General features: G+C 40.2%; 1 protein-coding gene and 1 pseudogene across 1 annotated transcript; both read left to right on the forward strand.

The window, feature by feature from the left end:
* The first annotated feature begins 11,616 nt into the window (after window positions 1-11,616).
* On the forward strand, window positions 11,617-29,530 carry LOC105989526 (annotated as a pseudogene).
* Window positions 29,531-44,684: 15,154 nt separating this feature from the next.
* On the forward strand, window positions 44,685-55,473 carry LOC105989527 (aldose reductase-related protein 2). Its single transcript, XM_013021611.1, has 10 exons — window positions 44,685-44,784; window positions 46,891-47,058; window positions 48,408-48,524; window positions 49,495-49,572; window positions 50,790-50,912; window positions 51,122-51,228; window positions 51,591-51,672; window positions 52,143-52,226; window positions 52,837-52,919; window positions 55,424-55,473. The coding sequence occupies exons 1-10, from the start codon at window positions 44,719-44,721 to the stop codon at window positions 55,464-55,466; spliced, it is 951 nt and encodes a 316-aa protein (XP_012877065.1). The 5' UTR covers window positions 44,685-44,718; the 3' UTR covers window positions 55,467-55,473.
* The last annotated feature ends 16,616 nt before the right edge of the window (window positions 55,474-72,089 follow it).

Consider the following 72,089-nt stretch of genomic DNA (forward strand, 5'->3'; position numbering starts at 1 on the left):
CAGCTTGTTCTGCCCATTTGGGATGAGAATAACACCAGTTATTACCTTATTTTAAGGTAAGCATCAACCAAAGTCCATAGTTGCACAGTCAAAAATCTGCAGATACAATCTGGTTCAAGAGATACAATCTATTGAACATCAAACAACTATGTCTTAATGGCCTAAGAACAGTAAAGGAGAATTTGGCAACAAGAAATTATTATGTTTAGGGAAATGTGGGGAAAAATAGGATTAGACGGATGTGGGAAGGTGAGGGAGAGTGGAATTAACCATGTCCTAATCTCAAAGAGGGAAATGGATCGGATAGAATGATAGCAGAGAGAAAAAGAAAAGAAAAAGAAAAAAGAAAAAAAGAATAAGAAAAAAGATAAAGAAAAAAAGAGACAAGAAAAAAATGGAAAAACAAAAATTTAAAATTAAAAAGTGAAACCCTTAAAAACTGCAAGTTTGAAGAAGTAGTGAAAGGTTAAAGTTTGAGGCAGTGACCACTTGTTGCTTGTTTCTGCCTAGCAAAGCAACACGTGATGGTTGTGTTCCAATATAAGACCTGCAAGTCCTTAGCTCGTGGCTTTCCTCCTGGGCTCTGCTGTGTCGGAGTGTAGGACGAGGCCCGAGCTGTAGCCCGTTTAAATAAAACAGCTGTAGAGTCTGACTCTCGGTGGTCTTCTTGCGGGGGTCCTGCGACCTTGGCATAACAGTAGTATTCAGAGAAGAATGGGTATGGGATGAAGGAGGGGAGGAATAGAAAGGAGACATGAAAAACTAGAAAAGTAAAAATGTTTTAAAATGTTATATGGGTATAAAGAGGTAATACCGCTATTAAGGAATTTAAGTCTAAGAAGTTTTGAACCGAGTAATAAATTTCTGGATTAACTGTGTACACAATGGAGGATAATATCTAATAATCGATGATGGGTATATTTGAGGGTGAGCAGAACAGCAATTAAGTCACGCAGAAAAGAATGAAAGAGAAGAAGTGAAAAGAATGAGAAAAGAAAGAGAAAAAATGATCAAAAGGTAAGTAGAGATAAAAAAGAAATAAAATCACACATACATATACACCTAAAATAAAAGTTATATGAGGAAGAAAAGAAAAATAATAGAAAACAAAAATTAAAAAAATAAACATAAGGTACCAAAAAAAAAAGAGAAAGTTCTTTGATTTTTTTTGGGGGGGGATGGGAAGATTCTGTATCTCCCTTGTGTCCGTAACCAGTCTCTTGGTGGAGTCTCTGGTCTGCTTGTGATGTTTGGTTTTCTTGTGGCTTGATGGGTTACTTAAGTCAGTTTGTTTGGGCAAGCAGAAAAATGCTCTGCTTTACCCAGGATTTTGTGATCCTCCTCCCAGGCTAGTCCAGTGGGAGAGGGATCTGTTTTGAGTATGGCAAAAGAGGGAGATGGCTGTTTCTTCTAGTTTGGAGATGCTGTGATGAGGCTAGGTTCTGGGTAGAGTTGAGGCCTTTTAGCAATCAGTAGCTTTTTCCTAGGGGCTAGCTTCTGAGACACTCACAGAGCCCAGCCTGGAGCCTTTCTCAGGGTTTATGTTTACTGAATTGCAATTGATTGTCTAGGATGCTGTAGGGAGGGGCAGCCTCTGGCTTTGTTTACCCAGTAAAGAAAGCCACTCCTGGGGGCAGATTTTCCTCTGCCAGGGGTGGGTGACTTTTTCCTGGGTGCAGTTGAGACTGGCAGGCCTGGGCAGGTTCCTGTGACCCGCTAAATGACTGTCTTGTTTTCTCCCAAGGCCTGAGTTGGTGCTAGCAGCTCAGCCGGGCCTTTGTCAGTATCAAAGATGGAGATCTCTGGTAGTGGGGGCGGGGGGGGGGGGGGGGGGGGAAGGGAAGAGGGGTGGCCTTCCCTCCTCTGCTCCCTGAGAAGGAGTGAGGATGTCAGGCTTCTACTCTTGCCAAGTCTTGGTTCCTGGGTTCTCTGGTCTGCGAACTGCAGGATGAAGATGTCTGCTCTTTGTCAGTTCTTGATGGTATTAAGTAGAATCTGCTCACCGGCGGTGTCTGGCGCCTTCCTCCCAGACTCTCTGTGTTGCAGGTATGGTAGCTACAGCCGCCACCGCTGCAGCTGCCGGCAAGTGCTCAGATCTGTCTCTTTGCCTGGATTTTCCCTCTCTGGCCAAACTCTCTGTACTGTGATGGCACACTTGGTGTGATTCTCTGGCCTAGGACTGTTCACTGGAGCACTAAAACTACTTTCTATGCGAGAGCTTGTTTAGCCTCCAGCTTCTCCTCTGCCATCTTCCTCCGATCCCGCCATTGTCTTTTTAAGCTTCCTCCAGTCCTGTGGAGGGTGGCCTTCCCTGTGTTCCTGGTACAGAATTGAAAGCTGAAGCACACCACATTTGCTCCAGCCAGCCAGAGTTTGGAATTTGAATGCAGGTCCCTGTGCTCAGGATACTGCCCAGCTGAAATCGGAGACAAATTTCTCCGCAACTCACAGGAAGCCTTTCTGTGGGAGTCATGCTTCTACAGACAGAGTAAAGCATGCTGCCTACTGATAGATAAGGAGGTGTGTGGGCTTAGACTTGGCTCAAATCCACACTGTGGGGACAGTATTATTATCTTTTAAAAGTCACAAATGGTTGCTGGCGGCTCATTTCTGTAATCCTAGCTGCTCTGGAGGCTAGCATATGAGGATCAAGATTCAAAGCCAACCCAGGCAGAAAAGTCTAAGAGACTCTTATCTACAAATAACCAGCAAAAGCCAAAGGCAGAGATGTGGCTCAAGTGGTAGAGGACCAGCCTTGAGCAAAAAAAGTCCTGCCATGCGCACGCGCACGGGAGCATGTACACACACACACACACACACACACACACACACATACACACTATGTTTAGGTATAATGACCTACCCAGATGTGCACATGATGCTTTCTCAGGTCCCTCCCTGTGAGTAGCTATCTATGATATAATAATATCAACAAACACCTCTAGTATTCCCAAGACTCTGCATTGATGCATTTTCATACTGGCATAAAGACAGAACAATTTCTACCCCAAGACGATCCTACAGTATGAATATTTCTGTGTTCCCATGCACACTTGTCTCTGCTGTAGGAATCCTATCCCTCAATGTATGAGTTTGTTTACTAATGCATCTTATACTATTATTTAATAATATTGACTATGTCAGGAACTGTGCTGAGATAATGGAGCTGGGCTTGCTTCCTGTTCCCAGGAAACTTCCAGGCTAATGGAGGAGGGTATGGTGCAAGTGGTGCTGACAAAATGCTAAGAACACAGAAAGGTATTTCTTTTAAATGACTAGCACTGGTTGCCACCCAGAGGGGCGGAGCAGTGCTTCATGGGACAGACACATGGAAGTTAGACCTAGATGGATGGAAGATATGGAGGTGGTATGGCAGATTAGACCTAGGTAGATGGATGGGCCTTGTTCATGCTCTGGAGGCAAAGATAATTAATTACCATTCAGGGACCTTGTTCACAGCAGAACAGTTACTATTGATGGCAACCTTTGACCTCCAGCCCCACAGTGATAGCATGAACAGATTTACAGTGCTCAGTAACAGTGGCTGCCTCCCTCATCTCTTGTGTGTAGGCATTTTCTTTGGTTGGGATGTTGGAGTGATGTTGCCTGGAGAATAGAGAAAGCAGATGACCGTGGTTTTGTTTAAGAGTTGTGGATCTGCTATTAGCATATGTGTTACACTGGCCCAGGCCTTTTGGAGTTAAAGAAGCATAAGGTCCTGTCTCTGTGCAAGAAGATCTAATGCTTTCCCTGGGGATGACTCAAGCCCAACCCAAAGTTGTAAGTGTGACTTATGGAAACAAAAGCCACATCTCAGATTCATTATGGCTAGATGAGGTCTTTCAATACAAGTCTGAATGCCATAAATACTAAAAATAGCTCTCTGATTTTTTTCTAAAGTTCATTAGGGAATTAATATTGTCTTGTTTACAGGAAGTATGCTCATACTGTGGGGGCAAAAGCATGTTTGTTTCTAAAATTCACTGACCACAATTGTGGTGCTGATGGAAATATTGAGGTATCAATAATGCAGGGTCAAGTGCATCAGTCCTAGTTCTAGGCAAAGTCCACCAGTCATTGTCTTTGTGTGTATATAACCCACCTCACCACAATTGAAGTCTTGATGACGTTCAACACTCCAGATTGTTTTTAATTTGAAATATTAGTTGAATGCCTATCTTGGCACAGAAATTTCCCAGAAAATACTCAAAAGATAAAGTAAAGGGAAGAGGACAATATTTTTGAGATGGGTGACATACTTAGCATCCTCTTCCCATCTGGTATCTCCTTGGAATCTAGACTTCTCTGTAGATAGAAAAACAGAACGTTGTGTCTCCCACCTTTTTATCAGTTCACTCTCAAGAGCTCAGCTCAGCCAAAGCTGCTCAAGGTCAAGTGTCCTGAAAGGGCTCTGGATGGGTCCATAGACCATGTAGTGCTATGTGAATAATGTTTAAAAAAAAAGTATTCAATAAGCAGGGCCACTGGTGACTCCTATCTGCAATTTAGGAGGTACCTGGGATGGGAAAATCTTCGAGGCTCTTTTCTCCAATTAACCTCCTAAAAAACTAGAAGTGGAGGTGTGGCTCAAGTAGTAGAGCACCAGCCTTAGGTGAAACAGCTAGGGGACAGCATCCAAGCCCCAAATTAAATCCCCAGTTCTCTCTCTCTCTCTCTCACACACACACACACATACACACAGCATGATATGGAAGACCTTCTTCAGACCAGTAGGCACAGGGTCCCTTGCCCAAGTTCATGCTGTGGGGAGAGACATTTTCTGGACCCTGTAGATAGTGTGGGTAGAGGAAATTGGTAACTGAAGAACAAGGTTGGGTTAGTGGATGGAAAATTACTAAGAGTAATATGTCAGGGGTAAAGTGGACTCTAGTTAAACCAACCTAACAGGATTCTTTCTGAGGAGAGGCCAGGGCAATCAGACATGCCCCAGAGGATGGCAGAGAAGGGAAACACCATCAGATAGTAAGGATGAGGAGTTCCTATGGAACTGGCTTAGCAGAGTTCTCTGCCCAAACTGGATTTTACAAGGACGTGCTCAGGGGGACCTCGCAGAAGTTTCAGACACCCACCAAAGGTTGTCCAACCAAAGAGTCTTTGTCTGTGGTTTTTAACCACAGAAAGGGGGAGAGAAGGAGGGAGGGAGAAAAGAGGGAGGGAGAGAAACACCAAGCACAGGGGGAAACATGGAGTCAGAGAGAAACAGTCACAGAAATGCAGAGTGACAGAGACAGAGCAGTAGGTGGGTAGAGGGGGGAAGATCTAGAAAAGACACCTATCGTAGGCGTCTGGGGAAGCCGTAGTTTCAACTCCTGGGATTTACACAAAGATTTCTTTCTGTGCTAGGCTCTGCTTTCTTCTCTTACGTACAGGTGGAGGCAAAGTCAGGGTTGGAGTGGAGACACAGAAAGGTCGTCGCGTCAGTAGGGCTCGCTTCTGTCTCCTGAGACCACAGTGTCTTGTATCTCTAAACACCCTCACAGAGGTGGCGTGCTATTTTTTTTTTGTTTTTTAGCTCAGTGCTATCCAGGCTCAAATCACTGGGGACAGTACTTCTTCCCAAGTGCCTCCCACAGAGTGCTTGGCTCAGGTGCACGGGCAATATGGGATAGTTAAGGTGTCCTTACCACTCAAAGGCTACACTCCAAACAAGTCCCACCGTCTTCAGAGGAACACACAGCCCTCGGAGGAATCTACATTTTACCTACAACCCAAGATACAGCACCGTAATGTTTGTCATCTCAAGCAAACAGCAGCACTCAGCCACAACACGAGGAGATGAATAGTTGAAAAGTCATTCTAGAAAAAGGTCCTTCCTCAAAGAAACCTCTAGCACCCAGAGAGCAGCCTGAAACAATGACAACAAACAGGGCCGAGATTCAAGGAACTACTTATCAAATACAAGTCAGGAAAGGAATTGTGTACTCAAGTTACGTCTTTCTGTAATTAAGTAAACTAGCTGCGGGCAATGAGCTGTGGTTGTTCATTTCATTGGGGCATCTGGTCTCAATGTTCTTTTGCACAGATATCACCCCAAGACACTACAGCTCCTGGGTTGCCTGCAGGCAAATCTCAGTTCTGCTCACCAAGGCCACATAAACTGCCCTCCTCCTTCAAGGCCTGAAAGCAGCAGGAATTTTCTCCTGAGCTGAGGGAGGGTGCAGGGGCGAGGGTGGGGGGGGGCCAGGGGGGGAGAGGGAGGATCGAACAGGGAGCAGAGGGGGTTTCTGAATGCCAGGTGTGTGGTCAAGCTCTTCAAACTCCATATAAATAGGAATCATCTCAGAAACTCATGAAACTAAAGATCCTGACTCAGTGGCCAGGACTGGGAATGAAACTCTGCTTTTCTGACATACTCCTGGACACTGCCAGTGATGCATAGAAAAGGAAGTAGAAAGGAAGAAAGGACAAAATGTTATCAAGGTGATGTACAGAGGGGCTACAGTTACATAACTGAAGTAATAATACATTTCTTGTCCAACTTGTCACCACCTCTCATTTTGCCTCCCATGTTCCCTCCTCTCAACCCCTCCCCCCCCAAGTTGTACAGATCATTTCCAATATATTGTCTTGTGAGTATCGCTGTTGCATTGGTTCCCCCTTGTCCTTTGTCTCACCATTCTGTTCTTCCCCTTCTCTAATTGAGATAAATGTATATACAATACCCAGGGTACCAAAATCAAATATGGTGACAAGGGATAAACACACAAAAGAAACAAGAAATCACATTGTACATTAAAAACAACAACAGTAAAGAAAAATCTCTTGTGTCTGTATCTTAGAGTTCATTTCGCCTAGCTGTGTGGTTGAATATTATGGGTGGAGTACATGTTTAATCCTCTTCCCCAGGGAGGAGGACCTCAGGGCAAGCTTTGTATTACTTATGGGAACTCCCGGTGCGTGGTCTGTTGGCTGAAGTGCATCCCAGCTCCATTTTCTTCACCTGGACCTGGAGGTGGGTGGGGTTTTTCAGACCACAAGGGTCGGTTCCAAGCCATAAAAGGAATGAGATTCAGTTCTGCAACTTAGTAGGTTCACCATAAAACAAAAATCCAGACGTCCCACACATTCTGAGTTTTGCCACCGCTTTCTATTTGTTGAGTGGGTTCTTGAGAGTATGAGTTGGATTTGCTAGAGCCTGTGTGTGAATCTTTAGTATTTGGGTGGTAGGTATTTCGCAATTATTTTTCAGATTCGCGCTCTGCCCCCAAAAGAGACCAGAAAGAATATGTATGCTGAAATAGCGTCCCTAGAAGCCCAGGCTCCTGGAGGCTAAGCCAAAGTCACAATGACAATAGAAAGGACCCTCACAGGATTCCAGGTCATGGCCAGTGCCATCTCCCTGGGCCAGGGGGCATGGCACTCCTTCTAGAACAGGATGGGTGATGTGTCAGAGGTTCACCCCTCTGCTCCTGCTCCCAAAATGAGTTTGGTAGAGGAAGCTTCTGGGTTGGGAGGAGAGGAGGGCATCCCGCAGCCCCTACCATTGATATTTAAATATGAGTGCTAAGGGCTGGTCCTACTGTGTCTTTCTCCAAGCTGAGTTAAGGTAATCACCAATAAACCCCAAACTGGGATTTTCCATGAGGGATTTTCCCTCTCTCCCTCCCATCTTTCCTTCCTTCCTCTGTCTCTCTCTCTTTCCCATCTCTATCTTTTTTGCAGGTTCTGAGGCTTGAACTTTGTGTTCAAGGCAGCACTCTACCATTTGAGCCACAGCGCCACTTCCAGCTTTTTCTGGGTAGTTTGAGAGTTTCAAGGAATTTCCTGCCCTTGGCTGTCTTCAAACTGCCATCCTCAGATACAGGTAATAAACCCAACATCCTTCCATTTCCATCTCATAGTAGAGGGCGACCCCTGCTGGGCTCCTCATGCATCTGCTTTCTGTATGCCACCAGTTAGTAGAGATTAACCATAGGGGCCGTTAGGGGGTTTGCTGGTTATTTGTGGGGAAAAGAGTCAAAAAGAAAAGCACAGGACAAGGTGGCTCTCTACAGGCAAGCAGAAGAGGGAGGCTGTTGGAAAACAAAAACAAAAACCCGAGAAGACTGTGGGAACAAATTCACCGAGGTCTCTGCTCTCTATCCTCGCTACCCACTCTCCTTCAAAACTTCTGTACCTTCTCCTCCCTTCCCAGACTGCCTGCAGCCTTCTTTCAAAGTCAGCTGAGGATCTCTGTATTTGAAGACATTTGAAGCTTCAAGAAGAGAGACAAGTTCCACGTTACCGTATTCTCCCATTGTCACTTCCATCCTTCCTGCTCTCCAATGCTGAATGTATAAGGTGTGCATTACAAAAAGAGGCCAAACAAGACATCAGCTCTTAGATGCTTATGTAGTCTAAGCTGGAGCCTCATTCTTGTTGGTCCTGTAGATATAGTCTTGCTAAGAAATTTGCCCCAGACTAGGAATTTGGGGGGATTTGAACCAATATGAGATACAAATCATGTATGTCATGAAGGAGATACATTCCTGACTTCCATATAAGAGTATAAGCTAATTCCAAGATTTTTTTGAGTTAACCCTAACCACACAGCCTATGTAGGGTGTGTTTTATTTTTAATAATGCAATTGCAGCCAGGCACCAGTAGCTCATGTCTTTAATCCTAGCTACTCAGGATGTAGAGGTCTGGAGGCATGGAGGCCGGCCCACGCAGACGTTCATGACCTTATCTCTGCGAATACTCTGAGCCTCTCCAAGGCGTGAACATCTAGTTAGGTGTCACACCATTCCTGACTCACTCTCTATTAAAATCAATGTGATGTTTCCTCTTCTCTCTCTCTCTCTCAGTCTCTCCCTCTCTTTCTCTGCTGTGTCCTTGTCTCCAGTTTTGAAATGAGTGAGGTGTGATGGGGTTAGTTCTTTAAATGCATCAATTCACCAGTGAATCCATTAGATCCTTTGTTCAGAGACTATTATAGCTTCAATCTCATTTCTTGTTACGTATCTGTTTAATTTACTATAGGCATTTTATTCTTCTAAGTATAGGAGTATTTACTTTGTGATCTTTGCCAGCAATTGCTTAGGTATTGAACACTTACCTAGATCTATGTTATATTTGAATAATGTATTTACTTAGCTGAAAATACAAGGCAGTGGCTGTTACAGAGCAATAGTCAACTAATACGTCAGGGGGAACATCCTTGTTATTCACACAGATCACCTGTACACATCACCTGCCACTGGATGAGCGTAACCATTTCTTCTACAGATTTCACCAAACCCTAGGTGAAGTGCTACCATGTGTGCATATATGCCCTTTCCTGACTAATCCCACAGTCATTTCCTTCTTTGGAGTTTACAGGGGTAGGAAAGTAAAACTCTACAACTGGGATGTGAAGTGTCAGAATAGTGGAAGAGTTAGGCCTCTATAATACAGTGCCCATGTATCTTCACTTGGACATTTGACCTTGGACCAATTTAATTCTCAGTTTATTCCTCTGTGAAATCTGGTTAATTATCATATCTCTCATTTGGCATTGTGACACCCAAATTAGGGAACACATATAAGTCAGCACAGTGCCTAACTACACAAACAGAAAGCAGGTGGGTCCAGATCCAGATAAGGTGGGTTCAATCCCTGCTTCTCTATTTCCCTGAGTAAGTTACTTAACATCTTGTATGCTAGCTCTTCCTCTATGAAATGGAAATAATGGCACCTGTTACTGGAGAGAACCCATGGAGCACAGGGCCTCACGAAGAAATAACCAAATACTTATCAAAGTACACAGCAATTGGAGAGAGATTCCCTCAAAAAATACTTCTATGTCAATGGCAGAGCATGGCAAGAAGAATGTTTTGCCATAAGAAACTATGATGTACTCAAGGATGGGGGACTTGGAAAAGCTTTTGAGGAAAAAGTAGAGAAGTGGATGTAAGCTATTCATACAGAGAATTCACTGGTCCTGGAGACCCAAGGCAGGATTTGGAGTGAGCTCATTCGTGGAGGGGCTGCTGGAACAGTAGTGGCTCATGACTTCAAAGCCAGCTCCCAGCAGCACTAGGCAATGGCTCTTGGTAGGATTAAAATAAGTTGTATTGTAATATTTATAATCTGCTTGATTTTCTACAAACAAACACATTGTATTTTATAATAACAGAGTTTTTTTTCAGTTAGGATCAAGAATTTTAATACTTCAAATTTAGCATTCAAAGAATCTGGCTGGCTAACAGGGACTTTCTTTTCTCTAGAGGACTATTTGTTAAACTAATTTATTGTAATTAGATAGGTACAAATGAAAGCATATGTACATTTATTTCCCATTTATTAAACTAGCAAATGAAAAAGTGGTAAAACCCATAAATGTTTTCGGATTCAAAATGAATCACTTGTGTCAATCCCTTCCAAGAACAATAACCAAGCTGGCTGTTTGTGAATGAGAGGGTTTCCCATTTGTGTCTCTCTAATCACTAGACTTGTTCACAAAAGACTCCTAGAGTCACGTTTACCAAGTGCCACTGCAATCCTACACAATTAACTTTTGGAAGGAATCTGCCCAACATCATTTATGTAAATGCAGACTGACAGTCTACTTCAACCCAACCCCAATTTTAGACAACGTACCTCATTTTCCATTTACCATTTCTTCCTTGCTTCAACCTCTTTGAATAATGCTGTGGCTCTCTATATAGTGTAGATATTGGTCTAACTATGTCTCTATGTCTCTGTCTGTCTGTCTGTCTGTCTACCTACCTATTTACCTACCTACCTACATACATTTCTACCTACCTACCTATATTCATCTATCTATCTATCTATCTATCTATCTATCTATCTATCTATCTATCTATCTATCTATCTATCTATCTATCTATCTATTTACCTATCTACCTACCTACCTACCTACCTATCTATATTCATCTATTTTGAACTGGAATCTCACTGCACTGTATATGCTGGTCTTGATTTGCAGGCCTCTGGTCTCAGATTAACTAGTCTCTAGGATGAAATCTAATGGCATGAGTACCCTCACCACAGTGTAGATCCCAAAATAACTTGCTAATCTTTTAAAAGAATTTTTACCTTTTGTTGTTATTATAAAGGTAATCTACAGAGGGGTGAGAGTTGACAGTCAGTTAATGAGCACAATTCTTTTTTTTTTTTTTTGGTCGGGTCATGGGGCCTGAACTCTGGGCCTGGGCGCTCAAGGCTAGTGCTCTACCACTTGAGCCCACAGCGCCACTCCTGGCTTTTTTCATTTTGCTTATGTGGTGCTGAGGAGTCGAACCCAGGGCCTCAGGCATGCAAGGCAAGCACTCTACCACTGAGCCACCTTCCCAGCCCATGAGTACAATTCTTTTAGGCAGTGTCGCTCCTTCCCTTGCTCTAATTTGCTAAACTTGTGTGTGATTTTTGATTCAGTCACTTTGTCTGATGTCACTCAGTCATTTTGTACCAGATGAACTTTGACTTGGTGGCTATGGTTAATATTTATTCTATTAGTCAATGTTAAAATGCAGTCACTTATTATAGTGCCTGCTCTAGGTTCTAGATACTTCCACTGTAGCTTTCGTTATCAGGACACACTTCCTTGGCATAACTCCTTCACCAGGACACAGACATCTACCTGCTTGTTCAGAATCATTTCTGCACAAACCATGGCTAGCTTTCTGAAGCTCAGGAACAATGTCAAGATGCCCATTCTAGGCCTGGGCACCTGGCAGGTCAATATACAAATCTAGAGTCAGATGCTTTCCTCAGGGCCATTTGGGTATTTTCTTCTTTTAGCATTCAGTCAGGCAGAGGTTTGGAGAACTGAGATTCAGCCCTACAGGTGGGACCCTTGTTGATTTGCTCTTTCAGGGCCACTTCTGACTCCAAAGCTCCCATTCTGGCCTTTCCCAGCAGGAATATAGCACTAATTTTCAGGCAACCATTGGACTTGTAAGTAAAATATTACCAAAGCAGTTACTTAGCTTTCTCCTGACAGTTCATTTCATGTGGCAACACCTCTTCCGGTGCATTGCAGTGAGCTGTGAAGCAGCCCGAGCCTTTCTTGGGGTAGGCTTGGGTCTTCCTGCTGGTTTTCTCACTCTGCTTTCTTCACCAGTTTCCATAGTGGCAGCTTCAACCTCACTGGCGCTGTCTTTGGGTCCCTTTTCCCCTACTGTTCCTCACAGTCATCTGTGTGGGATCTTCCTTAGGTGTCTTTCCTTCAGTGCATTGTCTTTCCCATCTCCTCCCAGGTTAGAGGGTATGGTCCCTGATTGTTTTAGCACTGGTTTATTGTCAACCTACACCTTTGGTTAAGCAAGGGGAGTAAAACATGCCAGATTGATTCAGTCTTAGCCTCTTGAAACACCACAGTTTTTTCCAAATCAGAATTTGAAGCTTAGATGAATACAGAAGATCTATCCATTTTATGTCTTCGTCATTTTTTCCCCTGTGTTGGTACTGGGACTTGAACTCAGAGCCTAGACACTGTCCTTTAGTTAGTTTTTTCCCCCGCCCTCAGGGCCAGTCCTTTTCCACATTCCGAGATCTGGCTATTTGCTTGTTAATTGGAGATAAGAACCTCTCAGACTTTTCTGCCGTAGCTGGCTTCAAACCTAGATCCTCAGATCTCGGCTTCCTCAGTAGCTAGTATTACAGGAGTGAGCTGCCAGTGGAGAGCTCCCTCTTCAATTTCTTATTTACTTTATTACAGTTTCCATTGTATAGGGGTTTTACATCTTCATTTTATTTCATTCTTTAGATTTTAAAAGGGATTATTATTGTATATGTCTTTCACATACTTCAGTTTTTTCATTCCTGAGATTTTTAAAAATGGGATTCCCCTCCCCCGCCCCCATGATATTTTTCTTAGTCATCATTGATGTATAATTAAACTCCTGATTTTTACATATCGATTTTGTATCCTATCTTGATGAAAATTTTTCTTAGATATTATAGTCTTCTGATGGAGTCATTAGTATCTTCTATGTAGGGAATCACATCATCTAAAAATAATGATAATTAGACCTTTCCATTTTCTAATAATAGCCTTTTTACTCTTCATCTTAATTTCTATTCTGGTTAATATTTCTAACACTATGCCAAGTAAGAGTAGTAAATGTACACTTTTATATTATTCTTGATTTTTAAGGAAGTCCTTTCAATTTTTCCCCATTCAGTGTAATACCAACTATAGAATTATCAGACACAGCCATCATTATAGTGAGATAAGTTCCTTCTATTCCTAGTTTTTTTTTATCATGAAGGTATGTCAAATAATGACAAGATTTTTTCTACATCCATTGAGACAATAATAATAATATTTTGGTACTTAATTCTACTTATGTGCTGAAATATGTTAATTCATTTATGTATTGAACCATCCTTACATTCCTGGAAAAAATCCAATTTCATTTCAATTTATTATCTTTATGATTTGTCATTAAATTCTTAGCATCTATGTTCATTAAGGAAATTCTGTGTGTGTGTGTGTGTGTGTGTGTGTGTGTGTGTGCATGTGTGTTACCTGGGGCTTGAATTCAGGGCCAGGGTAATGTCTCTGACCATTTATGCTCAAGGATAATACTCTACCACTTGAAACCACAGCTTTTCTTCTAGCTTTTTGGTGGTTACCTGGAGATAAATGTTTTACAGATTTTCCTGCCTGAGCCAGCTTTCAACTGTGATCCTCAGATCTTAGCCTCTTGAATAGTTAAGATTATAGGCATGAGCTACCAGTACCCAGTGAGCTTTCTTTATTGGTTGTGTTCTTGTCCTCTTTGGGTAACACAAGAACACTGGCTTCATAGAATGCATTGATGAGTTGGAGCTAGTTATCTATTAGTTCTTTCTTTTAAAGGTCAGGTAAAATTTAATTGTGATTTTGGTCCTAGGCAATTTATGGTCAAGAATTTCTTCAAGTTTTGTTATCCTAGAAGGTCCTTATTTCTCTGGGTATATATCAGGGTTGCCAGGGATTTTTCTTGATAAATGGCTTTAATGGATGTGTCACTTTGATGCTGTTCTTTTGGGCTTACCTTTATAGACGACTTGACACTGTAGTCTTGAAGTATTGAATAGTTTTGTCCCAAACTTTTGGTATTTTTACCATAGTATGTCAGAGGAAGTTTCTTATCTACTCATTTCTTATCTACTCATTTGGGCCTCTAAATGCCTTCTGTACCTGAGTGTCCATATCTTTTTGCTACCACTTCATCAAAGAAGCTTTCTATACCTTGAGTCTGCTTCTGTCTATGCAAAAAAGCTCATCATGAGTTTGAGTTTGTTATTTTGATTATGTATTTCATGTTTTGTTCAGTTTTTTATTTTTCTTTAATTCTATTTGGTTGTTCAAATTAACAATTTCAACTCCAATCTCCACCTGTCTTTTGCTTGATGCAGTCTATTGTTGAGGCTTTCAGCTGAGTATTTTATTTGATTTATTGAGCCATCAATTCTAAGAATTACTATTTACTTTTTTCAAAATATCTTCATGGAATTGCTCTTTCATACCTTTCATACTCTTCATTGTTTTCATATTTTATTCTGTTGTTAATTATGATATGCTTTGAATTTTTAATTATTTTATAATTTTGTTTTGGGTTACTTGTCTGGAAGTTTATTTATTTTGATTTCATTACAGTAAGTTATTGTGGAATTCTTAACTTTCAGAAAAGTGAAAGTGCGTTCTTGTCACTTTTTTTTCTATGTTGAAATTTGCACTATGGGGCCACATAATCTGCTGGAAATGTTAATTACCCATATTGCTCAAGTTGGGAGTGTTCAATAAGTTTTGGTAGGACTAGTTTGAGATTGAGCTGAGGTGCAACTAGACTCAAGGATTATCTTACCTGGGCTTCATCCTGCAGGAGCACTCAGAAAGGAGAATACAAACTACAGTAATCACTACAACATATAAACGTAACTAATATAGGAATACAGTCATAACCAATTACAGACTGATCTAAGGATGGCTGGGGAGAACACAAAACCATGACCAGAGGATCACTCGGCTTTCATTTCCCCTGCACACACTATTGTTGTATTGACACTGGTTGTAGTTCCAAGGCAGATCAATATCTCTAAGTATCTTGTGTAGTCTGCGCAGAGAGAGGGGGTGGTGGTGGTGGTGCAGAACAGCTATTGGATGCAACCATTGCACAGAGTGGAGCACCTGATGCATACACCTCTCTTGCCACTCTGGTGATATGAAACTTCATTCCTGTACCTAATCATCTGAAACTCCTAAGGCTAGCTTCCCAAATCAGTGGATCCAAATGTCAAGTAACTTTTGTTCTCTCAGTTTCCCATCACATGAAACTCATGCTTTTGATACAAAATCCTTCCTCATAGCAATAGTGGCCCTCGTAACTAACACTGGCTGGAACTATGTATTTCTTTGTCTATTGAATATCTGAAGTAAAAAAAAATGGAGAGATGTTTGGCCTTCAAAGCTCGAACATATTCCCAATATGGTTTCCCAACACTGTACCATGATTACATGTTGAAAGGAGACACAGTTTTTCTAGTGTCAGTATTTTATATAGATGTCAGTTCCCTGTTTATTTAGACTAGACTTGCACATGGTACTGAAGCTGATGCTGTGATAGTTTCATTTCTTTCACCTCTATCCCTTTGCCTTTCTGTACCATTCTCTAGGTCCCGGGATGCTCTGTCATATTCTGTTTCAGTCTCCAACGTCTCTACGTTTTCTCATGTCTGTGGCTTCACAGGCTTGAAAACCTAAACTTCAGTGCACTCTCAGCATCATCTACTCCACAGAGTTGCATATCTCCTGTTGTTTTGATTCTATTCCTGGGCAAACTGGTGCTCTCCAAATTGGGGATCTCAGGAAGCAACTAATATTCAGTTTTAGTTCCTAAAACTGGAGTATTTCTTGTCCTCTTTTTTTTTAATTTGAGGATGGAAAAAATCCATCCTTATAAATATTTATATTTCTACTTTTCTGGATCAAATAAAATGATCACTATAATTGTTATAAGGGATTGTATCTACTATGTCTTACTGGATTTTAGATGATGTGTTAAAAATGTTACATTCAGTTAGGCATGGTGGATTATACATAGAAATCCTAGCTATTCAGGAGGTGAATATTGGGAGGATTGTGGGTTTTGGACATCTTGGACAAAATATTAGTAAAATCCCATCTCAATAAGTCAGCCACATGTGATTGACATGCTGCCCATGATCCTAGTAATACATGAGCCATAGATAGGAGGGTTGAGGTACAGGGCTGGACTTTGGCAAAACTATGAGATGCTTTTTGAAAAATACCAAAAGAAAAAAAGAAAAAAGAATGAGGGTCTCAAATAGTATTTGCCAGCCTAGCAAGCATGAAGTCTGAAGGTCAATTCCCAATACAATTACAATCATTATTGCAAATAATCAATACAAAGTCCTCACAAGGTGTCGGGTCTTTGTCCATCCTAGGAAAGACGGACGGGGTCCAAGGAAAGGTAAGTGCGGCTGCTTGCCTGTTCCCCAGCCTCCCTTAGACCGTGAGACAAACAGACCCAGAGGGGAGTCAAGTCAAGCTGGAAACTCATTTATTACCACACAGCAAGCCCTTTTTAAAGCAAAAAAGAGCGGGTGGCATGGCAGGGGAGGAAGAGGAACCAGTCACTGTCAAGGTCACACCCTATCATGCACCTAAGCTTCCACGGGCTGGTTACACACTGAACATAAAGCAAATCGGGCTCTGCCCACTCAACTCCTCTCAGCGCCATCTTTGCTGACCATGTGCTCCACAACAAGGAAGGGGCTATTGCTACTATATCTTACAGAAATTGTTTAGAGAGATTAAGGAATCTGTTCAGTGTTCCAAATTTACTTATGTGCTGGAGTTTGAATTTATCATGTAATCACCATTTTTGAGATTTTTTTTTTGGTCATGGGGCCTGAACTCTGAGCCTGGGCACTGTCCCTCAGCTCTTCAGCTCAAGGCTAGTGCTCTACCACGTGAGACATAGTGCCACTTCTGGCTTTTTCTACTTATGTGGTGCAAGGAAGTGGCACTGTAGCTCAAGTGGTAGAATGCTCGCCTTGAGCTGAAGAGCTGAGGGACAGCGCCCAGGCCCAGAGTTCAAGCCCCACGACCGACCAAAAAAAAAAAAAAAAAAGAAGAATGTTCTACCTATGTGGTGCTGAGGAATCGAACCCAGGGCCTCAGCATTCAAGGCAAGCACTCTATCACTGAGCTATCTTCCTAGCCCTTTCAAGATCTTTAACACCATTGAAGACTGGAAAATTTTCTGGATCACTTAAGAGTCCAATTTCAGGCTAACTCTGAGCAAGTTGTATGGAGAATCACCTGTCATCTCAGGTACCTGGAGACCCCAGGATTAATCTGCATGGAGTTGGATTGACTTTTGGCTTAGATCAAGGCATTATAAACACAAAATCCATTCATTCTTTTTTTTTTGAAGACTTCTAAAGGGTGTTTTCCTCCCAGAAGTTCCCTTGGCAAGTGGGATGCCAGGCGTTGGTTTTTAGAATTTCAAGGTGGTCTTAGGATAAAAGCATGTGGACTATGTTTCCTATTGCACTCCAGGCTAGCCCAGGAAAGGTGGAAGAAGCTGTGAAGGTGGCTATTGATGCAGGTTATTGCCAATTGATTGTGCCTACTTGTATGAGAATGAGGATGAGGTTGGAACAGCCATTCAAGAAAAGATTCACAAAAAAAAAGGTGGTGAAGCGGGAGGACCTCTTCATTGTTAGCAAGGTATATGAGCCCATTTGGTGGATGGACTTAACTTCAAGGAAAGATGAAGTTTCTGGATGTGGTAAGAACCAAGAAAATATATGTATGTATGTATATATATCCATACCTATATACACATATATATGCATATATGTATATATATTCATATATCCCCAATCCTCTTCCTCATTGCCTTTATTACATACCCTGTTGCAAATATTCACACTAAAACTAGTATGTTGAAGACACTCCTTTTTTTTCTCTCATCCTGGATTCTTCATGATGGCAATGGCTCCTTTCATGGTGCGTATGTATGAGTGTTCTGGTCCTCTTGATTTCCATTTCTCTATCAGTAGAACCCATCTGGCCATTAGCATTCAGTAGCTAAGGGTGCAAGGAATGGATGCTGAATCTGCTTTTATTTATGGTGGTGTTGATGGCGCTGAGCTTCTCAGCCATGGACAATGGTAGGAAAATGGTGGGAAAATGGAAAATGGTGGGAACTTAATTTTCATTACATTTGAATTTCTTTTTTATTCAGTTAGGTAAGATCTGAGGAATAAAACATTTTTAAAAAAAGAAGGTAGGGAGTGTTCAGGGTGACAGTGTTTTGAGTTACTGGATCTACAGTATACACAACTTGCTACAAAACATTAGCTCCATGTAGGTTGATAGCACATCTGGTGGGAAAAAGTGAAGCACTGTGTGTCATGGATATGTCTAGATAAATATTTTGTAACTTATCACTTGGGCCTGGTGGTCTTGGAGATATGAAATACAGAAAGGGGACCACTTGCTTTCAATCACATAGACTTTAAAAGCTAGACAAAAGTCATACTCTTAGGAAGCAGGCAGCAAAGGAAGATGATAACAGGTATGCATATATTCAGTCAATGGCCAAATATGATAAAGAAACAAACTGACCTATAAAACAAAAAGAATGCAAAGAAAATTGAAAATTCCTCTTATTGACGTTCTGATCCATGATGACTTGCCCAAGTTGGCTTATCTTAACCAACATGCTATCAATGGCCGATCTCAGGTTAGATTGGGTTGCAAATCACAAGGTTGGAAGAGTGAGTTTGATGTGGCCCTTTTGCTGCCCCATTTTTATGTTTCACTGTTCATTTGTAGTTGTGGCCCACCTTCTTTGAAGGAAACCTGGTGAAGAAAGCCTTCCGGAAGACGCTCAAGGATCTGAAGCTTGACTATCTGGATCTCTATCTTATTCACTTTCCACAAGGACTGAAGATATGAGCTCTTCTCTGCTCTAATCTCTGGCTTCTGTGCCGACAGGTGCCAGAGTATAGTAATAACTATGTCAAGGTAGAGGGATAAGGGTGTCAGAAGTGGGAGTTCTTGTGCAGAGAAGCAAGGCACTGGCCTGGAAGTTGGGAGGAAAAGAACACATGTGGTTGTTGGGGACTATATGCTTAGGTTTTCTTTTAGTTAGAACCAAAAGGAACTATAACAACTATGAGAGAAACACAGGCAAGCTACAACTGCCATATTGCCACCTTCTTGGTTGCATCCAAAGCGTCTCCTTTCAGGAAAACTCTTGGTATACTGCTGCAGATCATATTGTAGGGCTCTTTCATGCTGTGGACCGAAGCACATCTAGAAAGTGATGTCTTGGAGAAAAAGTATGGCAGTTCTGTAAGATAGCTGGTCTTCATTGTAGAAGCAACCCTAGTTGTCCAGAATTCTGTTCCTGAGTAGTTGGAAGGACACAGATAGTTTGGTGATGGCATTTTATCTCTAACTCTAACCACCTAGAAGCTGTCATAACAAAAGCTGGCTAGTACCTCTTCCAGAAAACTATATCTAAGATTTAAGTGACCTTGTCTACAAATCCATGAAATTGAAGTTTGCTCCAAGTTTATATGGGGCCTGGGTATGTGAGGTGAATATGCATTATAATACTGTGATAGCCAAGATATAGAAACATGGATACTAAATTCAATCCAATAGTTTCTGAAATATTGGAACTTGAATACTACAGTAGGTTTATGGGCAGATTTTAATAAAATGTACTGTTTTTGAGTGTAATCTCAAAGCCTGAAAAGTTTTATGCAAGTTTAAGTATTTGCATCCAACAGTGGTCTAATATCTGAAACATACAAAGATTTGCTCAAGAAACTAAACACTCAAAGAATCAATAACCCAATTAACCAATGGGCAAAGGAGTTAGTAGAGACTTCTCAGAAGAAGTAAAATTGACTAAACACATAAAGAAATATTCAACATTTCTGGCCATAAAGGAAATGCAAATCAAAACAACACTGAGTTTTAATTTCATTCCAGTATGAATGGTCATTATCAAGAATACAAAAAACAATAGATGTTGGCATGGATGTGGGAGAAAAAGGAACCCTGTTACACGGTTGGTGAGATGTAAATTGATAGAACTACTGAGGAAAGCAGTTTGGAAATTCCTCGAAAAACTAAACAATGTACTATGACTATGATCCAGCCATACCACTTCTGGTCATTCATAAGATTTTTTGTAATTCAGAAGATTACATGTTAGAATACAGTCAAACCACTTGCACAACCATGTTCATTGCTCAACTTTTTACTACAGCCAAGTTATGGAAACAGATTTGATGCCGTTCAGTAGATGAATGCATCAAAAATGTAAATGTAGATATAAATGAATGTATATCTATCTATCCATCCATCTACTTCCCTATCTACCTATCTGAATTTTACTTTCCATCAGGAAATTTTCAGAGAAAAAGGTAGACCTGGAAAAATTATGTTAAGTGTAGTAAGTCAAGCTCAGATAGACAAAGGACACATGTTTTCTCTCACATGTGGAAGTTAGATCTAATTTATAAATATATGTTTAAATATATACCAGGTCATATGCATACATACGCAAGTATGTGTACATACTCAAGTATGTTATATGCAGAGGAGAATTCCAATCATGTAACTCCTTTGAAAAACTCACAGTCTAACAAAGTGGCTACCAGGAAGCTGGAACTGAGGTGTCAGTGGGGGAGGCAGGGTGAGACCAAGGGGAAGGAGTTACATGAATGAAGAGAGGAAAGGTGAAAGATGTAGGCATAATATTCAATGTGTACATGTGAAAATGGAACTAGGGAAACTGAGGAGATAGGTGGGGATGTAGAGAGATGGGGAGAAGAACGAAAGGGGTGACATTGATCAAGATGCATTGTACTCATAAACTGACACTGGATTGAAACCCCTTTGTACAACTACATAAAGATAAGGAAAAAGTGTATTAATAAAAGTCATGGTGCTGAAACTAACAGAATAAGGTGTCCAATAGAGATTCCAATAAAATTTCTGTTCTCCATTACAGCCTGGAAAGGAGCTCTTCCCCAGTGATGCTAATGGCAATTCATCATGGGCACAGCACCACTCTTGGATGCCTGGGAGGTTAGTTCTAGCTTTTCCTAAGTGTGCTGCAAAAAGAATTTTCCTTCAGTTGTCCTCGAGACTCCACCATGGTAAGAAGAACCCATGTGTGTCGTGTCCTAGTTAATCTGTTTTTCTTCAGTTTTCGAACTCCTTTCTCATGATCTTGGGATTTGGAGGTCCATTTGAGACTATATTTTCAAAGGAGACTGAAACTATGTTGTACTCCAATTTGGGGAATATATATACTGTTCTGAAACCATGGGAAAGGTGTTTGGAACAGGGATTTGACCTGAAATTGCAGGTATTATCTGAGTAACCTGAGGTAAGTTATTTGAAAATAAAATTGAGACGCAGCATATTGCTGACTTGTCAGGTCATGGAGCAAGTATGTGGCACAGCTGGGTTGGACTCAGTACCCAAGTTTATCTGACTTATAATTGCAACAACATGGCCTTTAGCACTTTCACAGAGACCACACGTCTAAATACCAAAGAACACAAAGAAACAATGACCTACTTTTACAAAACTGAATTAATGAATGGAAGACTTTCTTGGATAATTTTACTTAAACCATTTTATAGCCTAGCAAGTGTAAGAAAAGAACAAATCTTTTTTTTTGGGGGGGGTCCAGTCGTGGGGCCTGAACTCTGGGCCTGGGTGCTGTCCCTCAGCTCTTCAGCTCAAGACTAGCGCTCTACCACTTGAGCCACAGCGCCATTTCTGGCTTTTTTCTTTTTGCTTATGTGGTGCTGAGGAATCAAACCCAGGGCCTCAGGCATGCAAGGCAAGCGCTCTACCACTGAGCCATCTTCCCAGCCCCAACAGAACAAATCTTAAATAGTAACAGTCTCTAAGAATTATGTTTTATTTTATAGAATTTGTTCATAAAACAATTCTAGAAAACAACAAACCCAATACGAGTGGGAAAATTCTGGGTTTTGTTTTAGATTGACATAGTCTTTCCTCTTTACCATTTGAGATACATAGTTCAAGCACACAGTCAAAATATTGCTCAATAGTCACAAAAGAGGTTCATGAAGCCTAAACCATCTGGGAAAAGCATTACTTTTTCTGTTATACCAACAAACAAAATAAAAACAAAGCCCTTGAATTCTAGCATTAATCTGTAAAAATAGATCAATCAATTTATTATTTTGACATAGAACACTTCATGTTAGGAAAAAATAGGATGGATAAAAAATTTGGTGAGCAGTATAATGGTTTAAATGCTGGGATCCAACACAAAAAATATTTTACTATTTTTGAGACTGGAAAGTGTGTCTAGATTTGCAATATATCCTAAGATTTTAGCATTTATTTTCATTCAATTGAGTGCATTAAGTTGATATGATGATACAACATGACCACTTAGACACTGTAGTAATAATTTATTGTGAGAAATGCAACTAACACATCTAATGTTGGCTCCATGGGCTCATTTTGCCTTGGTTCTTGATATTTGTATTAAGTATTGCAATCATCTCACAATCCTCTGCTGTTGGGGTACTTGAGGAACCTGATTTTCATAGTCCTGTGCCACCTAACAGAAGACAAGAATGTCTGCTAAATAAATAATTTTAAAGATATGAAAAAAATCAAGATTTGGGGTAGAGGCTCTGCTTTGATGTAGATAGGATCCAATGTGTCAGCACAGATTATTTCTGTGCTGGAACCTCCTGCATCACCCGTGAGAACAGGGAAGGAGGAAAATGTAAAGCAGTGAGGAAGAAGTCTACATCCAATCTAAACTTGACCCGAGACACAGAAGTGAATTCATGCTACATCACTGTCTTGATGGGGGCTCTGAGGATCTTCTTTATATCCTTTTGTTAGCTTGACATCCTTTCTTACCAACTATGGCAGTTTTCAAAATGGTGCATAAAATTACCAGAGTCTGCCTGTCTTCCTTCCTTCCTTCCTTCCTTCCTTCCTTCCTTCCTTCCTTCTCTTTCTCTTTCTTTTCTTTCTTTCTTCCTTCCTCCTTTCTCTCTTTCTTTCTTTTTCTTCTCTCTATTTTTTCTTTCCTTCTTTCACTCTCCCTCCCTCCCTCCCTCTTCTCTCTCTCTCCCTTCCTTCCTTCCTTTCTCTCTCTCTTTCTTTCTTTTCCTTCCTTCCTTCTCTCTCTCTCTCTCTCTCCCTCCCTGCCTCTCTCTCTTCCTCCTTCCCTCCCCTCCTCTCTCTCCCCCATTCTTGGGGGTTTGAATTCAGTACTGGGGTTTGAATTCAGGGCTTAGGTGCTGTCTCCAAGCTTTTTTAACTCAAGGCTAGCATTCTAACCCTTGAGATACAGCTCCATTTCAAGCTTTCTGGGGGTTAACTGGAGATAAGAGTCTTATGGACTTTCCTTCTTGGGATGGCTTTGAACTGTAATACTCAGAGTTCATCTGTCTCAGTAGTTGGGACATAGCTGTGAGGCACAGCATCCAGTTACCAGAGAAGTTTTAAGAATCCCCATGTCTATGGGGGAAGAAACTCAGAGCAAGGATTTTGGACATCCATTTTAGAGCTTTCAGACAATTCCAACTCACACCAAGGTTAAGGACCACTCAGTCTAAAAGTGTCCCTTGAAAATGTTCTGCTTGTTCTTACCTTGAAGCCTTTGTTCCTGCCTTCCTCCCCAGCCTGCTCAGGATCTCCCTCTCCTCCATGTCATTTTGTGATACTGAGTTAAGTTCCAGTTGTAAAGTCTCTCCTAAGATCCTCATGAATTCCTCTCCTATTTCCTCCCTGATCTGAGGGATGTGCCACTGACAAATAATCTAAGATAGTCTTAGCACTGATTGCTCCATAAAGGGGAACACTAGTATATTAACTGTAGCCTTTGGGCTATAGTAATCTTAGAAGCAAGAAATTTATTATTTTTATGTTTGAGTACCTGGGCAGAAATGGGACATACAAAAATAAATACATGTTACATTTATAGCTGTCATGATAGTAAAAGCAATAGTATTTTAGGGAAAGTTTGGAAACTATCTATTAGATACTTAATTTATAAAAAGATACCCTTTCATAGGGTATAGTTTTGGTGAACAAATGGAATGTGAACCCAGTTTCGCTCCATCTTTACCCTAGGCTAGGCACACCTTTAAGGAGACAATCTATCCATATGACCTTACCCTATTGCAAGCGAAACTAAGGTTGGCCTGGAAGAGTACCTAGAACCCAGATAAATAATGTCTCTCCATAGGCTTCCAGGCTTTTCTTGGCTAACAAGGTTACACAGGTCATGTGTGAAGTGAGAGCAACAAGCAGATAAAACCACTTGTTAGATTTGGACTGCCAAGGGGCTGGAACCAATACTTGGTATGCATCCACTTCCTGGATTGAAATCTTGTCCACTTTCCCCTACCTCAGGGAGGTACTAAACAACCCACTCTACAGTCTCTCCAGAATTGGACAAAAGTCATTCCTTTCTACAACAGGCCATGGAGGAGCTGGTGCAGGAGGGGTTGGTGAAATCTCTTGGTGTCTCCAACTTCAACCACTCTCAGATTGAGCGGCTCCTGAACAAGCCTGGACTGAAATACAGACCAGTGAATAATCGGGTAATTTGTTAGCAAGGTTTTGTCATCAACATTTTGAGGCAAATTAAATACATCATTACTTCTCATTACTGTGACAGCATACCTGACAAACATTTCAGAGGAAGAAAGATTTACTTTGGCTCATGTGCTCAGTTCATGATTGGCTCTTTCCAACATGGGCCAGAAGTGAGGTAGAATATTAGAGCAATGTAGTGCATGTTGAAGGAGTCTGTTCACCTCATGGTAACTAGAAAGGAAAGAAAGACAATGTCTTTGACCAATTATCATCCTTTTTCTTTTTCTCTTCTCCAAATCATCAGGATATTGAATTTTAGAACCCTCATTTGGGCCAAGATTTCTGCGTTCAGTTGATGCCCCACATGCTTGTGATGGTAGAAATGTACACACACAAGCACAGAAGTGTGTTTTACTAATCTATTAGGTATCTCTCCAATCCAGTCAAGTTCAAGGTTGACCTCCACAATGCTGTATATTGAAGTTCAGTCAAAGGCTGAGGAGAGGAGATAGAGAATTCCAGGTCTGGTTTATCAGTCAATAAACAGGTTAAGCCTTCGTTTAGCGATCATTTTTGGGTAAGCAATTCTATAAGACAATTGAAAGCAGAACAACTTGTCTAGTGATGCAGACTGTTCACTCTTATAGGTCAAATGTCAGCCATACCTGACCCAGGACAAACTGATCCAGTACTGTCACTCCAAGGACATCACTGTCACAGCCTATTGCCCCCTGGGATCTCCAGAGAGACCTTGGCGAGTCTTATAATGGGTGGCTATTTATTTTGATAGTCTTAAATATTATTTTATAACTCATCCATGTTGGGTATGACTATGGAAATAAGTATGCTTAAGGTAACATGTTTGGTCTACATAGATGTGATTCTAGTGGAAAGAAATGCTATTAATATTACATGACCTTCTGAGAATGTTCTGGTTCAGCCACCAGTGAGGGACCATCTTTGCCAGATGTAGAGGCAAAGAGCCCATTAATGGTCTCTGAGAAGGACACAAAGCTTTTCCCTCTCTTGCAGATGTTCAGGCCTTTATGCTATCAGTGCAGTGATGTCATATACATGTTGTAGCTATGAAAATTATTCACACCAGCCATCTTTCTGCCTCTAGGGCCAAGCCAGGGGAACCTTTACTGCTGGAAGATCCCAGGATTAAGGAGATTGCTGCAAAGCACAAAAGAAGTGTAGCCCAGGTATCCTATTTGTATTTTTGTTTTTATTCAGCAATACCCTCTTTCCTTTCCTGTTTACTCCCTGTATTATATTCACTAACCCTTTGGAGGGGAAAAAATGAGAAGTGAAGTCCACTGAAATGCATTGTTTGAAGTCCTTTTGCTTCTTGTCACATCCTCCAGCCAAGTTTGTGAGAATCTGGCTTTTAGTTCAGATGCCACTATAATATCACTGTCTTATGAGCCCAAGCTATCTTCCTCATCTCTAAAAAATCATAGGGTTGCTTTTAGAATTAAATAAGAGAACTAATAAGTGATGAATTGTTAAGTTCTCAGTCCATATCAGCTGTTGGAATTAAAATGATGAAGGGAATGTATTGTGTGTTGTTGTTGTTTTTTTTTTGTCAGTTGTGGGGCTTGAACTCTGGGCCTGGGCGCCTTCTGTCAGCTCTTCAGCTCAAGGCTAGTGCTCTACCACTTGAGCCACAGCACCACTTCTGGCTTTTACTGGTTATGTGGTACTAAGGAATTGAACCTAGGGCTTCATGCATGTAAGGCAAGCGCTCTACCACTGAACCACCTTCCCAGCCCTGTATTGTTCTTTTTACAAGGACAGTAGTTCTGTGTTGGTGAATAGGCACATGCTGTTTCTTCCTCCTGCACAGGTTCTGATTCACTTCCATATCCAGAGGAATGTGGCGGTGATCCCCAAATCTGTGACACCAGCACGCATCATTGAGAACTTGAAGGTAAGGTCATAGCTGTTCATTTGGATTCCTCAGTTGTGCAGGGGTGGGGAGACCCTCTGGCTGGATTTCTTATTCTATCATTCCATTGTTGGTAGAATGCTACTTTTTCATTATATCTTTTGAACTCCTTAGCTAAGGAGCTGTTTTAATAGAGCCGAAGTGAAAGGCACATAGTCCAAGGATAAGCTGGGGTCAGTGACCAGGGAGCCCTGTCAGGCTGAGCAGAGATGTGCCTTATACTAATAAGCCCTTTGGTTTTCCTTGAACAGATAGGTTTTCAACTACACACAAAGGTAGCCTAGCCTGGCCTATGTGTCCACCTTATTACAACGTAGGAGCTAGGGACCAGTATGAAGAAATGTTCTTCTGGAGAAAACTGTGTTTCTAAGGGTGAACAGCACTGTACACACTGTTGGGATTTTATCTCTACCCAGCAGTCCTCCTTTTTCAGTTCCGATAAATCCTGCTGTCTTTGTGTAGGCCTGTATTTAGAGTTTGTATGTCTTCTGTAGACACAATAAGAGACGTTCTTGTAGCTTGTGAGGGCTGTGGATGTCAGCTCACTCCCTGCCAAAATAGCCGGAGATCTCAGATCCCACATACATTTATTTTGCCAAGGATTCTTTGGAACTCTCTCCTTTCCAGGTCTTCGACTTCACGTTGAGTAATGAGGAGATAGCCACCATCCTCAGCTTCAACAGAAACTGGAGGGCCTGTTCTTTGTTGTAGTAAGTGGCTCAAATGTTAGCCAGAAGAATCATCAAGTTTCTCTAAAGTAGGAGAGGGGTAGCTGGAAGGATTGGAAGGCAGCTGGGATGAATTTTGTGTTCAAGTCCTACTTTGTAAACCTTTTCAACATTGAAATTTGACTCAGAGAGTTATTTTGAAGAAAGATGCATCCTTAATTGTTCATTATTGTCTGAACTACTTGGTGTTAATGTAGAATTTTAAGAATTTCCTACATATTATTAACATGTAGGAGTCAGAATCATTTATTTATTCATTGATCTTTTCACTAAATTATTGTGTATGTGCTATTGTCAGACTTAGTCTGAGTGCTTTTTGATATCGTGCTATACAAAGTTCTTCTTACCATAGACTTACATTCTAGAGAGGGAGAACAGAAGTAACTCCCGAAGCATATGCCAGATTGAAAGAAAAACCCTACATAAAAAGGTTGAGTAACAGTGATAGTAAATGGTGGGTTATGATGTAATTGTTACTTCCCATGGGAAGTTCTAGAAGCAGTTTCATAGGCAAAGTGATACTGCAGTTGAAACTGAAAGGGAGAGATGCGCCAGGTGGCTATTGGAGGCAGAGCCTTCTTGTCCTGATGGAAGCTGGTGGAACGTTCTGGAAAGGGGTATTTAGAGGACCCGAGTAAGAGGCCAGTGGAGCTGGAGGAGAACAAAAGTAAAGGGAAAGGGAAATACGTCTGGAGATGGACATCAGAGACTCAGAGCATGAAGGCTACGTAGATCAGAGTAGGGTCTTTGCTTTTTTTTTCCTTTTTAGAATAAGCTAAGAAGCCTTTAGAGGATGTTGAGTAAAGGGATGTCACTGGCATGTTTTAAAAGACCTGCACTGACTTTTGGTTTGACAAACCATAGGGCGATGGTTATAATAATGTCAGGAAGAGATGACAATCATTGGGCCTGATAATGGAGAGGTGAGGACTAATCAGATTATGGGTATACTGAGAGTAGAGCCAAATGGATTTGCTAGGAAATTAGAAATATTAGCATTGTTTATTTTTTTATTATTTTTCATTAATTTATTATTATTATTTTGTCTGAGAAACACAATGGAGTTGTTGACATTTAGAGAAAGAAGTGAGTTTGTTTTGAAATGTATTTGTGATTCCTGTTGGGCAGAGGGAAGTCAGAGTCTGAACTATTTGTGAAAGTGGTGGCATGTTGGGCTCAGGAGTAAGACTGCCTCACTTCTAATCCCAGCTCAACTACATATGCATTCGCTATTTGACCTTTAATGTCCTAATGTTTCTTTCCTCTTCAGTGTTAGCTTATGATGTGCCAGGGATCATCAGCTCTTTGCCTGTATCATGACCTCATTAATACCTACAGCAACCACAAAGCTGTCAATGACAGTACAATTTCTCACTTCAAGACATGGCGAGAATCAATTGGGATGATATTTTAGGGAACTTTACTTTGGAGGCCATGATTATAGCTTCCTTCTGGTAACCAGGCACTACTTACTTATCTCCCCTCACTTCTCAAATACTGCCTCCCATCAACTTGAGGAAGGGCTTGTTGTGAGCGCCATTAAAGTGCTCTCACAAGTTTGGGGAGGGAAGGAAGCTGAGAGAGCACAAAGATGACAGAATATAATACCTAAGCATACCTCTGAGACTGTCCACTGTGCTTTTGTGGACTATTTTCTGTCATTTTGGGTGGATGGGACAAAATACCCAAATGAACAAGTTAATGGAGGAAGAATTCATTTTGGCTATTGGTCTCACAGGTTTCCTTCCATGGTTGGTTGGCTCCATTGGTTTTAGGTCTTAGATGAGACAGATATTCATAGTACTGGCAGTATGTCATAGAGAAAGCTGGTCAACATTTGTCACATAGTAAGCAGAATTGGGAAGACAGAATGAGCCAGGAAAAAGACATTTCACATGCTTGCCCAAAGTGAACTACTTGCTCCAGCATGGTCTCACATTGTTTCTACAATCTTCCAATAATATTATCAAACTATGAATCAATCAGTGGATGAATCTACTGACTAGGTCAGTGTTTTCATTACCTTTCAGAGTAGATCCTGGAGTTGGGGACCAAGCTTTCAGAACATGGACACCTTTCGAGGGATACTTTATATTCAAAGTCTAACAATTCTCCTTTTTATGCTTGATATCACCACAGGTTTTCTCATTTGAGTGAATATCCCTTCCATGCTGAATACTGAAGCTGAATGGCCTTGAGATCACCTGATGGGTGTTCACTCTCTGCTGAAGTGGAATTTTCTGCCCCTGTTATTTCACCAAAGGTGATCTGAAATCATACTGTGCCTGGCTCTCTTGTTGGCCAGAATCTGAGTTTTGCTGGATACAGGTCCCTGGACAAACCAGTGGCTGAGGACCACAGGGATGTATGACTCAGAGACACAAGCAACAGAAATTTTTTCCGCATATTTGATTTGCTTAAATGTTTGCCGAACCAGGAAATCTGCTAGGATTCTGCATACAAAGATGAAAATAGTAAAAATTATGAAACCAGTTAATGCGTATGGAGAGTTTCTTATGCACTGACACACTGAGGTACTCTGAATGGATGACTCCATGAAATCCAGCTCTTACCCTTCACATTTCACAGAAGAGGAGGTGAAGGAGGGGCAGGTTAAGGGAGTTACTCAGGCTACCTTGGTGGTAATTGACCAAATCCAATTTCAAAGGAAGTCAGTCACAGAAGGTGTTCCTTTCCTTACTCTTTCTCCCAAGGAAGCAAAGAAGGATGGCAGGACTGGGCCAGGAATAAGACTCACTCTTTCTTTTTGTAAATATAATTTTGTTATTATTCAGGTGTTGTACCGAAGGGTTACCACTTTATAAGCCCCACAACCAACCAAAAACTTAATTAGTTAATTAATTTAAAAAGAGCAGATTCCATTCATATGAAAAAAAATTACACAAGGTAGGGCTGTTCCCTTGGCTACTATCTCTCCCTGGGATGCCCCAAATATCAGGACATTTCTCTGCCTTGGACTTCATTTCTTTGTTCACTTATTGTCTTGTAAATGACTCCTTACTTTACCACTCTATGTATCATCAAACTACGTCATCTGATAGTCCCTCTTGCCTCTCTCAGCTTGCTTTTTCTGCAAAGCATCTGTTGAACATATTGTACATATAGTTTACAGACTTTCACTAGAAAGTAAGCTCCATGAGTGAAGGGATTTCCTCCCTTACCTTCTTCTAAGAAGTTACAAGTGTTTTCTGTCTCACCAATTGCTGTGTTCCTTGTGTCCCAATAATATCTACAGAACTCTGGTGGGGATGAGACAGACATGCAAGGAAAGTGTTTTTGTTCCAAGTTTATAGCCCAGAAAACTGACAATAGATGTCTTAATTATTACCACAACTGGGTTTACTCGCAATAACCTGAAGTAATTCCATGGAGGACTCTACAACTGACCGTAAATTTCCAAGACTGTACCCTATCGTTACACAGGAACTGAGCAGTAATTGTGAGTTTGGATGATGTTGAAAATGTCAGTCTTGATGATAAAATGATGATTTCTGTTCTCACTAGAGATAGTGAAGGTAAGATAGGAACTGAGGGAACAGCAACAATCTCTCTTCAGTTCTGTTTGTTCTACTCCACAGTAGAAATAAGTACCTTCCACTCATCAGAAATTTCTTGGTGTGAGTTGAGTAGAGCTTGATTTTAGGCCATAGTGTTAGGATCTCCTTTTTCCTGGAGCTCAGCTTCCAGAAAGCCAGAGAAGCAGCAAGAATGGAATGACCAGAGTACTGCTGCTATGGAGCCAGAGATATTACTAGCTCTAGCCTAGAATTGGTCTCCTAAAGGTCATTAGCTATTTCAACTGAAAAAAGCAATTCCCCAGTGCTTCAACCTTGGTATAATACTAGAATTCAAAAGAAGAAACAGATTCCTTTATCTTTACTGATATGTAGAGTTCACATCCTTGCTGTCTTTCCAGAAATAGCAATAATCAAATGATTCCAGCTTTTATTTCTCTTTTTTTTTGGAGCCTCATTTTTTTCCCTAAGTATGTTGGGTAGCTTAAAATATCAATAAATTATTTCCAACAGTTTTTGAGGTCAGAATTCCAAAATAATGGTGTAAGCAGGGCTGTGCTTTCTGTAGAAGGTTCTAGAAAAGAATTCTTTCCCTCTTCCTAACTCCTCGCGGTCACTGGAAACTCTTGGGGGTCCTTGCCTTATAGCCATAGCAGTCCTGTGTTTTCCTTTCCTCTCCATTATGTCCTTATAACACCAATCATTGATTCAGAACCTACCCTTCCTGAACATGCTACTGTCTTAATTAACTATATTTGCAAAGATCCTTTCTTCAATTGACAGCATTTGCTGAGGTTCTGGGAAGAACGGACATTTGATGGGCGCTATTCAGGTAATGTCTGACATCTGTCCATAGCCGAATGCTCATTTATGATATTTTTAAGTAGAACTTATTTTGCTACCCAGTACCTAAAATAGCATCTCCTGACATCATCCACAAACATAATTTAGACCCAGTTTTTCTCAGAAACTAGATTATTTCTGTGTATATCCATTCTCTGGGCTCTAGGGAGGCTGTAATGTGGTAATCAAGGTGATGTATGTGTAGTTGTACATTTGTGCACTTTGTGTTTGGATATGTAATGTGTGCCTCAGGCACTTTAGTCCCAGAATTAACATTCACTATCTCTGTGAAGGAACCCTAAGTCCCTGCTATGACCAACGGGGGTTACTGTGTCATTACCCATCTCTCATCAATATTCTGTTTTTCAGAACCAGCCCCGTGGTGTCAATAATAACCTTCCCAGGGTCCTTAGCCATGCGTTGTCCCAAGACAGATGTGGGAGCAGAATTCTAAGACAACCTTCAGTGACGCTCACTCCTCACACTTGTGGTACTGGGGTTTCAGCCCAACCTCCTAACTCTGTTTGCTTTTGTTTATGTAGGGTTTTCCCCTTTTCCCCTTCCGGGCTAGGCAAGCTTCTAGCTCATTCTCCAGAGAACCTGAGATTACAGGTACCATATATATGTGCCATCATACCCAGAATGATGCTTTTTTTTGTTTTGTTTTGTTTGTGTTGTTTTGTTGTTGTTATTGTTGTCAGTCCTTGGGCTTGAACTCAGGGCCTGGGCATTGTCTGTGAGTTCTTTTGCTCAAGGCTAGTCCTCTACCACTTTGAGCTACAGTGCCACTTTCAGGGTTTTGGGTGGTTAATTGGAGATAAACATCTCATGGACTTTCCTGCCTGGGCTGGTTTTGAACCGTGATCCTCAGATGTCAGCCTCCTGAGTAGCTAGGATTACAGGTGTGAGCTACCAGTGTCTAGTGATGCTTATTCTTATACAACTCCCTTCCCTTGAGTATAGGCAAAACCTGTGACAATAAGCTTTTATTTGTACTGTTTTATTATATTGTGTGGTAAATGGGCTTTGCAGATGTAATCAATGTCCCTTGACATTAATTAGACTTGACTTTAAGTTAGTGATTGCCTTTAAAATAGAGTTTATCTCTTGAGTGTAAGACAGGGAGATGATCTCACTTAAAATCACAAAGGACGGGGTAACAATGGTGGACAAGAAATGTACTTATTACCTTACTGCTGTAACTGTAACCTTTCTGTACAGCATCTTTACAAGAAAATAACATTAAAAAACCACATAGGAAAGGTCTTATTTAAAATCACACGGACCCTTACTTGAGTTCCTTCAGTTTATGAGACAATTTCCTACATTGAAAGTGTCAAGAAAGAAAAGAGGGGGGAAACCTTTGTTTTCTTTTCATATATCCTATTTTACTCGTCATAAACTAAAGTAGAGCTGTTGACAGATGTGTACATACTAAGAATTAAAATAAAAACCACTTGAGGGGCTGGGAATGTGGCCTAGTGGTAGAGTGCTTGCCTAGCATGTATAAAGCTGTGGGTTCGATTCCTCAGTACCACATAAACAGAGAAAGCTAGAAGTGGCATTGTGGCTCAAATGGTAGAGTGCTAGCCTTGAGCACATGAAGCTCAGGGATAGTACTCAGGCCCTGAGTTCAAGTCCAAGGACTGGCACACAAACAAACAAACAAAAAGTACTGTGACGCGTATATACTGGTCTGGTGAGAATACTGTACATTTTTCATGTACGAGCTCCAAAATATATGTGTATGTATTAAGGTTGTTGATTTTGTATATGGGTTAAATGACCTTACATTTACAATTACATGATATAAAGACAACCAATATAACTCACACTGATAATTTAAATGTTCAATTTTTCTTTACTTAAAAATGATTTTTAAAAATGTTTGTTTGTTTGTTTTAGACAAGTCAGCTTCAGGTTCACTATGTAGACCAGATTGGCCTTGAACTCTTGGTTCATCTACCAGGCCTCTGGAATGTTGGAATAACAGAGGTAGGGCTTCCAAAATGTTGATGTTACAGGTGTGTACCACCATGCTTTAAATGACACTGAATACCAAACACACAAATTAAACTGTGATAATGATAAAGATCATTAAACAAAAAGAGAGAAGGCTTTCAATTTTAATACATTTATCAACACTTTTACCCAGCATTTTAGATAAGAGCTCTGCATTTTCATTTTCTACTGAGTAATAAACATTATGAGCCACATTCCACACTGTAAGAGAAATTAACAAGCTAGGTTCATTTGGCTCATATGTGCAAAAGCCTAGGGACTCAGGAATCAACATCAGAAATTAAAGCCAGCTAAGGCAGGAAAGTCTGTAAGATACCATCTTCAAAATCACCAGCAAAAAACCAGGCTGGAGATGTTGCTAAAGTGGTGGTAAAACAAATAAACTGAGTGAGTGTTAGGTCCTGAGTTCAAATCCCTGTATTGCAGAGAGAGAGGAAAGAGGCAAGGGAGATGGTAAAAAAGGGAAAAGGAGAAAAGTTATCATAAAAAGTCTCATAACTTTCAAAAGCTACACTAAATCTTTCAGGATTGGGTTAGAATTAATATGAACTCGATTTATAATAGATTCATTTAACATGAAATACAGAAGAAAAGATTATGTAACTATAGGTATCTATGTCCAATTCTCTATTAGTGAAACTAGAGTTAGTGTCAGAACTAGTTCTATATTTGAAATGGGAAAAGACAATGTTGAAATGCTTTTTCACACTGAAAGTCAAGCAGTGCATAACAAATGATGGGGCTCTGCCTAAGAGGCAAAACATCGAGCTCAGTTAAAGAATAAAAATGAGTCACCCACTGAATTAAAAATGAATTCAAGGTCACACTGAAATGAATAATAAACAAGGAAAACAGAAAACTTTTATTCAGCTATATAGTCAACTAATAAGCATAGAAGAGAGCCTACAGAATTAGAAAATCTCCATCTTGGTGATTATATTAGCAATTAATCCACTCAAATAGAATCAGCGACCAAGTGTGGTGACACATGCCATAATCCCAGCTCTCACAAGGCTGAGGCAGGAGAACAAGGTTAGTTTAGGCAACACAGCAAGTTCAAAGATAGATCAGGCTAACCCAATCTCAAAAAAATAAATCAAAACCAGAAACACCAATTGATGTTTAAACTAGTAGGTCAATATTTCATGAGGAATAGAATATTTGCTAAGTTTCAAAAGTGCCTTTTCATAAAATACTCATCATTAAAGGGAAAAACATTACTTTACAGGGATAAATTAGAAAAACCCAACAGAAACCATATGTATTAAGCTTTATCTCCCCATATGATAAATTGTCACAACGTCCACAACTTGAAAAACACTCATGGTTAGAGTGTGAGCTTAGCATCTGCAAAGGTCTGTACCCAGTACCAGAGAAAGGACTCATAAAAAGGGTTTATTAAAGTTTTTTAAGTGTCATGTGTGATGCTTTGTCATTCTTTTCTTCCTTAGAATTTTTTCTTAATATCTTTTAAATAGTCATACAAAGGAGTTGCCACTTAACAAAGCAGCTTATCAATACACAGTATCTTGATCAATGTCATGCTTCAACATTCTTATCACTCTCACCCATACCCACCCCTTCCCTTACCCTTAATTTTGTTGTGTATACATTGGATTCTTGACTGCATTCTCCCCTTCTTCTCCTCTTCAATCATCTACCCCTTCTCCCTCTCCCCACTCAAATGCCTGCTTCCTGGTGTTTCATTTCGCTGAGCTTTGATTTTTCCTAAGAAATTATTTGATCTGAATCTACCCTGACATCGGTATATACCTGCATAACACCCAACCCATATTTATTTATAAGTTTACAGGCGAAATCTAGCTTCCACATAGGAGGGAAAACATGGATCCTTTGTCTCTCTGGCCTGACTTACTTTACTTAACATCATTTTTTCCAAGTCTTTCTATTTCTTTACAAATGGTACACTATCATTCTAATGGATGAGTAAAATTTCAGGTCTAAATTTTATAAGCAGTGGATATATTTTGCTCATTCTTACTTGTTTCTGCTGAAACTCAACCCTCAATAAACAGAGAGATTATTTTTGGTTTCTGTAAAAATAAAAAAACATCTGAGGTTAGGTTTTTATTGTCTTGGTAACATTATAAACTTCAATTCTATGCATACTGGAGATACTCATGAATTTCTACTTGGTGTGTGCTGGTACTAGGGTTTGAACTTAGGGTTTAGATGCTGTCTCTTAGCTTTTTCTGCTGCAGGCTGATGCTGTAATACCTCAGCCCCAATGGTTAATTAGAGATAAGAGGCTGGCTTTGGTAGGTAATTGGTGGTAAGAGTCTCATAAACTTTCCTGCCTGGGCTAGCTTTGAACCACAATCCTCAGATCTCAGCCTTCTGAGTAGTTAGATTATATGCATACACCTCTGGCACCCAGCTGAATTTCTATGGTTTTAATGAGTTTTTCTGCACTGCTATGCTGACTTGCCAACACCATACCTATGTATTGACTTCATTCTGTCTTTGGATTTGGGGCTTGTGCTTCCTGGCTGTCTAAGACGCATAGTCATTATTCTTCCTCCCACCAAGGGGTGGAGACTGTAGCGTCTTAGAGGGGAGTAGTCTGCTGACAAGCACAATCTCCAAAGAAAGCTCATTCTTTCTGGGTGTTAGTTTAAAATAAAGTAACATATCTCCCCCCATTAACCTTTAGAATAAATCACATTCCATGCTTGTAATCTGAGTTACTCAGGAGACTGAGATCTGAGGATCAGGCTTCAAAGCTAACCCAGCAGGAAAATCTGTGAAACTCTTATCTCCAATTTACCACCAAAAAGCCAAAAGTAGAGCTCTGGCTCAAATGGTAGAGTGTAGCCTTATGCAAAAAAGCTAAGGAACAGCACACACACCCTGATTTCAAGCCTCAGTACTGGCATAGAAAGAAAAAGAAGGAGAAAGGAAAAGAAAGAGAAAGAGAGAAAAAGGGGGGAAGGGAGGGAGGGAGGGAGGAAGAGAATAAGTTAGTGGATTAATGAAATCACATACCTCACTCTTTCTAAAGTATTCCTATTTGCACTTCTCCCCCAAAGAGCTCTCTCTTCAGCTTACACTGCTCTCTCTCCCACATTACACAGACCCAGAAAGTGGCTCCCTTGGTAGAAAGGGATTTAAGGTGACATTTCTATAAATGCATACAATGTCCTGTGATAAAAATCCAACCCTTCTATCATTATCCTTCTTCCTACTTCCCATTCTTGAAACGATTTCCATAGGTTTAATTGTTTTGTTTTCATATGCACATATAAAATATGTCAACAATATGAATGCTCCTCTGTCCTCCTTTTCACTCCCTTCAGAGCCCATTATACATTCCTGGTCATTCGTTTTTAATGCATATCAATTGTGTACAAAGGGGCTTTATTGTAGTATGTTACACATGAATATATTATACTTTAATCACAGTGATTCCCTCTATTGCTCTCTCTTTCCGTATCTTCCTTTTCCCTTATTATTCAACAGCTTTCAGTGGATTTCCTTCTGCTATCTATCATTCTTTTACACTCCGCTTCTGGGTGTCTACATCCCCTAAGCAGTTTCAGAGTCACAATTAATTATGTTTTCTTCATGTATATGTATCTAAGTCTTAGGACTAGACTCTGCCTGTGAGGGAAAACACATGGCCTTTGTATTTTGAACCTGGTTTATTTCATCAACATGGTAATCTCCATTACCTATGGATAAATGGATAATCTATCCATTATAAATTATAAGTGGATAATCTATCCATTTCCCTGCACATGACCTAATTTCATTGTTCTCTGTAGATCAATACTACTCCATTGTGTATATATACCAAAACTTTCTCTTGATTCATTCATCAGCTGTAGGGCATTTAAGCTGTTTCCATAGCACGGTGATTATGAACAGTGCTGCAATAAACACGGACATGCCATTATCTCTATAACATACAGGTTTATTCCACCATGCACAGTTTTTAAAAAATCTTTTCCATTATTGACTTGCCTCTACAAACTTGATACTATTAAAAATAATTTCCTTGCCGGACTCTGCTGCCACCTAGTGGTACATGGTTACTCGGTATCCATGGTGTCTAGGCTAGGAAGGAGGTAAAATAAAGACAGAGCTGGAAAATTTAGATGTAAGCATGTAAATAAATGATCTGCAGTTCACCATGAGGGTATAGAAAAATGTATTAGTATGAGAAAACCAGAATAGTAAAATGATTTTGGCCTAAAATGATTTTGAGGTTGGAGATCTTGAGAGTGGAGCTGCATTAATTGAGAATATATCAAAAGAAAGGTTATGGTTGTAGGTATGTGGGAAAGACCAAGGAAGGACTTTCAAGTTGAAGGTCAAAGAATTCAAGGCCTGCTAGTCATAACAGCTATTCGCATTCTCCACTTATAGTCTTTTTATTAAGGTCCATGCTTCAGTGCTATTTAAAATTTTTAATTAGCCAGCATTTCCCTTAAAATGCTAGTTGGACTGACTTGAATGTTGGTTGATCTTAGGCATGTTCTATACTCTCCAAAGCCTACTTCTTTCCCCACCCCCTTCTAAGTTTATGAAGGTTATTGAGAGTGAATCTATTTCCTCATATGTTCCCAATGAAATATGGGATTCAAGTATTGGCTTCATAACCACCTCTTCTAAGCCACATATAGCCAGCTGGAGGAATTCCTTTCTTCATCCTGTGGACTCTCTACCTCTGTGAACTTGGGGCTCACTCCATATGGTGACTCACTCTTGCTGATCCTCTGATTTAACTTTGGTGTGACTCATTAGGTCCAGAGCCAAAGCTGCAGTAGTACCCCGGACTCCAGCTGCCTAGACAACTTGCTACTACTTTCAATACTTCACTATTACAGTTCTTTATTTTAATTACTAGCATCTTTTTAGAGAAATCTATCTGTAAGTTGATCCCACTTTACTACCGACAATAATAGACATTTTCCTTATCACACAAATTTTAAGCCATGTGCAAAACTGGAGATAACCAGTTAATAAATAATATATATTACTTTGTCTGTACTTTTTATTTTACACTCTTCCATCTCATCTTTTGAAGAAAATCCCAAATATCACATTCTTTCATCTTTCATTTTTGAATCTAAAAGGTAAATACCATCCGTGTTCATTTGACAAAAAATTTCCAAAGTTATTCAGAGCTATATCATGATTGAGAGTCAGTCCTCATACCAGAAAAAAGATTCAATTTCAGCCTGAACTAAAACCCAAAGAATCTCAATGAAGTTTTAGTACCAGTAAGGTAAACTGTACACAGGCTGTCCTGAAACCATCTCAGTAGATCAGGCTGGCATCAAACTTATATTTCTGCCTCAGCATCCCAAGTACCTGACTTACAGGTATGTTCTACCATGCTTGAATTTGGTATATGTACTTGATCTGCTATATTTGATAACTGATTAATAAATATTATACATCTATAATTAATAATATAAATATCCTTTAAGGGTGCTTGTCTTCCATAGAGACAATAACCAATAAGATTTTTAATTCAACTGCCTCAAAAATCTGACTAACATCTGACAAAGATCTGACTAACATCTGACTAACAAAACCAAGCTAATCAGCGCTGCATTCTTTCCTGGAGGCTGTAGGGAATGGTCTATTTCCTTGTATTTCCAGATTCTGAAGGCCACCTGTCTGCATTCCTTGGCTTTTGGTCCCCTTCTTCCATCATTAAGCCAGTAGTATCTACCCTAGCCACCAAGACTGGAAGAAAATAAATGTCACTTTAGGCCGCTTAGATTTGGGGCAATTTGTTATACAGCAATAGATAATTAATACACCAGAGAATATCCCTCACATGTTCATGGACACAAACTGCTAGCCATTTCCCGGGCATCACTGCTTCTTCCACTGATCCCACTGACACTTTGAGGAAGTGTCACCATGTATAGGCAATATCAGCTCTTTTTTTTTTTTTTAACTGGGATCAGAATCTACAAGAGTCACCAGGACCACCTCCAGCCTGATACTTTAGTTTCTTTCCTTTTTGGGGTCTACAAGAGTGCCAAACAAGTGATATACTAGTGTTGGGTAGTAATGAAAAAATAATATAATAGTCACAGAGGCTCTAGAATATAATAGGTCTGCATTATAAACTGATCTGCATGTAACCATAGCCCAATGTCTGAGCTTTTACTTCTAGAAAGTTGGGTTGCCAATCATCCCTACCTTATAGCCTGATGACCATCAACCTGTGGACACAAATGAGTGGGCACAGTGCCTAAGGAGGCGAGCAAGCAGAGGAAAAGTGGATCTGGAGCCACAACTAACATTTACTTTGAGCAATTTTTGTAACATCACTACATGTCCCTTCTTTATGTATATGCAATGAGGATAACAATGGCACCAGCTCATGAGATAATCCACACAGCACAGGACAGGATGAGGAAATGCACAGTTATCAAAGTAGCAATCAGAGATTCCTTAAAGATGGTTATTTATTTGGGAATGAGAACACACTGCAATGGAAACACCAATGCTCTTCGCAGAAAACTGTGAAGGGAAGCAAGCAGTCAAGGGAGTGGGGGCAGGGAAAGCTTTTGAAGGCAAAAAGGGGAATTAATTCCCAAGGTAAGAATTAAATTTAGCTCACTGGTGGAGGGGCTAATGCTGGGGGGCAAGTGAACTGTGGAAAGCTTCATGTCTGAATTTTTACAGGCTTAACTATAGTAAAGATAAACTTTGTTACAGAAGTCTATGCTCTGAGACTTCAAAATTAGTAACATGAAGAACAAGAATAGAAGAAATCTCTTGTAAGACTTCAGAAAGCACTAGAAACAGTATCTCAGATAGGCAGTCATGGACTCTTCCCTGTTATGTTTCCCAATTTTCTAAGGTATGACAGGAACAAATCACCTTTCACGCACCGTGGAGAGATGGAGGGGAGGAGGATAGATGAATGGAGAGAGGAAGGATGGATGATTTAAGTTATAATATTGAACATGGATATGTGAAAATGGAACTAGATAAATTGAGGTGATGGCTGGGATAGGGAGAGATGGGGAGAAAGATAAAAGGGTGACATTGATCAAGATGCCTGCACTCACATGCTGACTTGTTGAATTTAAACCCATTTACGCAACCACGTAAGGATAATAAGAAAAAGGGAAAATAAGAAAAAGTTTGACATGTGAAATAGTTAGGAAGGCAAAGGAATTACTAATAAGTGAATTAGCCCTGGAAAAAAAGAGAATATATTGAACCAAAAATGAGCCCTTCTCTTCATCTAACTAAGGATTTTCTATTGGTTTTTGCCAGGGTACATTTATTCTTGGCTTCTCCTTCCACTGACATCAGTTCTGAACTAGGAAACCTCAAAGTTTATCATTAATATAAAACTGATTTTTAAATAAATGAAATTAAATTTAATAATTATTGACGTGTAGAAAGATGGGCTAGTTACAATGAAGTTGAGGTCATATAGAAAAACTGCTTCAACAGATGATGTACTTGAAAATTTTTCTGTTTCATCCCTGGCTCTTGATGTAAAGTAACTATGCTTTCAAGGAAATAAGGAAGTAGCTTATTCTGAGTGACCATGGACTGGGAACACAAGTTAACCTGAATGTCACATTTCAGCATGGAAGAGGCTATATGGGCTTCCATAGACATGGAACAAAAGAAAGTCTTAAGCCAATACATTTACCAATTACTGTGGGGGAGCATCATGTGGATGGGCAACAGCAAAGCAGGGAGATTCTTCTGTAGATTTCAGGTGTCATGCATTACATCCTCAGCTTCAGGGCAAAAAGCTAGAGGTGAGCAAGTATAGTGACACATTCCAAGAATTTTGATCTAGAAGTCACAAAGACAGTCCAGATACAGAGGTGGATAGATATCCACCTAGAGTGCCCAAGACAACCTTGGCGGTAGATTGGCAATATTCCATGTCTTTACAATCAAGATGTTCTAGTCAGCCAAGGTCAGACAGTCTGCAGGAGCATCTTCAATCCATTCCCATGGCTGACCCTCCCTTCCCTTTTATTTCATGTTGGCTTCTGCTGATTTAAATACTCATATTTAGGCTTCCTTCTCTTTGGATGTCAGTGGAGTTTCTGGGGAGACCTGTAAAATGCTACAGTTGTGGGAATAGATTTTGCGGTAACCTATGGTTCCCTCTGACTTGTAACTTAGATCTGCTCCACTGTGTGTTCAGGCAGCCAAGATCTTCATATCATGACCCAATCCCTGGCCAGAGAGTGCTGATCTCAGATCCATCTTGCCTGAGCATCCAAGAAGTGTGCATACATGATCCTTACAACTTTTCCCATCCCGATTATGAGATATTTGTGGGCTTCTGACTCTTTTTTCAGTCAGCTTCTTTGGTACACATGGACAGTTGGATTTCTCTCCCTGAACTATGGGCTACTCTTGACCACACACTTGGACATCTCCTAGTTTTTGTCATTTTTCTTGAGGTCTGGGGCTTCTGATCTAGGTAGAATGAGTTTTTCCTAGGCTCTCTCTAGGAAGTAGAATGCAGTTCTTTGATTCTTGGGTTTCTCATATCAACCAGATGTCCTAGCTATACCTCCATGATATTAACAACTATTTCTAAACTGAGAATGTGGGTGATTTTATTTTCTTGCACACTATTCTTTTATTCTATACTTTTTCTTTTTCTTTCTGTTTTTTTACAAGGAGCCACATATTGCTTTTATGATACTAAAACATAAAAGTGCAAACACTTTCATAAATAATTATTAAGACATTGTTAAATGTGGGGGGGAAATGTGTTATTCTTTATAATTAATCTTAGTTAAAAGATTAATAAGCAATAGAGAATACATTATTCTATAAATGGCAGTGGAAAAATTTTCACCTTGAGGAAAACATTAATTTGAATTCACATCTCACATAATATATTCTTTGACCACATAATTCCAATTCTGGAGATCCTATCCAGAAAACTTAGCTAAAATGTGTCTGGTGCTCTAGTTATACTGATATACTCAAACTCTCACTGATCTTTAAACGATGTATTATTAGTACAAGGAAGTTACAATTCCACAAGCCAGGTTATGCGTATGATGCATCGTGACCAATGTCACCCCTTCTGTTTTCTCCCTCACTTCCCTTTCCCATCACTGATCTTAATAGCCACCAATTAGAAACTAATTGTCTAAGGAGAGAGGAAATGGCAGAATGAGTGATCACAGAAGAGAATCATTTTCTTTCACGAAATTGTTGGTATCAGAGCACTGTGGAAAGTTTTTATAAATATTTAAAAAATTTGCTTTCTGGGATTGTTTAAAGAGAAATAGGAACAAAATGACAGCAACAGTGTGTTGAGTAGCGGAAATAAAAGTGATTTATAGGATTTGTATTTCCAATCTTTTTCATGGCAAATCTTTCGCATTTGGGTGGGAGTCTTCTAAAGGGAGGGTCACACTACATAGCCCCGCTGGACTTGAACACATGATCCTTCTGATTTGCTTTCTTGAATGGTGGGATTATAGGGTAATTATATAGAATTTTGTAATCAATTTTTTCTTTAAGTAGACAAAGTAATTTCAATTTTAGTTCACTATAAGAATAAAAAATCAAGCCGGACGCTGGTGGCTCACGCCTGTAATCCTAGCTGCTCAGGAGGCTGAGATATGAGGATCGAGGTTCAAAGCCAGCCCGGGCAAGAGAGACCATGAGACTCCTATCTCCAATAAACCACCAGAAAACCGGAAGTGGCGCTGTAGCTCAAGTGGTAGAGCGCTCGCCTTGAGCTGAAGAGCTGAGGGACAGCGCCCAAGCCCAGAGTTCAAGCCCCACCACCAACCAAAAAAAAAAAAAAAAACGAATAAAAAATCAATCTTGTATAAATGAAGAATGTGACCATAAAGAGATCCTATCCAGCGGCGAACAGGTAATTTCTGCTGGGTGAGGCTTGTAGAAGTTAAAAACAACGAGATGATCATAATGCATGACTTGAAGTACAGTCTTGCAAGATCTTACACCAAAAAATATATAAGGAAGAATACTGAAGAAGTATTCTTTTTAATCTCACACCAAAAATATATATAAGTAAGAATACTGAAGAAATATCCTTTTTAATCTCAAAAAAAGCTACAGATAAGACAAGATAATCTACAGGGACATTTTCCCAACAACTCTGCTTAATTTCAGACTGAAGCCCCTCAACTCTCTTACCCTTACAGCGAATGATTATTGTTGCAAAAAATCAATTTAGGCAAAACTCCTCCTTTTGCCCTTGGAACCTTTTCAGCGAGTCAGAATTCATAACTACGCACAAGACTGACCTCAGCACGCATCTCGTCACTGCACTGGCCACTCATTTTGGAGACTCTTTCACTGTGTTTTATTCAGGCTCACAGACCTCTAAGCATTGCTCACAAAGCAATTCATATATTGTGGACCAGAGAAACTGTACTAGATGGTTATGTTAAATATTGACTCAAAAATAGCCAGGCATCAGTGGCTCATGCCTATAAACCTAGTTACTCACAGGGCTGATAGGTAAGGATCACAGTTTGAATCCAACCCAGGCAGGAAAGTTCAAGAGACTCTTATCTCCAACTAACCATCAAAAAGACAGAAGTGAAGCTGATGGTAGAGCATTAATCTTAAACAAAAAGAAAGGGAGAGAGAGGGAGAGAGAGACAATGAGAAAGAGGGGGAGAGGGAGAGAGGAGAGACAGAGAGGGAGAGATAGAGGGAGAGAGAGAGGGAGGGAGAGAGAGAGGGAGAAAGGAGAGAGGGAGAGGAGAGAGGGAGAGAGGAGAGATAGAGAGACAGAGAGAGGAAGAGAGAGGGGGAGAGAAGGACAGGGAGAGGGGGAGAGAGAGAGAAGGGAGAGAGACAGAGAGGAGGAGAGGGAGAAAGAGAGGGAGATGGGGGAGGGAGAGTGGAAGAGAGAGGGGGAGGGAGGGGAAGGTATTTCCTGTTCTGGAGCTGCTTCCAGGTGTCCACTCCTCCCTTGCAGCAGGGGCCACCTCCTTTAAGAGGACAGACCTTTGGCCAGCAAGCATCCCTCCAACTGCTTGCTCAGAACCATTTCTACACCAACCATGGCCAATTTCGTGGAGCTCAGTACCAAAGCTAAGATGCCCATTGTGGGCCTGGGCACCTGGCAGGTAAATGCAAATCTTGGGACACGGGCTTCCCTTGGGGCCATTTGAACATTCATGGCAGAGGTTTGGAGAACTGACATTTAGCTCTACAGGGTGGACCTTAGCTGTTTTCTATCTTATGGCTGCTTGTGATTCAAAGCTCTCACGTTGCCTTTATCCAGCATAGTTAAGAGCTTCACTATCAACTTTCTAGTTGGCAGCAAGTGTTGAACATTAAATTGTAACTGTTTCCAGGGGAATTACTTATTAACCAGGCTTCTTCTTGAATATGTTTCCAATTTGAGGATAATTAACAGGACTTTGTTTTACAGGGTTATTTTAGTGGGTTTTCTTGCAGGCTGGGTGACAGAGAGAGAGAGGCCACTGAGCACTGACAGCCCTAGCACGCCTAGCTGCTCAGGCTGTGTGTGGGTCTTTGACCAGCAGCATCGTGTGCCTTGTCAGCTGGATGAACAGCTTCTACACTTGGATCGAGAGGCCCATGTGCTTTCTGAACAGCATGGGGACCACAGAGAAACTCGGCTGGGCACCAGGAACTCTGGTCCTGCCCTGATTCTGTTGTCATTTGGCAAAATGTCCTAAGACACATTCCAGTGCCCTGTGAAGCAGATTCCTGAGCCTCTCTTGGGGATAAGTTTGACACTGTTCCTTGATCTTCTCCTTTCTCCATCTATTTTAATGGCAGCTTCATTCTAGTTCATACGGGTGAGCTGTCTTTGGATCCTTCCATCTCTCTCTTCTGCCTCTATGGTTCATGTCTGTTGGGTTTTCTTCTTCTGGCTCTCTCCTTCGGTGCTCGCTTTCCCATCGCCTCTCAGGTCAGAATGTATGATCCCTGTTGGTTTCAGCACTGAGCCATTCTCACCAGACATTTTTGCTTGAGCTGGGTGAGTAGAAAAATGTCAGTTTGATTCAGTTTTAGCCTTTCTTGCATGGACATCAAGATTAGCATCAAGTCAGAATTTTAATCTTAGCTGGAGATGACCAAGAATCACTTCTGGATCTCTAGTAAAATTTTCCAGAAATTAATTTTCAGAATTTTAAAGCAGATGTAAAGATTATAAAGAAAATTCTCTTCAAGACATGGGGATGATACAATGTTAAAATATTATGCAACCCAGGATGTTTCTGAGGCCCTAGTAGCAATTTCTTCTCCCGCTGCTGTTGAAATTGTACAGCTCTGATTCATGTACTTGTTATATAGTGGTAGACAAGACTGAAGATGTTGTGAGAGGTATGTTTTTCAGGTCATCATTCCCGTTTCCATTGTTTGGCTTGGGTAGCTTACATAAGAATGTCTTATTTCCAATGCTCTTTCTCTACTTTTGTTTTGCTTTGTTTGGTTTTCCTTCATGGTCAAAAAGCAAGTCCATTGTTTTAATATTTTCTATTTCTTCTTTTTCTGAAACAATAATTACATAATAGATTTCATCATCTGAACTTTACTGCATGTGCTAAACACTTCCCAGTCACACTCTCAGGTAATCAACACAAGGATGATTTGGCCTGGGGCCTATTCTACCATAAAGGATTACAGAGATAGGATCTGCTCAGGTTCACAATTTTCTAGATTGGCTTTATTGTGCAATCATCAATTTGCAGATTTTTTTGTCAGTCATGGGGCCTGAATTCTGGGTCTGGGTGCTGTCCCTCAGCTGTTTAGCTCAAGGATAGTGCTCTACAATTGAGTCACAGCGCCACTTCCAGCCTTTTCTGCTTATGTGGTGCTGAGGAGTCAAACCCAGGGCCTCATGCATGCAAGGCAAGCACTCTACCACTAAGCCACCTTCCCAGTCCCAATTTGCAGATCTTTATAACCACCTGGAATCTAAAAGTTCCTCTAGACAATAAGAGAGTATAGTTTTAAGGAAGGCCAGGGGCACATTGTAGTAGAGCCATCTGTCACCCTCAGTCAGCTAGATGCCCTCAGGAAAACGGATGAGTTATTTTGGCTAGGATAGAACACAGGGTCTTAATCTTTTCTTTTTCCTGTTCCTCAGGAAATGTGATTTCAGCCAGGCCTTGGTTTTCAGAACCTGGGTAGAGTTTAGTCTGTTGGAGGAATTCTTAGGATCAGAGGATCAGATCCTGTTTGCTACTGTTTTTCAGTCTCCTCCAGGCAAAGTCAAAGAAGCCGTGAAGGTGGCCATTGATGCAGGATATCGCCACATCGACTGTGCCTATGTCTATAAGAATGAGAACGAGGTGGGAGAAGCCATCCAAGAGAAGATCCAAGAGAAGGTGGTGAAGAGGGAGGACCTCTTCATTGTTAGCAAGGTACACGGGCCCATTTGCTAGGAGGATTTGACTTCAAGGCAGGTGGAAGTATCTGGATGTGGTCAGCACCAAGAACTCTATCAAGTCTTTTTGTAAGTCCAGAGTCTCCTAGAACTCTTCATTTCTGCCTGGACTGCATCCATGGATGCAAGCATTCATACTCCAATCAGTATTGACATGTGGACTTAGTTGTTCCAGGTGGGGATGGTTCCATTGAGCATTCTGGCACTCTGTGCATTCTGTTTCCTGTCAGAGGGACCCATCTGTTCAGTGGCATTGAGAGATTAAAGGTGCAGTATGAAGGGATCTGGTGGCTGGCTCTGTGGTCTCAATGGCCCTGAGGAGCTCAGCTAGAAAAAACTTGAAAAATGGTGGCAGCTTTTTATTGTTATATATGAATTTCCTTTTTTTTTGACTTTAAGTTCAGTGAAAGGTTGTCAAAAATTTTATTTAAAAGAATTGAAAGAGGGGCTGGGAAGGTGGCTCAGTAGTAGAGTGCTTGCCTTGTATACATGAGGCCCTGGGTTTGATTCCTCAGCACCACATAAGCAGAAAAAGCCAGAAGTGTTGCTGTGGCTCAAGTGATAGAGCGCTAGTCTTGAGCTGAAGAGCTTAGGGGCAGCCCAGACCCAGAGTTCAAGCCTCACAACTGACCAAAAAAAAAAGAGTTGAAAGTCTTCAGTGTGATGGGTTGAAAATCATTGTTTTATATACAACTTACTTAAAAAAACACAATTAGTTCTCTTGGCGAGACCAAGAGACCTACTGTGTGTCATAGGCACATTTGGATAAATTCCTTGTAACTTATCAATGATGCAAGAATACTTGACATTTGGGCTAGGAGAATGGTTCAAGAGCTAGAGTACTTTCCTAGCAAGCATGACCCCCTGGTTTTATTTCCAAAGCTATTGCAAAAAAAGTTTAAAATTTAAAAGCTCGACATGATTCCTACCCTCAAAGATCTGATAACCAAGGAAAGGGAAAGAGATAGATAGATAGATAGATAGATAGATAGATACATACATACATACATACATACATACATAGATACATATATAGATAGATACATATATAGATAGATAGATACATAGATAGTTACATATTTAAATATTTGTCCAAATATAATAAATGATCTAAGTAAAATAAAGAATGTTAAGAGCATTAACAAACAAATTCTCATCAACACTTAGGAAATGTCACTGGCTTATTGATCTGGGGTCTTATGTTAACGATTTGTTAGAGGTGGTCTATTGTTGATTTAGATCAGGCTGCAAATCACAAAGTAAAGAGAGTGAGTGTGATGTGGCCCTTTCTGTCCTCCATCCTTATGCCTCATTGTTCATTTACAGCTGTGGTCTACCTTCTTTGAGAGGAGCCTGGTGAAGGAAGCCTTTCAGAAGACACTCACGGATCTGAAGCTAGACTATTTGGACCTCTATCTTATTCACTTTCCACAAGGGCTGAAGGTTTGAGCTCCTTTCTGCTCTGATCTCTGGCTTCTGTGCAGACAGATGCCAGAATACAGTAGCTGTGTGGGAAGTGGGGGTGTGAGGTGGCAGATGTAGGAGTTCTTGTGCAGAATAGGAAGGCACTGGCCTGGGTGAGGAGGTCAAGACTGTGCTTTAACTTAACAAGGCACATGTTTAACTTTCCATGACGTTCTGAGAGAAACTGATGGATGGCAACCCAACAAGCTGCAGCTCTATATTACTTTTGATTCCATTAAAGGAGTCCCATTTGGGGAGAATTCTTGGGATAGCCTTGCAAAACACATTTCAGGGTTCTACCATCCTGTCAAACAAAGCACACTAGGGGAGTGGCATCTTAAAGGCACCCATTGAAGAAACAGTGCTCAATGCCTGAGATTCTGGTCCTCAGAAGTGAGAGGAACATAAATTATTGCCTTGTCTCTTGTGAGCAGTTAGGTGAGGATGGCATTCCATCTCTAAGTCTGCCTTCTAGATAGAGGTTGTAAGGATGGCATATGGCCAATATCTTCCCAAGGAAACCACATTCCTTTTCTGATATCCTTGACACAAAGTTTCAAGTTTATGTGGAGTCTGGCTCTGGGAGGTCATTTTCTATGGTGATAATGATGGCTTCTATAAAAATAATAACAATTGGGGGAGAGCAAGAGAAGGGGTGACAATGTTCAAAAAGATATGCAACCCCTCTGTACATCACCTTTATAATAATAATAAAAATGCATGAAGAAGAAAAGAGAATAATAACAATGGATTTTTAAATTTAATCCAGCATTTCTGAACTTAGGGATGTGTAGAATACCATAGATGGATGCACGGATTGCACTGCCTTGAAGTGTTTTTATCCGAGTGGTGTAGATTGGTTATCACGAGTCAAGGTTTTGCAGGCTGGTCCACCGAACCAAGTATCTCCACACAGATCCCCATAATATTTTTGTTCTGCATTTCACAGGCTGGGTCCGAATTCCTTCCCAGAGATGATAAAGGCAATATCCTCACCAGTAAGGCAACATTCCTCGAGGCCTGGGAGGTAGGTTCCAGTTTCTACCAAGTGTTTTGGGGGAGGAGAGGGGGGAGTTATTCTCAGTCACCATGGTACCTCCAATATGGAATTAAAAAGGCCATGTGATGAACGTGTTTCTCTGATCTTCAATCTCTTTCCTGAATACCTTTGGTATTCAGGTATCTCATACTATACACATTTTCATACTATATACATTTTCAATCCCAACACAGTGGAGCTATGACTAATTCAATGGCAATTTCATGGACTGTCTTGGAAAAGAGGAGAGGAGGAAAAAAGTATAAAGAAGTTAAGAAGGGTGACACACCCAAATCAAACTTGGCCCAGAACACAGACACACTTAGGCAATGTCATTACCCACTCAGGAGATTTGGGGAGTTTTGATCTCATTATTTGTTCAACTCATTTGTTAAAGTTATTCTATTGCAACCTCAGCACATCCCTTCTTTGTGCATTAAAATCACCAGAAGAGTTTGAATCTCAGTGTTGTATCCCAGAGCAAATCAGGGGGAATCTCATAGAGCAGAACCTGGGCAAGAGCTTTAAAGCTTTCAGAGAGCTCCAAGTTACCTCTAAAAGGTTGAAACCACTGGATAAACTGACCCCAGAATACATCATGCTTGTCTATGCCTCTTGAGCCTTTGATCCCACTTTCCTCCTGAACGTGTTCACAATTCTCCTCTTGATCCTCTATCAGCCTTTGATACCAAGTTTAACTGAACTTCTGAAGTCTCCCCGAGGATACATGTGAATTCTTCCTATTGTCCTCCTCAACTCTCTCTACCACTGTCAGATGATTGCTCCCTTAGCACTGAAATTGGAGTATAGGAATCTCAGAGGCAGGAAGCTCATTGTATGCTTTTATAAACAATCTGTCTGCATGACCTTTCCCCAACTGCAAACCAAACTAGGGTTGGTGGGAGACAGTGAAGGGAGTATCTCCAGACAAGGGTGTGTCTCCACCCTTTTCCTGGCTAACCTGGAAAGTGAGATCAGCAAGCACATCAAATCTTCACTTTCTATTCCTACTTCTATTTGTGTTGGGGAGAGCAGCAGGGCCAGAGCCAGTCCTTGATGTTCTTGATGGAAATCTCCTTTAAATGCTTCAGCTAACCTTGCTACCCCGAATCACTGATCTATCTCTCCTACTTCAGAGAAGACTGATTCAGCCAGGACTCTTACAGTCACTAAGACTGCATAATAAGTTTTCCTTTCTACGACAGGTCATGGAAGAGCTGGTAGATGAGGGGCTGGTGAAAGCCCTTGGTGTTTCCAACTTCAATCACTTCCAGATTGAGCGGGTCCTGAACAAGCCTGGACTGAAATATAAACCAGTGATGAATCAGGTAAATTTTAAACGGAAGCAAGTACTAATGCTATGTACTGAGACTCAGCTGAGCAGTAGTGGCTAAGGTTAGTTAAGGAGTTGGGAATCAGACCTCTGTGTCTGGCCTTTGCTTTGTGTCCTTTGGGGCGGGGGGCAATAGAACTTCCTATACGCTGCTCAAACACCAGGTCATCTTTGCCTAGTGAAAGCGATCACTCACTCTTGCAGGTTGAGTGTCACCCATACCTCACCCAAGACAAACTGATCCAGTACTGCCTCTCCAAGGGCATCAGTATCACAGCTTACAGCCCCCTGGGATCTCCAGAGAGACCTTGGTGAGTTTTGTGAGTAGTGGATCTTTATTTTAACTCTCTTAAAAATACTATTTTATAATTGGTTAAGTTGGTACAACCAGAGACAAAAATAGAATATCCAAATGGAATATTACAATGATTAAAATGTAAAAAAAGAATAGCAGCATGCCTAACCCTCAGAGGATATTCCAGTACTTCTTTCTAGGACCAAATCAAACTGCTGAGGCTCCCTAGCCCTTGCATGGCCCATGGAATAGACATAGAACCTTCAGGTCCTCCTGCCTGCCTAGCAGATGGAAAAAGTCGAGGTGTTCAGCCTTGAAATAGCCATCACGGTGATCTCAGCTGCGTGTAGTGGCCACGAATATTCCTTTTGCTTCTAGGGCCAAGCCAGAAGAGCCTTCACTACTGGAGGATCCCAAGATAAAGGAGATTGCTGCAAAGCACAGTAAAACCCCAGCCCAGGTACAGTATGGAAGAGGGATCGCTGGGAGGATTGGAAGGCAGCTGGGATCAGTTTTGCCTTCAATCAAATTTTTCAGTTTTGTATTTCATTCATAGAATGATCAGTTTTAATTCCTTGGGGTGGAATAAAATGCTCTGTGCAAGTCTTTTGGGACCCAGGAAAGAAACAAAGCTTGCCTCTGACCATTGGCTTCATGCCTGCCCTCTAGCTGAGCCCCCCCCCCGCAGTATTGCTTTTGAATCTGTACCACATCCCAGCCAGCTGACCCCAAGCCTCTCCTCAATTTCCTAAACAAGGGGAATCAAAGGGTTGCTGTTAGAATTAAAGAAGACAAGGACTAGCAAATGTCCCCATTTAATGCTCAGTCAATATTAGCTGTTATAGCCAAAGCCACAGTGGGCACGAAGATCATGTCTTTTCTCTTTACTACAAGACAAGTGGAAACATGCTGTGCTTTCCTCCTGCACAGGTTCTGATTCGCTTCCATATCCAAAGGAATGTGGTAGTGATCCCCAAGTCTGTAACACCAGCACGCATCATTGAGAACTTTCAGGTAAGATTCAAGCTTGCAATCTTGGAGGGCTTCATGGAGTATGAGCGGGGAAACCCTCTCAATGGCCTTCTTTCCAGCGTCTTTCCTTCTCCTACTACCTTGTCAAGTCTCAGGGCAGGAAGCTGGCTCCAGCAGAGGTGAGTCACCCATGGGCCTACGATTGGCTGGGGTAGCCAGGTCAAGGATGGTCACAGCTATTCCTCATACCACTGAGAAAACCCTAAGCTGCCATTAAGTGGTTGAGTCACAGGCCACAGGCAAAGAAAAACTGGTCTTCATGATATCCCTGCCTTCTAGCAGCCTAGGAGCTATGCACTAGACTTGAAGATTGTCCTTCCAGAAGAACCTGTGTCCCATAGGAAACATAGACCTCACCCATGCTGAAGTTTCTTGCCTACAAGCTTAGACTCCCACTTTTGGAATGATACCATAGTGGTTGTGTAGAAACGAATGTAGAAAACGAGTTGCATCCAGCACAAATAATGGGAGATACTAGTGCGTCCTGTGCATGCTGTGAATGTTTACTCCCTCCCTGCCTGAGTGGCTGGAGGCCTCGTATCTCACTGGGACTTTCTTTGACACGGAGGCTTTGGCATTTTCTCCTTTCTAGGTCTTTGACTTCACGTTGAGTGATGAGGAGATGACCACCATCCTCAGCTTCAACAGAAATTGGAGGGCCTTTGACCTACCTGAGTAAGTGGTGTGGGGTAGCAAAAAAGTCCAGGAAGTTTTCTAAATAGGCAGAGCACTATCTCAAAGTACTGTAGGTAGCTAGAATGACTTTTGACTTCCAACAGTATTTTCCAGCACTTTTGCCATTTTAAATGCGGCATCCCTAAAAATCATTAAGAAGAAAGACATAGTCCTGGTTGCTGCATAGCCTCTGAACTTTTTGTTGGTAGCCAGGGACTTAAACGCAGGGATGGCATTTACTAGACAGGTCCTTTAATACTTGAGCCACATCCTCAGACCTTTTATACTTTAGTTATTTTTTTTTGGATAGGGTCTCACATTTTTGCCAGGGGCCAGCCTAAGATGATTATCCTTCAACCTACAGTGTAGCTGGGACTCCAAGCATGCACCACTGCTCCAGGCTTGTTTTGTTGAAATGGGGTCTCCCTAACCTTTTTCATAGGCTATCCTAGAACCACAATTATATTGATTTCTCTCAAACAGCTGTGATTATAGACATAAACCACCATGCCATCTCATTTTCTGAGCCTCCTGATGTAGAGCTAGAATTTTAAGACATGATTATTGTCATTACTATGTAAAAGGCTGAAGTAGTCACTCACTTATTCACTCAATAATTCACTGGTAATATACTGATGCCAGACCTGTTATATGTGATCAAGGTATCACATTGCATAAGTCCTTGCTTCAGCAGGCTTCCATTCCAGAGAGAGCATAGAGACAGAACTCAAAGTATATGTGTCATAACAGAATAATAGAGAGATAGAAAGTGTTTGGTCCTGGTAATAGATTATATGGGGTGGGATAGTGGTGGTTTTACTGGTAAGGTGACAGATGAAGTGAAACCTGAGGGAAGGGAAAGATAACATCTATGTGTTCAATGAGGATATTTGGAGGAAGAATATTCTTGGTAGTGAAAGCAGCAGGTGCAAAGATTCTAAAGTTGGATGCTTAGGGCATCTGAGTAAAGAGTCCAGAGAAGCTGGTCCAGAATGAATGAGGGGAAGGGCAGGAGGAAATGAGGATGTAGAACTCTGAGAACTCTGAGAACATATGGAGTATGGAAAATGGGAGAAGGGTGCTGGGAAGGTGGCTCAGTGGTAGAGTGCTTGCCTTGTATGCATGAGGCTCTGTGTTTGATTGCTCAATACCACATAAACAGAAAAAGCTGGAAGTGGTGCTGTGGCTCAAGTGGCAGAGCACTAGCCTTGAACTGAAGAGCTCAGGGACAGTGCCCAGGCCCAGAGTTAAAGCCCCACAACTGACAAAAAAAAATAGGAGAGATATTTTAGCTCTGAATGAGCTGAGAAGCTCATTCAAAGTCAAAAGACTTTGAGCAAAGGCGTGGCATGATATTATACTTTAAGAAAACACGCACTAAACATTTCTATTGAGAGACTATGGGGAGACAATGATCATAATCTGGGAGAGAGATGCCAGTTCCTGGACTTGGGTCATGGTAGTGGAGGAGATGAGAAAGATCAGATTGAGAATATATTGGGAAAAGAGGCAAATGGGTTTGCTTACAAATTAGCAAGCATAGATGTTTACTGTAAGTTTTTGTTTTTGCTTGAGTAACGAATGAATGGAGCTGACATTTCAAGGAAGAAAGAGTGTTTGGTTTGAGACATGACTTTTTTAAATAAGTTTTTTTATTGTGAAAATACTGTACAGTGGGGTTTCAGTTAAATGAGCAAGGTAATGAGTACATTATGCCTGATAGATATGGAAGATAAAATCCAAATGTATTGATGGAGGCGTTGGCTGGTGGTCTCAGGAATAAGACTATCTGGCTTCTAATCCTAGTTCTAACACTTATTTAAAAATGACTTGCTCTTAGGTAAATTTCTAGCTTCACCAAGTCGCTGTCTTTTTCTACCAAGTAGAGATAATAGAAATAATTTCAGTGACAGCCACTCAGTGCTAGCTATGGATGTGCCAGGAATCCCAAGTCCTTTGCTATCAATTCCAGTGCTATTTTCCAGCTCATGATGTGGTGGTGCAAATTAACTGAGATTATATATATATATATATATATATATATATATATATATATATATATATATATGCTGTATATAGCTGATCCTGGGACTTGAACTCAGGGTCTGTCCCTGAGCTTCTTTTGCTCAAAGCAGTACTGTACTGACTTTTTGTGAGTAGCTTATTAGATAAAAGTCTCATGGCCTTTCCTGCCCAGGCTGGCTTCAAACCATGATTCTCCCATCTCAACTTCCCGAATAGCTAGGATTACAGGCATGAGCCACTAGTGCCCAGCTCTGAGATAATATTTTTAAGGCACATAGCTTGGTACCAGGCTTCCTAAGAGCCATCACTCAAATAGCTCTCCGGCCAACTTGAAGGAAGGACAAGGTGTGAGAACCCTTCTCATGGTCTCTTAAAAATCTTGGTAGTGGAGGGAAAGAGGCTGAAAGAACACAGATGATAGAATACACAAGAGGAAGAAGTATTCTTCTAATGCCAGAATTCTTTGCTTATTGGTACAGAACAACTCAGATGGAGGAATATCCCTTCTACGCCGAATACTGAAGCTGAATGACCCAATGAGAATGCCTCCTGGATTCCCTCTTGGCTAGTAGAACTCACCTCCCAATTCCTAACTGGCCACACTTATCTCAAGTCATCCTGAGCCTGGCCTTGTTGAAAACCAGTCAATTATTTGACAGGCACTAATATGATTATGAGAAGTATGAGTCAGTGAAGCAAATGATTTTTTTTTACTTACTTGAAATGACTAGATGTTTGTTAAACATCAGTTAGCACTGCTAACAGTGTGAATAAGAAGCTGAAAGAATAAACTATAATAATACTAAGTAACATGTATTGAGACTTCCTTATGAACCAACACAGTGGGAAGTACTTTTCAAATGGGACATCTCATGCAATCCAACATTTATCCTTTCCTAATTATAGAAGAGATAACAAAGCAATGGATACATCAAGGGACTTGCTTAAGGCCACCCAGGGAGCAAGAGACTGAACCAAGTTTCAAGGTGGTTTGTTGTCCTCTCTCTTCCAAGTCTTCCCTGGCCTCTTCCTTCCTACCCATCTCTAGCCTTTTCCTTTCCCCTTCACACCTTGTCTATTATAATATGCCACCACCCCAATGAATTAATACTAATGATGGCAGAGCCTGTGAAACCTAGTGTTCATGTAAAGAGAGTTTAGCATTCTTGGGAGTGAAGGGAAAATAAGGGTGAATCTGAAAAAAAAACTCACATAAAACACTTGCTGTTGACATCAATTTGGGACATTTCTTTTTGTTTATAACATTTCTTCTTAGGAAATGTTCTCATTATCTAGACAGGAAGAGAGATTAATATAATGAGAATCTAGCCCATGCTCCAAACTCGTATAAAAATATTGTTCAAGTTGTTCTTCACCAAGATAGATAAAACAATCCAAAAATTCACATGGAATCACAAAAGACTAAAAAGTAATTTTAGGCAAAAAAAGAGAAATATTGGAAGTATCACAATTCCAGACCTTAAACTTTACTACAGAGCTAACATAACAAAAACAGTTTGATACTAACATAAAAATAGGCAAGCAGATTGGGAGGTGCTCTTAAGTCAAAACCTAGGATACAATATTATAAATCTAAAACTTCAATAAAAATTAATTTTTACCCACAAGTAGTATGAACACCATAATCCCAGCATTCAGAGTGTTAAGGGAAGACTTCCAGGTGAATGTGGGCTATGTAGTGAGTTCAAGGCCAGCCTAAGATATACACAGAGACCCTGCCTCAAAAAATGAATTTTTGTAAGTCTGCTCAGGAATGATCTTTGTCTATTGTAATATAATTCATGAAAATTCAATACTTATAATATATCCACTAACCACGGTATACATAGATATATCTGCTGCTTATACATTATCATCTCATTAGATAGAAAGTTTTTGAAAGCACATCACAACAATGAGTGTAATAAAAATTAAAATGAAGCCCAAGCCATTTGGTGTCTCAACTGATAGTAACAATGGAGCATCCAGGCACAAGCCTGCTAGCCAGTGAGTTGTCTCTCCATAGTGCAGGAGAGAGATTCTAGCAAATTTTGCACGTATAGTTCTTCTTTTTCAGTCCATATTCCTTTCCATAAAATTATTTCCATCATATTTCTAAATGATTGTTGGCTCTAAAAGTAGTATTAGAATGACTGATTAAACGAGTCACAAAGCACTGGAATATAGTACAGCCAGTTGAAATGTAAAGGACTACATTAGTATGTTAGTCTGTAAATCACATAATCAATATTTTGAAAGCATTGTAGCTGAGATTTGTAAAAAAAAACCAGTTACATTTCTCAGGATTTAAGAAATAGTTCCCTCGTTAATATTTGCAACTTATGGGGCTGGGAAGGTGGCTCAGTGGTAGAGTACTTGCCTTGCATGCACAAGGCCCTGGGTTCGATTCCTCAGCACCACATAACAAAAAGAAAAAAAGCCGGTAGTGGCACTGTGGCTCAAGTGGTAGAGTGCTAGCCTTGAGCTGAAGAGCTGAGGGACAGCGCCCAGGCCCAGAGTACAGGCCCCATGACCGGACCCCCCCAAAAAATATATATATATTTGCAACTTACCTTTCAGAACAGTAAGTTGATTTAGAGATGAGATACAGGATAGTCAATTGTATTTCTTCCCTTGAAAGTGGGTGAAATTTCTAGTGTCCTCCCATCCCATTGTATAAAAGTACCACATATGGCTGTCTTCTACAATAGAGAAGGGATTCATAGGGCAGGACAGATGGCACCAGCACTCCAGAGAGGAGAGGATGTATGTATGAAGGAAATGTGGGAACAGTTTTCAAGGAGTGGAAAAGCTCAGACTACTCTATAAGGAATGTTCCAAAAATATGAACTTCAAGATCATGAAGGTACCTACAGGTAAGCACTGAGGTTTTATATTGTGAATTTAGAGTTGAGTCAATATGTTGAAACACATGCTTGCTCAGAAGGTCAGCTTCAAGAAAGCTGACTTGAAGTATTGGGGATCAGGAAGGTAGGTAGGAGCAATGGGTTCCTGGATGCTTGATGGCATCAAAAAAGTAATTCTTAAGTAGAAATCCTTCAGGGTCATTGAGCAGAAAATATCTGGCAGCAGAAGGAATACCATGCTCATGGATAGGTATGAACTTAAAAGCACCTGCCACTCCTCCCGCTGCTTATGTCTAACCACATCTCTAGCTTCCATTTGTATGGGGCTCAAGCTCTTCTTTTGCTCTGCATACTGATCTTTGTATTCCCAATGTTTCATGAGTTTATTTGTTTGTTTGGGCTTGGATTTTACTTTTACAAATAGCTTCAAGTCATTCATCCCATCCCCTCTTTACAAGTAGTCAAAGCAACATCTTTCATTTATTTCTAATTTTAATCCAAGTAATCCAAGTCTTTCCTCCAGTAGAGGTTATGCTTGTTCAGCCACTGAACATGTATATTGTTGGTACCAATATGAGACATGTCATAGCTTTGCTTTCAGTCAATCCTTCCAATCCTTGGGGTAGGGTTGAATAGGTGCAGAGCTATAGGACTATCTTGTCTATTAAGCAGAAAACCAAATGCTTATCAATGATTAGACAATTCTTGCAAATTTAAGTTTAGCTTTATAGGCTTAATATCTTGTTTCAGAACATTATCAACCTCTTGGACTCTTCACTGTAGCTCCAGGTTTTGCAGTGAAAAAGGAGACTGAGGTGAAGAGCAAAGATCTTTCTGCAGGCTTCTGTATTGCCCTTTCTTGCCCAATTGGACTACAAAAGCACAACATCTATTGGAGAATCATTAAATGCCAAAATGTTGAGCAAAGAATTGCACTATACATCTCTAATCCCAGAAACTTTGGAGGTTAAAGCAGAGAACCCAATGTTTGAATCCCACATGGGCTACATAGGAAGTTGAAGGGCAGCCTGGAAAAATGAAGGAATCTTATATATAAATCTTTAAAAGTAAAGAATGGACAGTCTGCAAGAACTGTGTTATCGATCAGCTGTTCTATTGGAAGTACTGGTAGGCCTAAGGTTGTACTCTTTTTACCACTTGAAAATGTATTAAGCCTGGCTTACCCTAGACTTTGGAATACATATGATTGAATTAAGTGGATTGTTTGTCCAAAAATGTTTATCCAGAGCACATAATTCTTCTTAGTGTTTTGAAGCCTAACAACTAATGTAAGAAAATTTATAGTGAACCTTTCATGAGAACTGAGGAAAAGAAGTAGAAAATCCATTGTGAAATAGTAACTTTAGCATCCTGGAAATGCATTTGAAAGGAATTATCCTTGGCAAGTAAACTGTTAAATGGGCCTGCCAAGAGCCAAAAGCCTGTTAAGAGGAATCAAGGAAGTATGGGAATATCTGCATTCTCATAGACCAGATTTCCCAGACTCTCCTGAGGCTCTATGAAATGCATGTGAACAGAGAAACAAACAAACATTACCAGCAATAATAAGGAGCCATCTGTTATTAACATTGACTTTTCTCAGCAATGCATTGTCATATAGAGCTACATTCTACAAGTCAAATAAATAATATTAGAAAGCAATGCTTTACTAAAATTAAGAGCCACAGTAGATAAATTACTGAAAGCAGCACATCTCATAAGTATATATAGAAGTAAATCAAATATGCTTGTCAAAAATCTTAGGAAATTTCACCTGATCATCAATCAATTCCTTCTTTATCTAGGTTTTTAAAAATACCAACATAGAAAAAAGACTATTAAAGAAGAGGTAAGGGATTGGTGGAAGGGGGAAGAGAGTAAAAGGTAATGGAGAGGGATATAATTGAATGATATTATGTGGGTATATGAAAATGTCACAATAAAATTCATTACATTTTACAATGAATATACTCTAGAAAGGAACAACAGAAAAGACTATTTATAAAGAACATATCAATACGAGATCTCACTGCGTCCTGGAGTTCAGTTTAGAATACATCCTACGTTCATCTTGAAAATCTTTCATACCTAGTACAAGATACTCTGCATTTTGCCCTCATCTTCCTTAGTTTACAAAAAGATAAAAGAAAGAAAAAAATTCACTACATGTGCTATATATTCATTTCCATGATAAGTATCACATATGTATGAATGATTGAATGGTGTGTTTTCTTTTCCTGTTTTCCTTTAAGCCTACATATATTTCAAAAATGTGTGAATATGTCCTTTGGAAAAGTTCACAAAATCTCAAGTGAAAAATAGCCTCTTATACTTTGCCGAGGTTACTTCGGAAGTGCTGTTTAGACTTAAACTTTCAACAGTATTCTCAACTACTATTTTCAAATAAAACTAAGCTTATTACATACTAAGGAGCTCTGTTAGGAAAACTATGCAGAAAAAGGAGGAGGACGTGATTACTAGAATGCACTAGAATGTGGGGTCTGTATTGGTGAGTGGACACACACTGTCATCCTTCCCCTGCACAGGTTCTGATCTGCTTTACCTATCCAGAGGAGTGTTGTAGTGATCCCCAAATCCGTGACACTAGAGCTTGGAGGTAAGATCACAGCTGGGCATCTAGATTCCTCAGCTGTGCAGGGCTGGGGAGACATGCTCGCTGGGATTCTCAGGGAGTCCTTGCCTTCTTGGTGGCTTCTCCTTTTATTTTTCTTGTTTTTTGTTTATTTTTAATGCTGGTTCTGGAGTTCGAACTTGGGGCCTTAGCTTCTTTTGCTCAATGCTAAAGCTCTGCCATTTGAGCCAAGGCTCTACTTCTGACTCTTTCTGAGCAGTTTATTGGAGATAAGAGCCAGATGGACTTTCTGCCCAGACTGGCTTTGAACCACTCTCTCAGATCTCAGCCTCATGAGTAGCTAGGATTACAGGAGTGAGCCACAGTGACCAGATGGATCCTTCTTTTTAAATACTATCTTTTGAATTCTTCAGTTAAGGAGCTGGTCTTAGTAGAGCTAAGATATATATCCCATGGTCCAAGGAAAAGCTGGGAAAAAAGACCAGAAAGCTCTGTCAGGCTGAGTACAGATGTCCCTTACATCTCTGATGAGACACTTGATTGCCCACTTGATTGGCCCAGTCTGCATACCTACTTTATAGAATACTTAGAGCTATTGACTAAATTTGAAAACGTATCATTCAAGACCCAACTGTGTTCCTAAAGGAAGACAAACACTGCACTCACTGTGGGACTGCATGCCTACAAGTCCAGTGTTCTTCCGTTGGCAGTTCCTGTAAATACTGCGGTCATTATATAGGACTCTATTTAGGGAATTTATTTGTGTTCAGTGAACATAAAGAGAGACGCTCTTGGGGCCTGGGAGTGCCATGGATATATGCTCACTCCCTGAATGAGACCTCAGATCACACAGAGATCTGCTTTGCTAAGGGTGCTTTGGAAGACTCTCTTTTCATGGTCTTTGACTTCACGTGAGTAATGAGGAGATGGTCACAATCTTCAGCTTTAACAGAAACTGGGGCCCATGTCTTTGTTCAATAAGTGGCTCAGTGTTATCCAGAAGGCTCATCAGGTTTCTCTGAATGGTAGAGGGTTAGCTGGGAGAACTGGAAGGTAGCCAAGATGAACTTTATGTTCAAATACTATTTTGTGAAACTTACCAACATTGAAATTTGATTCAGTGAATCACTATGAGTAGAGATGCATTCCAAATTGCAGATATGTCTGAAATTCTTGTTTACCTACAATTTTATGAGAGTAATATTACTATGTAGGAGGTAGACTTATTAACTCATTAATTCATCCACAGAATAATTGAGTATTGGAAGTACTATTGTCCGGCATGTTCTAGGTGCTTCTGATAACATACTATACGAAGTCCATACTTCCACTGAACAGAAGTCAGTCATGACACACATGTCGTATAGAAAGCAAAGCCACACTAAAAATAGAGTAACAGTGACAGTAAATGGGTTGTGATATGATACTTCAGGAGGTTGGTGCTAGGGGCGGTTCTACAGTTAACGTGACACTGGAGCTGAAACCTGAAGGCACGGAGAGATAAGCCATGTGGATATTGGAGGCAGAGCATTCTTGACCATGACTGCAGCAGGTGCAAAGTTCCTGAGGTGGAATATTTAGCAGACATGAGTAAGAAGGCCACTGGAATGAGGGGAAAGGAAAAATCAAATGGGTCTGGAGATGCATGTTAGTGACATAGCATGCAGGAAATGTAGGTTATCTTAGAATGAGCTATGAAGCCTTTGAAGGCTGTTGAGTAGAAAAGTGTTATTGATATGTTTTAAAAGATCTCCACTGACTTTTGTTCTGAGAGGCGAAAGGGATACTCTTATAATAATACAGGGAAGGGATGACAATCACTGAGCCTACTGGTGGAGGGGTGAGGACTAATTAGATTGTAGATATATTGGGAAAGAGAGCCAAGTAGATTTGCTAATGAATTAGCAAGGCTGGCCCTGATTATTTGGTGTTGTTTTTGCATGAGCAACACAAGAATATAATTGCCACTTAGGGAAAGAAATCAAGAGTTTATTTTGAGATGTGTTTGTGATGTGGTTAGACACTGAAGGAGGAAATGAGAGCTGGATGCTGAGTAGAAGCAGGGGGTTATTAGGCTTAGGAGTAAACCTGTCTGGTTTTATGTCCCAATGAAAGTACTTATTTATCAGCTATGTACCCTCGGGAAGCCTTTCTAACTTCACCAAGTTGGTTTCTCTACAAACTAGGGGTGATAATTGTGATTATAGTGGGCATCCACCCAGTGTTAGCTTAGGATGTGCCAGGGATTATACACTCTTTGCCCATATCATGATCTTATTGATACTCACAGGAACCACAAATCTGTCAATGACAGTACAATTTCCTACCTCAAGATGTGGTGAGAATGAATGGGAACAATATTTTAGAGCACTTAGGGCTTCTTATGAGCCATGATTATAGCTTCCTTCTGGTGACCGGGTCACTACTCTTTGTCTACCTTTACTTCTCAAGTACCTCCAACCATCAACCTGAAGAAGGGCTTGTTGTGAGCTCCATTAAAGTGCTCTCACAAAATCTGGGTATGGGAGGAAGCTGAGAGAGCACAGGATGACAGAATACACCACAGAACCATGTCTCTTACATCATTCATTTTACTTTTGAAGAATACATTCTGTCACTTTTGGTAGATGGGACAAAATATCCAAGTAAATGAGTTAATGGAGGAAGAATTTTGGTTTCAGAGATTTCCTTCCATGGTTGGTTGGCTCAATTGGTTTTAGGTTTTCGGTGAGGCAGAAATTCATAGCACTGTGAGTATGTCATAGAGAAGGCTAATCACATTTTGGTACATATTAAACAGAGTAAAGAAGACAGGAATGAGCCAGGAAAAAGGTCATACATTTCACACACATGCCAGAAGTGACCTACTTCTTCCAACCAGGCCTTATTTCTATAACCTTCCAATAATACCATCGACTGTCAATCTATGGATTTATTCATTCACTCATTCATTCATTCATTCAGAGCTCTCATTGCTTTTCAAATTGGATCACAGAGTTAGGGACCAAGCTTTCAATGAAAGAATCTTTTGGAAGATATTGTATGTCCAAGGCATAATAATTCTCTTTTATGTTTGATGACACTATAGGTTTACTGAGTTGAATGACTATACCTTTCATGCAGAATACTGAGGCTGAATGACCTTGATGAGATTTCCAGATAAGTGTTCTCTGTTGTACTGGAATTTTCTGCCCCTGAGTCTTATTTAGCAAAAGTTATCTGAAATCATACTGCACTTTAATGGAGCACACAACAAGCTCTTCCTCAGGTTGATGGTTGGAGGTAGTTGAGAAGTAAGGGCAGACACAGAGTAGTGACCCAGTCAAATCATACTGTGCCTGGTCAAAACCCAGGTCAAACCTGGGTTTTCTTGGATTTAGGTCAACAACCAATGTCTGATTACTACAGAGATGTCTGACTCAGACACATAAGTGATACAGACATACTTATTTGATTTGACTAAATGTTTATTCTATGCCACAAATTCTGTTAACCTTAAGATACAAAGATGAAAATGATTAAAATGATTAAAATTAATCAGTGTGTTTCTTATGCACTGACACACTGAAGTACTCTTTGAATAGATGACTCTATGGTCAATGGAGTTGCTCAAGGCTACCTGTGTGGTAAGGGTCTGAATTGAGTTTCAAAGGAAGATAGTCACTCAAAGTGTTCTTTTTCTTATTCTCTCCAAAGGAAGCAAAGGGAGGATGACAGGACTGGACCAGAGATGAGATGAATGCTTACAACACTTACCACCAGTGGCTCATTTTTTTCCTGCCTTTGTACCTCTTCCCATCTGCATTCCTCAGCCTTCTCCATAGACAATACTCAGTCTCATTTAATCTTCTGCTGATCATTGTCTAATGGCTCACAGATCAGTTCATGTCTTTCCATTCCCCATTCTGTCTGATAATACTGAAGAGGATCTCCTAAGGCTTTACCATAGTCAGATAACTTCCACTGAGTTTGCTCAAGGGTCTGATATTAAGAGGTTGAAGGTCCTAGAGACGGGAAAAATTAGGTGTCTTTCTCTGTCTGCCTTTCTTTCCCCTCTTCAGTAGTGCTCTCAATAGCAGTCACATATGCTCTTTTCTCTCTGCTGTTTTGCCAGGAATCCTTCACCTTGACTCTTGTTTTCTAGAAAATGATATAGATTCTACGAGTAGGACACATCACTTTCTCTCATGCTCTTCACCCCTAAGAAACAGGGATCCATTGTCTCTTTCTACTGCTGCTATCTTTTGAGTTGCTTCATCGTCTGTTTGATTCTGGCTCTTTTTTGACCTTTATCCACCCATTATTTTAATTAAATATCCAATGTTCAAATGTCTTTTACCTTCTCATAACATCCCATGTGGGCTTGGTGTTAACAAGTAAATTAACTTTGTTATTCTTGTAAAACTTTTCTAACATTGGAAATGGTCCTCTTATAATCAGGGAAATATTAAACATTTTAAAAATAACAAATAAGGATTAAAGTCAGTTAATTATTTCATGTATCCACTGGATTAACTGAATGAAAGAAATAAGTCTTCTGTGAAATTATTTACATTCGCTTGGCCATTCAGCCAGTTCTTGTTGACATGATTTCCTTCATTTGTTGTCAGTAGGATAACTTCAAAGTTTATAAAGCTTCTTTTCAGAAATTTTGTTGCTTCAAAAGTCAGTCCCTGGTAAATTAAGAGAATTGGCAGAGACAAAGAACACTTTGTCTGTCATTATATATTAAACAAGCTAGGCTGTTCTTCTTACTTTGTACTCCTCCCTGGGGTGTCTGCTCTAAATACCAAGACAGTTCTTTGCCTCTCTATTTCTTTGCTTACTATCCTGTAAATATATAGTCAAACTATGACCTTTGATAGTCCCTCTTACCTTTCTTAGTTTGCTTTTTCTGCAAAGCATATGTTTAACATATTAATATATAATTTACATACATTCACTAGAATGTATGCTCAGAAGGGATACCCTCTTTACCCCTTTAGTTGCGAGTGATTTTTGTTTCATTAGTTGATATTGATATTTTCCTTGTGTCCCAATAATATCTGCAGGATACATAGGAGAATGGGACATGCATGGAATATGTTTTTACTCCAACTTTATACCTCAGAAAACTGAAGCTAGATGTCTTCATTATTACCACAATTAGTACTCAAAATAATCTGAAGTAATTCCACAGAGGACTTTACAATCGATCATAAATTCAAAGTCTGTAGCCTACTTTAATCAGAAATTTTGGAGTTTGGATGAGGCTGAAACTGTCAGTCTTGATGATCAAATGTTTATATCTGTTCTCACTGAAGACAGTGCAAGGTGAGATAGGAACCGAGGGAGCACCAACGATCCCTCTTCTGTTCCCTTTGTTCTATTCTATGTCTTACACTTATCAGCAATTTCTTCCTAAGTGTGAGTTGCCTGTTAGACAATGGTCCTGAATTTTCACTTTCTACTGAGTTATGAAGTTTATAGAGAAAGATGGTTTACTGTAAGAGAAGTTAACAATACGGGAGTCAATGGCTCATGCCTGTAATCCTTAATTCTCAGAAGACTGAGATCCAGAAGATCAGAATTTGAAGCCAGCTTAGACAGTCCATAAGAATCAATCTTCAGGGCTGGGAAGGTGGCTCAGTGGTAGAGCGCTTACCTTGCATGCATGAGGTCCGGGTTCGATTCCTCAGCACCAAATAAGCAAAAAGAAAAAAGCCGGAAGTGGCACTGTGGCTCAAGTGGTAGAGCGCTAACCTTGAGCTGAAGAGCTGAGGGACAGTGCCCAGGCCCAGAGTTCAGGCCCATGACTGGACCCCCCACCCCCAAAAAAAGAATCAATCTTCAAAATCACCAGCAAAATGCCAAGCTGGCTGTGTTACCAAAGTGGTAGAACACAAATCAAACAGTAGGTCGAACAAGTCCTAAGTCTTGAGTTCAAACTCCATTATCACCAAGATATAGATTTGCCATAGATGGGTAGATAGAAATGACACCATCCATAAAAACTTTAAAAACTAGAATAAGCCCTTCAGAATTGGATATAAATTAATATAACATCTTGATTTACAATAGATCGATTTAACATGAAATGCAGGAGAAAAGATTTGTGTAACTATAAATACATATATACGATTCTCCATTCATGAAGTAGAGTTAGTTTCAGATACCTGTTCTACATTTGAAAGAAAAAAGATGGGGGGAATGTGAGGGGTGTAGTTGAGGAGGTGAGAGGGACGGGATGGTAATGGGAAAACAAAGGAGGAGGCAACAATGCTCATGTACTCTGTACATTATTTTCACAATAAAAACCTGATTTTAAAAAAAGAAAAGAAAAAAGATGATCTAAAATGCTTTTTGCACCAAAAACTAAGGACTGGGTAACAAATGATGGGACCTTGCCTAAGAGACACAATGTTCAGCTCAACTAAAGAATGAAAATGAATTATAACCCACTGAATTAAAATAAGAAGAAAATAAAACGTCAGAGACAAAAAGGCATTCAAGACCACACAGAAATAAATAATAAACAAGAAATATAGAAAACTCCTCCATATACTCTCAACAAATAAGTGTAGCCTATGGAATTAGAAAATCACCATCTTGGTGCTTATACTTGCAACTAATCGACTTAAATAATCTCAATGGCCAAGTATAGTGGCATATAATATAATCTCTTCTCCCTAGAGGCTAGCTTGGGCAACGTAGTAAGCTCAAGTACAGAATACACTACAATCAGTTTCAGGAAACAAACAAGTCTGTAATCTTACCTTACTGAGGAGGCTGAGGTCTGAGGTAGAAGTTCAAAGCTAGCCCAGACAGGAAAAGCCCTTGAGACTATATCTCCAGTTAACCAACAAAAAGCCAGATGTGGAGCTATAGCTGAAGTGGTGAAAGCTAGAACAAAAAGTTTAGTGCTTTGGCCCTGAGTTTCAGCCCCAATTCTGGGAGAAATAAAAAATAAAATAAAATCAAGACAGAAACATGAAATGATACTCAAACTAGTAGCTAAGTCTCAAAAGTACCTCTTTATTAAAACACCCTCACCAAAGGGAAAAGTGCCAATTTGTAGTGTATACATTAGAAAAATGTAAAGCCTTTTCTATGTGTTAAATTGTCACAACACTGACAACTTGAAAAACACTCATTGATAGAATATGAGCTTAGTACTTGCAAGATTCTGGGTTCAGTACCCAGCACCAGGGAACGGTCAGGACATAGAAATGCCAAGTCTGTCAACTTGCTAGGATGTTCCCGTGGTTATAGTAACCCAGTGGCCTTCCTTTATGTACTAACAAAGGTTTACAGGGTTTTTATTCTTTTTAATTTTATAAGAAATGGATCTTTTTGCCTATATGAAGGTGTTTCTCCTGGGATTCAACATCACCAAACACAGAGAGATTATCTTTTTGTTTCTTTTTTTATTGCTTTGTAACATTAAACTTCAGTCTGTATAGATATTTGAGATGGTCATGCATTTCTACATTTTAATGAGTTTTTCTACACTACTATGCTTACTTGTAAATCCAGGTCTTATCAGCTGTGGACTTGGGTAAGTTCCCAACACCATGACTGTGCATAAGCATTGACCTCTTTCTGTCTTTGGGTTTGAGGCTTGTGCTTCCTAACTGTCTAAGACATAGGGTCATTATTCTTCCTCCTACCAAAGCTGGGGTAATAGAGCGTTAGAAGGGAGCAGGCTGCTGAAAAGAAAGGCATTCATAGACCCAGCTCATTCTTTCCCTTAAGAATCTCTGGGTGGGGGGGGCGCGCGGGGAGGATTGGTGGGGGGGCGGGGAGGATTGGGTGGGGGTGCAGGGAGAGGATGGGAAGGGATGGGAAGGGGAAACAAAGGAGGAATGCTTGATAAGAAATGTACTCATTATCTTGCCCATGTAATTGTAACCCCTCTGTACAGTATTTTTACAATAAAATAAATAAAGAAAGAATCTCTCTTCCTGGTGTTGGTTAAGAAAAAACGTAACATGCAGATTCTCCCAGGAGTAACTGTCAGAATAAATCATATACCGAAAGAGCAGAAACAGAATAAGTCAGTGGAACAGTAAAATTAGAAAACATGCTCTTTCTAAAGCATTAAATTTCCACATCCACCAAAAGAAGCTCCCTCTCTTTTGTTTGTCTCCTACATTAAGCAGCTCCAGAAAGAGGTTCTTTTCCAACCTCACTTATTGGCAACAATCTGGTGTTAGTCCTAAAGGCCAGGATCTCTTAATCCATATATTTCATGTTTGTCTGAGTCTCCAGAGGGAAAAGTGATCTCAGGAAAATAAATCTGTCCACTCCTTTTTTCCTTTCTGATTTCTACATTAAAGGCACAGCTGTGCCTTTCAGCTTGGCTTGATTTATTTGTAAATAAATAATGTTCTGAAAGCAAATTTTCATGCTGTAATGATCATGTTTTAAAGTACTGTAACTTAATTCATTCTTTTTTGTTGGTATTTTTTCTGTCTTGACACAGTTTAATGATAAACATTTGCAAACAAAAAGCTGTGAGGTCACTTGAAAATGGAGCTTGAGTTTATTATAGCTCTTCAAATGACTATTTTTCTCTTTGTTCTTTAAAGGGCTTGGGTGGGGAAGGAGATGGGCAGGTAGGGTGGTAAGCACAGAATTTTCTAGACAAAGAGGAAGCTTGCCAGCTTCTCTGTTTGTTTTAAAGACAACGTAGTGACATATTTGTAAAAATATAGATTATAGAAATAAATCGTCTTTACAGTTATATATATTAAAGCCTACAATTTAAAAAATCTATATATATAACATAAAAATTGAACATTAGAAACATCAATTTCTGCCTATTTATATTCTAATGAAAAACATATTTAATGGCAAAATATATGCAATCTAAAGTTATATGAATTGTTAAGAAGCCATGGCTAATCTGTTGACTGTGAATCTAAATGCCTTCACAACTCAATTCCATTTTAACAGTAAGCCAGAAACTCAGCACTCACACAAAGATTTGAAACACTTCCTTCATTGTCAATATCAGCTGTGTGACAACATCCCTTATGAGCCCACCAAAGGGGAGTACTTTCATAGCTCCAAGCTCTACCAGCTCTGATGAGCTAACAGATTTGTTCTGTCTTCTTCCTAGCAGCCTGCCCCTCCAGTGTACAAGGTGGGCCTAGGCCAAGTCAGGACAACAGATAGCTCCAAGGCCAACAACACGCAGTTCCTAGCTTTGGGTTCCAGTAGAAGTGTGTGTCTGATTTGAGACACTCCCCTGTTCTGAAGCCTCAGCTCCTTAAACTCTTTCCCACAATACGTTTCTGCAACTATAGCAGATGACACAGAATCATCCTTCTCTGGAGGGCTGAGAGCATTTGTTCTATCTTTCTCAGAAGCAATTCTTTATCATTAAAAAAAAAACAAACACAATGTAGCTTGTTTATTCAAGATTTTAGGGAAGGCTTCAGAAATTCCACATGCCTTCCTGAGAAGAAATAAAGATATTTTGTGTCTCTCTCTGAACCAATGACTCCTTGGAAAGATGAGGCCTGAGACAGCTAGCATGCAGTCAGGGACTCTCAAGTTTGGCAGAACTGAGAGGCAAAAAATTCCTTCAAAATCTTCAACATCCCCTTTTGTATTATAGTCTAACACCTCCAGTAACTAGGAAAGCAGTTCCCAGTTAAGTTCAAATAATGTTGTGTTTAGAAAGGTTTTCTCATGTTCTTTATTGTCTGATCCTATATATCTTTGAAAACAATTTTTATGTCAGAATAGTGAGTATGATAAAAACAAAATTAAGCCGGAGTCATTTACTATTATAACTGATGCTAAAAATGGAGCACACAGGTACCTGTCTGCTGGCCAGTGGGTCAGTTCTCTTGCCCCGTAAGGGAGGTTCTGACAAGTTCTTCTTTTTAAATCTAAGCTACCTGCTATAGAAGTCCTTGTATAGGACATTCCTTTGACAGTACGTACACTTACTATGACTCCTGCTTCTAAGGGCAGTATTTATTATAAATGACTGAATGAATAAATGGAACATAAAATGTTGGGATAGAGTAAAATTAGCTGAAATTGGAAGGACTAGAACAAGTATTATGTTAATCTGTAAATTATGAAGTGAATAATTTGAAAGCATTGTCTCTGAAGATAAGATTAGCATCTGAGATTAACATCTGAAATTAACTTGGAGCACTGGGATTAGAAAGGTAGTTTTAGGAATGGGTTTCTGAGAGTCTTATTGGCATCAAGAAAGAGATTCATAACTAGACATCCTTCAAAGTCACTGGGGTGAAAATATATAAAAGCAGAGGGAAGAACATGTGTGCGGGTAGGTATGAAATAGTTACAATGAATTTGAGAATACTTGTCATTTGTCTTATTGTTTAGGTCTAGCCCTTTTATGGGGATCAAGATCTTCTCTCCCTCTGCTTACTGATTTCTCCCATCCACGTACTAACCAGGCCCGACCCTGCTTAGCTTCCGAGATCAGACGAGATCGGGCACGTTCAGGGTGGTATGGCCGTAGACTGCTTACTGATTTCTCTATGTTCTGAAGCCATCATAGAGTTTTTCAACTGCTTTGATTCTTTTTTTACATTTTTCATTGGTAACACATAGTGGTATATAGGATGACATTTTCATGAATACATACAATGTTCTGTGATAAATTGCAACCCCTCTATCACTCTCCTCCATCCTCCCTCCCATTCTGGAAACAATTTTAATAGGTCTCATTGTTTTGTTTTCATATGCACATATAAAGTACGTGGACAATATGCATCTTCCTAACCTTCCCTCCTCTCATAGGTACGTACTGCCCCCTCCCCCCCAACCTGCTAGACATTACAGTCATTCAATTTGTAGTCATTCATTTCATTTTTTAGTGTATACCAATTGTACATATATCATTTGATATTTTACACATGACATTTCATTCTATTGCCCTCTCTCTCCATATCTTCCTTATTTCACCTTGTTCAAAACTTTTCAGTGTGTTTCCTTATGCCATCTTCATACATAGACAGAACGTATTTTCATAACATGTGCCAAAATTTACCAACACAGATGTAAATATAAAAGCTGCGTTATAGTTAGTCCTGATTTTATGATCTGTCTTAACACTTTAAATATTGAGAAGTTTGCAAGCCTGGAGTTCTTCAAGCCTTCTAACACATACAATAAGTCAATCCTAAAATGTATTTGCTGTTTTTGATAGCTAGGAATAGTCACTATAGTTACAAACTAATCCAAAAGCCTCTGCAATGGGGAGAGACTCTAAGATACGTACTATAGTCCTGTTGAATCAGCTCTTTCTACTTTACAATTAAGTAGGGAACTTGCTTTCTGAATAGGGAGGAAGGGGAGTAACTAGGAACAGGAGAAGAAGGGCTATGTGTGAATAAGAAAGATAGCTGGTCATGGGAAGAAGGAAGGCAGAGTGTGTATGACCTCAGGCCTCCAGCATTCTGTTCACTCATTGTCTGGAACTGAGCTGGAAATAGTGATTACTAACTACTGTGGAGATCCTGGAATTCTCATGGCTGTCCTGAAAATCCCAGAGACTAAATTTAATCCAGTAGTATTTAAGCAGAGCTGAAAAATGCTGTCCAGATGACACCAAACTACAACTGAGACCCAATGTGGATCTCAGTCAAGCCTTAGGATGCCTAACTGCCCAGGCCTGGTTCAATTTCTTAAATAGGAGTGCAGTAATTCCCCACT

This window comes from Dipodomys ordii, unplaced genomic scaffold (assembly GCF_000151885.1).
Source record: "Dipodomys ordii isolate 6190 unplaced genomic scaffold, Dord_2.0 Scaffold56, whole genome shotgun sequence".
NCBI lineage: Eukaryota > Metazoa > Chordata > Mammalia > Rodentia > Heteromyidae > Dipodomys > Dipodomys ordii.

Excerpts from the sequence above, each read along its gene's own strand:
- LOC105989527 (XM_013021611.1), top strand. The coding sequence starts at position 44,719 with ATGGCCAATTTCGTGGAGCTCAGTACCAAAGCTAAGATGCCCATTGTG. Across the intron at positions 44,785-46,890 it reads TGGGCCTGGGCACCTGGCAG|TCTCCTCCAGGCAAAGTCAA; the intron begins GTAAATGCAAAT and ends ACTGTTTTTCAG. Across the intron at positions 49,573-50,789 it reads CATTCCTCGAGGCCTGGGAG|GTCATGGAAGAGCTGGTAGA; the intron begins GTAGGTTCCAGT and ends TTTCTACGACAG.